Consider the following 72,089-nt stretch of genomic DNA (forward strand, 5'->3'; position numbering starts at 1 on the left):
TTCGGCAGTTTCTCATTGAAAGCCTTGCTAGTCTAGGTCTTGAGGATTGTAGCTTCGCTTATTTTGTGGCCGTCAGCCTCGGTTCTGTTCTTTATGGGTACAGAAAATGATGGAATGATCACTTAAGCCGCACACAGTTGTTCCACTCGTGGTGATCTGAGACTGGTCAGAAGTAACAAGGAGGTCTATGAAGGTTTAACAGGACTCACTCACCCTGGTAGTTTGCTTAATGAGCTAAGTGAGACAATGTTGGTGGCACAGCTTAGTGAAGGTTTTAAAAATGGGTGCATCCTTTCAGGACATATCTGTGTTCCAGTCCCCAAGAAGTAAACCTGTATCAACATGTTTACATAAAACTCACACACTCACTAAATACATTTTATACTGTAAACAAATCTAATTAAAGTTATAATTTCACTTCCTAAATCTGACTTACAAGTATCAATAAGTGAACGTAAACAATTATTTTCAATAACTAAAGTAGTCAAAACTTGAATTATTAAAAGAACATAAAGGTGACTGACTTTCCTTCAGCGTGTCGTAGATGGTCTCCAATTCCTAAAGAGGAATTGTTGATGGAGATACTCCATAATGTTTTATGGAGTATCTCCATGTTTTTGGTGAAAGTTCCTTTTGGCCCAGGCAACAAAATGACCACCAAAAAATATTTTGCATGATCACAAAAACATACCATGAATGTTTTTGCAGTGATTTTGGAATTAGATTTTTTGAATTTCCATGATATTTTAGTTATAGTAATAACTATGGCATTAAAAGAATATGTTTAAGTTTACAGATAAAGTTTAGGTGTCATAGACCGTATACACAATACAATTTTTACACACTTTACATCAGTGAAGTTAGTAATTGCTTCAATCAATGCTGCCTCGTACTTATAAAAACTTTTCAAATTGCCCCTCATCAAATTTCCAAGTCTGTTTTTGTACTCACTGTACCACTTTTGAATTAATTTTAGGAACCAATTGGGTATTTCCTGTGTTTTTATTGTTTGTTTTGCTACACACTTTTAACACAACACACGGAAGAACACAAATAATGTAATTGTGTCAACAGTGTCAGTTCAAAACTATTTCTATTCCCTCTTGATCTTATTTACTTATTTACCCAACAGATGTCCAGCAGCCCCCTCACATTAAAGAGGAAGAGGAGAATCCACAGCCCCCCCACATTAAAGAGGAAGAGGAGGAAGTGTGGATGAGTCAGGAGGGAGAGTGTCCTGTAGGGCAGGAGGAGGCTGATGTCAGCAAGTTTCCACTGACTGTTGTCTCTGTGAAGACTGAAGAGCATGAAGACAAACCACCTGAGTCCTCACAGCTTCATCACAGTCCAAGTAAGCACAACATTTTATTCTCAGGGCATTCAATCCATCACAACTGGACTCTTCACTTTGTCTTACAAGACCTTTGTCCTCTCATCCAAGTAGGCTTCATCACTTCATGCTCATACACTTCAAGTCTTAAATCTAATCATTGGAATTTAGAGGGGAACTGCACTTTTTTGAGGAATTTTTCTATCGTTCACAATCATTATAAAAGACATGATGGTGGATATATAAAAAAAAATAAATCCCATTCTAACTAGGGCTGGGCGATATGGCCTTTTATTAATATCTCAATATTTTTAGTCCACATCACGATACAGCATATATATGTGGATATTTTGCCTTAGCCTTGAATGAACACTTGATGCATATAATCACAGCAGTATGATGATTCTATGTGTCTACATTCAAACATTCTTCTTCATACTGCATTCATATATGCTACTTTTAAACTTTCATGCAGAGAGGGAAACCACAACTAAGTCAAATTAGCAAAAGTGTATTTATTAAACAGTTATTAAACAGTGGCACAAACATTCATGTCATTTCCAAAGGAAAAAGTGCAAGATTGTCAGAGACATTTTAAAACAAGCTATGAGTGCACTTTTGTGCATGATGTCACTAAGATGACATAGCAAAACAACACTATATTAAAGTGCACCTGTTGTACAGAACACCACTACAATAGTTTAAAACAAATAAAGTGCACTTTTCTGCATGATGTCACACAAGATATTTCAATAAGTGTCAAATAAAAATGTGCTGCATAATAGGAAATCAAATAGTGTATGTCCTTCACTATGTGGTAGGTTCCTACGGACGTTATCTCCTTCTGTTGTTGACCAGTTTTTTCATATGGGGTTGATGTGGAAATGTTTGCTTGGGCATTTTGTGGGTGTGGCACCAAACTGAGATGTTGACATGCAGAGTTTCAAGCACTCCTCATTCTCTAGCGGGTGACTTTTCAAATGATGCTACACATTAGCAGTGCTGCTACTTTTTGTAGCAACGCTTTTGCCGCATACTTGACATATTACGGTTGTCTTTTCAACATCTTCCCTTTTGAAACCAAACCACCGCCAGACAATGGACTCTGTGCTGCTTTTCTTGGGAATTAATTATTCCTTCATTTGTTACCAGACTAGCACCTTCTTTCTCTCGTATTACCACTAGCACCACCCCGTTAGCACCACAGCTAACGTTATAATGCCGCTACCTGTCTGCTCTGCGAGGGCGTATGACGTTGCACACGCGACAGTATGTGACGTATGTGAGAAGGTGCGCTTGTTTTATGTCTCTGTGAGAAGGAGAGACAAGAAAGAGTGAGAAGAGGATGTAGTGTAATGCCCGCGGCTAAAAGCAACTGAGTGAGAACATATACTCCAATACTAACAATATAGTCATTTTCTATAGCGCACAGAGACAAACCCACAATATATGGAGTATATTACATATATATCACCCAGCCCTAATTCTAACTCATAAATGTAAATAAAAGTCCACTTGCAATGGAGCCAATGGGAGGTCCTCTCTAATCATCCAAAAAACGCCAACCAAGTATTGAGTTGAGTTGAGATGAGTATGACTTTATTTGGAACATGCAAGCATACAACATGATACATCACACATGCATGCATACAACATGATACATCACACATGCATGCATACAACATGATACATCACACATGCATGCATACAACATGATACATCACACATGCACGCATACAACATGATACATCACACATGCATGTATACAACATGATACATCACACATGCACGCATACAACATGATACATCACACATGCATGTATACAACATGATACATCACACATGCATGCATACAACATGATACGTCACACATGCATGCATACAACATGATACATCACACATGCATGCATACAACATGATACATCACACATGCATGCATACAACATGATACATCACACATGGATGCATACAACATGATACATCACACATGCATGCATACAACATGATACATCACACATGCATGTATACAACATGATACATCACACATGCATGCATACAACATGATACATCGCACATGCATGCATACAACATGATACATCACACATGCACGCATACAACATGATACATCACACATGCATGCATACAACATGATACATCACACATGCATGCATACAACATGATACATCACACATGCATGCATACAACATGATACATCACACATGCATGCATACAACATGATACATCACACATGCATGCATACAACATGATACATCACACATGCATGTATACAACATGATACATCACACATGCATGCATACAACATGATACATCACACATGCATGCATACAACATGATACATCACACATGCATGCATACAACATGATACATCACACATGCATGCATACAACATGATACATCACACATGCATGTATACAACATGATACATCACACATGCATGTATACAACATGATACATCACACATGCATGCATACAACATGATACGTCACACATGCATGCATACAACATGATACATCGCACATGCATGCATACAACATGATACATCACACATGCACGCATACAACATGATAATCACACATGCATGTATACAACATGATACATCACACATGCATGCATACAACATGATACATCACACATGCACGCATACAACATGATACATCACACATGCATGTATACAACATGATACATCACAATTGCATGCATACAACATGATACATCGCACATGCATGCATACAACATGATAAATCGCACATGCATGCATACAACATGATACGTCACACATGCATGCATACTACATGATACATCACACATGCATGTATACAACATGATACATCACACATGCATGTATACAACATGATACATCACACATGCATGCATACAACATGATACATCACACATGCATGCATACAACATGATACATCACACATGCATGTATACAACATGATAAATCACACATGCATGCATACAACATGATACATCGCACATGCATGCATACAACATGATACATCACACATGCATGCATACAACATGATACATCACACATGCATGCATACAACATGATACATCACGCATGCATGCATACAACATGATACATCACACATGCATGTATACAACATGATAAATCACACATGCATGCATACAACATGATACATCGCACATGCATGCATACAACATGATACATCACACATGCACGCATACAACATGATAATCACACATGCATGTATACAACATGATACATCACACATGCATGCATACAACATGATACATCACACATGCACGCATACAACATGATACATCACACATGCATGTATACAACATGATACATCACAATTGCATGCATACAACATGATACATCGCACATGCATGCATACAACATGATACATCGCACATGCATGCATACAACATGATGCGTCACACATGCATGCATACTACATGATACATCACACATGCATGTATACAACATGATACATCACACATGCATGTTTACAACATGATACATCACACATGCAAGCATACAACATGATACATCACACATGCATGCATACAACATGATACATCACACATGCATGCATACAACATGATACATCACACATGCAACATGATACATCACACATGCAAGCATACAACATGATACATCACACATGCATGCATACAACATGATACATCACACATGCAAGTATACAACATGATAAATCACACATGCAAGCATACAACATGATACATAACACATGCAAGCATACAACATGATACATCCCACATGCATGCATACAACATGATACATCACACATGCATGTATACAACATGATACATCACACATACAACATGATACATCACACATGCATGTATACAACTTGATACATCACACATGCATGCATACCACATGATACATCACACATACAACATGATACATCACACATGCATGTATACAACTTGATACATCACACATGCATGCATACCACATGATACATCACACATGCATGCATACAACATGATACTTCACACATACAACATGATACATCACACATGCATGCATACAACATGATACATCACACATGCAAGTATACAACATGATACATCACACATGCATGCACACAACATGATACATCACACATGGATGCATACAACATGATACATCACACATGCAAGTATACAACATGATACATCACACATGCATGCATACAACATGATACATCCCACATGCATGAATACAACATATACATCACACATACAACATGATACATCACACATGCATGCATACAACATGATACATCACACATGCATTCATACAACATGATACATCACACATACAACATGATACATCACACATGCATGTATACAACTTGATACATCACACATGCATGCATACCACATGATACATCACACATGCATGTATACAACATGATACATCACACATACAACATGATACATCACACATGCATGTATACAACTTGATACATCACACATGCATGCATACCACATGATACATCACACATGCATGCATACAACATGATACTTCACACATACAACATGATACATCACACATGCATGCATACAACATGATACATCACACATGCATGCAGACAACATGATACATCACACATGCATGCATACAACATGATACATCACACATGCAAGCATACAACATGATACTTCACACATACAACATGATACATCACACATGCATGCATACAACATGATACATCACACATGCAAGTATACAACATGATACATCACAATTGCATGCATACAACATGATACATCGCACATGCATGCATACAACATGATACATCGCACATGCATGCATACAACATGATACGTCACACATGCATGCATACTACATGATACATCACACATGCATGTATACAACATGATACATCCCACATGCATGAATACAACATATACATCACACATACAACATGATACATCACACATGCATGTATACAACATGATACATCACACATGCATTCATACAACATGATACATCACACATACAACATGATACATCACACATGCATGTATACAACTTGATACATCACACATGCATGCATACCACATGATACATCACACATGCATGTATACAACATGATACATCACACATACAACATGATACATCACACATGCATGTATACAACTTGATACATCACACATGCATGCATACCACATGATACATCACACATGCATGCATACAACATGATACTTCACACATACAACATGATACATCACACATGCATGCATACAACATGATACATCACACATGCAAGTATACAACATGATACATCACACATGCATGCATACAACATGATACTTCACACATACAACATGATACATCACACATGCATGCATACAACATGATACATCACACATGCAAGTATACAACATGATACATCACAATTGCATGCATACAACATGATACATCGCACATGCATGCATACAACATGATACATCGCACATGCATGCATACAACATGATACATCGCACATGCATGTATACAACATGATACATCACACATGCATGCATACAACATGATACATCACACATGCATGCATACAACATGATACATCACACATGCACGCATACAACATGATACATCACACATGCATGTATACAACATGATACATCACACATGCATGCATACAACATGATACATCGCACATGCATGCATACAACATGATACATCGCACATGCATGCATACAACATGATACATCACACATGCATGCATACTACATGATACATCACACATGCATGTATACAACATGATACATCACACATGCATGTATACAACATGATACATCACACATGCAAGCATACAACATGATACATCACACATGCATGCATACAACATGATACATCACACATGCATGCATACAACATGATACATCACACATGCAAGTATACAACATGATACATCACACATGCAACTATACAACATGATACATCACACATGCATGCATACAACATGATACATCACACATGCAAGTATACAACATGATACATCACACATGCAAGCATACAACATGATACATAACACATGCAAGCATACAACATGATACATCACACATGCATGCATACAACATGATACATCACACATGCAAGTATACAACATGATACATCACACATGCAACTATACAACATGATACATCACACATGCATGCATACAACATGATACATCACACATGCAAGTATACAACATGATACATCACACATGCAAGCATACAACATGATACATAACACATGCAAGCATACAACATGATACATCCCACATGCATGAATACAACATATACATCACACATACAACATGATACATCACACATGCATGCATACAACATGATACATCACACATGCATGTATACAACATGATACATCACACATACAACATGATACATCACACATGCATGTATACAACTTGATACATCACACATGCATGCATACCACATGATACATCACACATACATGCATACAACATGATACTTCACTCATACAACATGATACTTCACACATACAACATGATACATCACACATGCATGCATACAACATGATACATCACACATGCAAGTATACAACATGATACATCACACATGCATGCATACAACATGATACATCCCACATGCATGAATACAACATATACATCACACATACAACATGATACATCACACATGCATGCATACAACATGATACATCACACATGCATGCATACAACATGATACATCACACATGCAAGTATACAACATGATACATCACACATGCATGCATACAACATGATACATCCCACATGCATGAATACAACATATACATCAATCAATCAATCAATGTTTACTTATATAGCCCTAAATCACTAGTGTCTCAAAGGGCTGCACAAACCACCACGACATCCTCGGTAGGCCCACATAAGGGCAAGGAAAACTCACACCCAGTGGGACATCGGTGACAATAATGATCCAGTGGGACGTCTGTGACAATAATGATTATGAGAACCTTAGAGAGGAGGAAAGCAATGGATGTCGAGCGGGTCTAACATGATACTGTGAAAGTTCAATCCACAATGGATCCAACACAGTCGCGAGAGTCCAGTCCAAAGCGGTTCCAACTCAGCAGCGAGAGTCCCGTTCACAGCGGAGCCAGCAGGAAACCATCCCAAGCGGAGGCGGATCAGCAGCGCAGAGATGTCGAGGCGGATCAGCAGCGCAGAGATGTCCCCAGCCGATACACAGGCAAGCAGTACATGGCCACCGGATCGGACCGGACCCCCTCCACACGGGAGAGTGGGACATAGAAGAAAAAGAAAAGAAACAGCAGATCAACTGGTCTAAAAAGGGAGTCTATTTAAAGGCTACAGTATACAAATGAGTTTTAAGGTGAGACTTAAATGCTTCTACTGAGGTGGCATCTCGAACTGTTACCGGGAGGGCATTCCAGAGTACTGGAGCCCGAACGGAAAACGCTCTATAGCCCGCAGACTTTTTTTGGGCTTTGGGAATCACTAACAAGCCGGAATCCTTTGAACGCAGATTTCTTGCCGGGACATATGGTACAATACAATCGGCAAGATAGGATGGAGCTAGACCGTGTAGTATTTTATACGTAAGTAGTAAAACCTTAAAGTCACATCTTAAGTGCACAGGAAGCCAGTGCAGGTGAGCCAGTACAGGCGTAATGTGATCAAACTTTCTTGTTCTTGTCAAAAGTCTAGCAGCCGCATTTTGTACCAACTGTAATCTTTTAATGCTAGACATGGGGAGACCCGAAAATAATACGTTACAGTAGTCGAGGCGAGACGTAACAAACGCATGGATAATGATCTCAGCGTCTTTAGTGGACAGAATGGAGCGAATTTTAGCGATATTACGGAGATGAAAGAAGGCCGTTTTAGTAACGCTTTTAATGTGTGCCTCAAAGGAGAGAGTTGGGTCGAAGATAATACCCAGATTCTTTACCGTGTCGCCTTGTTTAATTGTTTGGTTGTCAAATGTTAGAGTTGTATTATTAAATAGAGTTCGGTGTCTAGCAGGACCGATAATCAGCATTTCCGTTTTTTTGGCATTGAGTTGCAAAAAGTTAGCGGACATCCATTGTTTAATTTCATTAAGACACGCCTCCAGCTGACTACAATCCGGCGTGTTGGTCAGCTTTAGGGGCATGTAGAGTTGGGTGTCATCAGCATAACAGTGAAAGCTAACACCGTATTTGCGTGTGATGTCACCTAGCGGCAGCATGTAGATGCTGAAGAGTGCAGGGCCAAGGACCGAACCCTGGGGAACTCCACACGTTACCTTAACGTAGTCCGAGGTCACATTGTTATGGGAGACACACTGCATCCTATCAGTAAGATAAGAGTTAAACCAAGACAGGGCTAAGTCTGACATACCAATTCGTGTTTTGATACGTTCTAATAAAATATTATGATCGACGGTATCGAAAGCAGCGCTAAGATCGAGGAGCAGCAACATAGATGACGCATCAGAATCCATCGTTAGCAATAGATCATTAGTTCACACATACAACATGATACATCACACATGCATGCATACAACATGATACATCACACATGCAAGTATACAACATGATACATCACACATGCATGCATACAACATGATACATCCCACATGCATGAATACAACATGATACATCACACATGCATGCATACAACATGATACATCACACATGCAAGTATACAACATGATACATCACACATGCATGCATACAACATGATACATCCCACATGCATGAATACAACATATACATCACACATACAACATGATACATCACACATGCAAGTATACAACATGATACATCACACATGCATGCATACAACATGATACATCCCACATGCATGAATACAACATATACATCACACATACAACATGATACATCACACATGCATGCATACAACATGATACATCACACATGCATTCATACAACATGATACATCACACATGCATGTATACAACTTGATACATCACACATGCATGCATACCACATGATACATCACACATACATGCATACAACATGATACTTCACGCATACAACATGATACTTCACACATACAACATGATACATCACACATGCATGCATACAACATGATACATCACACATGCTTGCATACAACTAGATACATCACACATGCATGCATACAACATGATACATCACACATGCATGCATACAACATGATACATCACACATGCATGTATACAACATGATACATCACACATGCATGCATACAACATGATACATCACACATACAGCATGCATACAACATGATACATCACACATACAACATGATACATTACACATGCATGTATACAACATTATACATCACACATGCATGCATACAACATGATACATCACACATACATGCATACAACATGATACATCACACATGCATGCATACAACATGATACATCACACATGCATACAACATGATACATCACACATGCATGCATACAACATGATACATCACACATGCATGCATACAACATGATACATCACACATGCATGTATACAACATGATACATCACACATGCATGCATACAACATGATACATCACACATACAGCATGCATACAACATGATACATCACACATACAGCATGATACATCACACATGCATGTATACAACATTATACATCACACATGCATGCATACAACATGATACATCACACATACATGCATACAACATGATACATCACACATACAACATGATACATCACACATGCATGCATACAACATGATACATCACACATGCTTGCATACAACATGATACATCACACATGCATGTATACAACATGATAAATCACACATGCATGCATACAACATGATACATCACACATGCATGCATACAACATGATACATCACACATGCATGTATACAACATGATACATCACACATGCACGCATACAACATGATACATCACACATGCATGTATACAACATGATACATCACACATGCATGCATACAACATGATACATCACACATACACGCATACAACATGATACATCACACATGCATGTATACAACATGATACATCACACATGCATGCATACAACATGATACATCGCACATGCATGCATACAACATGATACATCACGCATGCACGCATACAACATGATACATCACACATGCATGTATACAACATGATACATAACACATGCATGCATACAACATGATACATCACACATGCACGCATACAACATGATACATCACACATGCATGTATACAACATGATACATCACACATGCATGCATACAACATGATACATCGCACATGCATGCATACAACATGATACATCGCACATGCATGCATGCAACATGATACATCACACATGCATGCATACTACATGATACATCACACATGCATGTATACAACATGATACATCACACATGCATGTATACAACATGATACATCACACATGCAAGCATACAACATGATACATCACACATGCATGCATACAACATGATACATCACACATGCATGCATACAACATGATACATCACACATGCAAGTATACAACATGATACATCACACATGCAAGCATACAACATGATACATCACACATGCATGCATACAACATGATACATCACACATGCAAGTATACAACATGATACATCACACATGCAAGCATACAACATGATACATAACACATGCAAGCATACAACATGATACATCCCACATGCATGAATACAACATATACATCACACATACAACATGATACATCACACATGCATGCATACAACATGATACATCACACATGCATGTATACAACATGATACATCACACATACAACATGATACATCACACATGCATGTATACAACTTGATACATCACACATGCATGCATACCACATGATACATCACACATACATGCATACAACATGATACTTCACGCATACAACATGATACTTCACACATACAACATGATACATCACACATGCATGCATACAACATGATACATCACACATGCAAGTATACAACATGATACATCACACATGCAAGCATACAACACGATACATCCCACATGCATGAATACAACATATACATCACACATACAACATGATACATCACACATGCATGCATACAACATGATACATCACACATGCATTCATACAACATGATACATCACACATACAACATGATACATCACACATGCATGTATACAACTTGATACATCACACATGCATGCATACCACATGATACATCACACATACATGCATACAACATGATACTTCACACATACAACATGATACATCACACATGCATGCATACAACATGATACATCACACATGCATGCATACAACATGATACATCACACATGCTTGCATACAACTAGATACATCACACATGCATGCATACAACATGATACATCACACATGCATGCATACAACATGATACATCACACATGCATGCATACAACATGATACATCACACATGCATGTATACAACATGATACATCACACATGCATGCATACAACATGATACATCACACATACAGCATGCATACAACATGATACATCACACATACAACATGATACATCACACATGCATGTATACAACATTATACATCACACATGCATGCATACAACATGATACATCACACATGCATGCATACAACATGATACATCACACATGCATGCATACAACATGATACATCACACATGCATACAACATGATACATCACACATGCATGCATACAACATGATACATCACACATGCATGCATACAACATGATACATCACACATGCATGTATACAACATGATACATCACACATGCATGCATACAACATGATACATCACACATGCATGCATACAACATGATACATCACACATGCATGCATACAACATGATACATCACACATGCATGCATACAACATGATACATCACACATACAACATGATACATCACACATGCATGCATACAACATGATACATCACACATACAACATGATACATCACACTTGCATGCATACAACATGACACATCACACATGCATGCACACAACATGATACATCACACATGCATGCATACAACATGATACATCACACATGCATGCATACAACATGATACATCACACATACAACATGATACATCACACATACAACATGATACATCACACATGGATGCACACAGCATGATACATCACACATGCATGCATACAACATGATACATCACACTTGCATGCATACAACATGATACATCACACATGCATGCATACAACATGATACATCACACATGGATGCATACATCATGATACATCCCACATGCATGCATACAACATGATACATCACACATGCATACAACATGATACATCACACATGCATGCATACAACATGATACATCACACATGGATGCATACAACATGATACATCACACATGCATGCATACAACATGATACATCACACATGCATGCATACAACATGATACATCACACATGCATGCATACAACATGATACATCACACATACAACATGATACATCACACATGCATGCATACAACATGATACATCACACATGCATGCATACAACATGATACATCACACATACAACATGATACATCACACTTGCATGCATACAACATGACACATCACACATGCATGTATACAACATGATACATCACACATACAACATGATACATCACACTTGCATGCATACAACATGATACATCACACATGCATGCATACAACATGATACATCACACATGCATGCATACAACATGATACATCACACATGCATGCATACAACATGATACATCACACATGCATGCATACAACATGATACATCACACATACAACATGATACATCACACTTGCATGCATACAACATGATACATCACACATGCATGCATACAACATGATACATCACACATGCATGCATACAACATGATACATCACACATGCATGTATACAACATGATACATCACACATACAACATGATACATCACACTTGCATGCATACAACATGATACATCACACATGCATGCATACAACATGATACATCACACATGCATGCATACAACATGATACATCACACATGCATGCATACAACATGATACATCACACATGCATGCATACAACATGATACATCACACTTGCATGCATACAACATGATACATCACACATGCATGCATACAACATGATACATCACACATGGATGCATACAACATGATACATCACACATGCATGCATACAACATGATACATCACACATGCATGCATACAACATGATACATCACACATACAACATGATACATCACACTTGCATGCATACAACATGATACATCACACATGCATGCATACAACATGATACATCACACATGCATGCATACAACATGATACATCACACTTGCATGCATACAACATGATACATCACACATGCATGCATACAACATGATACATCACACTTGCATGCATACAACATGATACATCACACATGCATGCATACAACATGATACATCACACATACAGCATGATACATCACACATGCATGCATACAACATGATACATCACACATGCATGCATACAACATGATACATCACACATGCATGCATACAACATGATACATCACACATGCATGCATACAACATGATACATCACACATGCATGCATACAACATGATACATCACACATGCCTGCATACAACTTGATACATCACACATGCATGCATACCACATGATACATCACACATGGATGCATACAACATGATACATCACACATGCATGCATACAACATGATACATCACACATGCATGCATACAACATGATACATCACACATGCCTGCATACAACTTGATACATCACACATGCATGCATACCACATGATACATCACACATGGATGCATACAACATGATACATCACACATGCCTGCATACAACTTGATACATCACACATGCATGCATACCACATGATACATCACACATGGATGCATACAACATGATACATCACACATGCATGCATACAACATGATACATCACACATGCATGCATACCACATGATACATCACACATGGATGCATACAACATGATACATCACACTTGCATGCATACAACATGATACATCACACTTGCATGCATACAACATGATACATCACACATGCATGCATACCACATGATACATCACACTTGCATGCATACAACATGATACATCACACATACATGCATACAACATGATACATCACACATACAACATGATACATCACACATACAACATGATACATCACACATACAACATGATACATCACACATACAACATGATACATCACACATGCCTGCATACAACTTGATACATCACACATGCATGCATACCACATGATACATCACACATGGATGCATACAACATGATACATCACACATGCATGCATACAACATGATACATCACACATGCATGCATACCACATGATACATCACACATGGATGCATACAACATGATACATCACACTTGCATGCATACAACATGATACATCACACTTGCATGCATACAACATGATACATCACACATGCATGCATACCACATGATACATCACACATACATGCATACAACATGATACATCACACATACATGCATACAACATGATACATCACACATACAACATGATACATCACACATACAACATGATACATCACACATACAACATGATACATCACACATACAACATGATACATCACACATGGATGCATACAACATGATACAGTCAGGACAAAAAAAGCATGTTGGTTTGAGAACTTAAAAAAATCCCAGTTTTCCCGAGATTCAAACTCTTCAACATTCAAACTATTCTTACATTCATACTACATTCTGTCAACCTTTCAGTTCAGCTTCAGCATTGGAGCATTCACACACAATTCTTTCAGGAATTTCTTCATCTACTTAATATTATTATAATAATTAAATGTAGCTTACCACATTGAGTGGGTGGACTGCATGAATGATGTCTTCTCAGTTCTCACTGCAACGCAATTTGAGTGTCTAGAAACACTTTAAATTAATTCAATATTACTATTATTAATAAGGTAAACAAGTTATCTTTTGAAGGAGTAGTCAGTAATCTGATTACTTCTTCCCAGTTTAACTGTGGTGACACTATCTAAATGAAAGTAAAACAGATGTCATCTTTTTTGGACAACATGTTTGACCTCGAACAGTACAGTAGAAAATGGATGGATGGATGTTGACTATACTCATGCTATTTTTAGTGTGACATGTCTCTAAAGATGAATGTGAAAATGACAGTAATTATTGTCCACCAGCAGGGGGAGCTCATCACTAGTACTACTGCGTGGAGGCTGGCATGTGGTACATTATTTCCTGTGTGTGTATGACTTATTCAGAGAGAGAACAGCACACTAGTATGGATTGCAGGAATTAATTTGAGGATGTTTTTATATGAATAAGGTGGATTGGATGTTAGCCTGGGAAGGCATTCCCCTGAAGGTCTTCTTCATGTGTCAGCTGAAAGTACCCTGACTGCTGTGAGGGGACACTGATGAGATTGTGAGATCATATGTTGGTGCAGGACAATGTCTCATGTGACTGAGCAAAGCTGGACTTTTATAAAGAAAGTTTGTTTTCTCCTGTCCCGCAGACCTCAATGAAGAACATCTTTTTCGTGAGCAGGAAGAGGAACCACAGCCCCCCCACATTAAAGAGGAAGTTGAGACGCCACAGACCCATAATGTTAAACTGACCCTTCACAATAAAAGGCAAGCGGAGGACCCACTGATCTTACACATCAAAAATGAAGAGGAGGACCCACTGACCCCTCACTTTAAGGAGCAAGAGAACCTGCTGACCCCTCACATTAAAAAGGAAGAGGAGGACCCACTGACACCCTACTTTAAAGAGGAAGAGGAGGACCAAGAGCCGCCGCACATTAGAGAGGAAGAGGAGGAAGAGGGCATCAGTCAGCCTAAATGGTTGGAGGAGTTCCCAGTGACTGGTGTCCCTGTGAAGAGTGAAGATGATGAGGTGAAAGGTGAAAGTGAGGAGAGGGGAGGGGGGGAGCCTCCAAGCAGCAGCTCAACACAACACATGACAACAGAAGCTGATGGAGACCACTGTGGAGGATCACAAGCAGACAAGCTCTTAGCTCCACTATCAGATAGTGAGGACACAACGTCACACTCTCCTGACACTGATGATGAAGACTCTAAAGATGATAAGACATGTCACACTGACAACACTCACTTCACATCTTCTCACTCTCACAAAACTTTTAAATACCATTGTAGTCTGAAAAGACACATGAGAACACACACTGGAGAAAAACCTTTTTCTTGCTCAGAATGTAGTAAAGGTTTTACACGAAGTCAACATTTGAAAGTACACATGAGAACACACACCAGTGAAAAACCTTTTTCTTGTTCAACCTGTGGTAAAGGTTTTACACAAAGTCAACATTTGAAAGTACACATGAGAACACACACTGGTGAAAAACCTTTTTCTTGTTCAATCTGTGGTAAAGGTTTTACAGAAAGTAATAATTTGAAAAGACACACTAGAACACACACTGGAGAAAAACCTTTTTCCTGTTCGACCTGTGGTAAAGGTTTTACAAGAAGTACAGATGTGAAAACACACATGAGAACACACACTAGTGAAAAACCTTTTTCTTGTTCAATCTGTGGTAAAGGTTTTACAGAAAGTCAGAATGTGAAAATACACATGAGAACACACACTGGTGAAAAAACTTCTCCCTGTTCAATCTGTGGTAAAGGTTTTACAAGAAGTACAGATGTGAAAACACACAGGAGAACACACACTAGTGAAAAACCTTTTTCTTGTTCAATCTGTGGTAAAGGTTTTACAGAAAGTCAGAATGTGAAAATACACATGAGAACACACACTGGTGAAAAAACTTCTCCCTGTTCAATCTGTGGTAAAGGTTTTACAAGAAGTCAGAGTTTGAAAGTACACATGAGAACACACACTGGTGAAAAAGCTTTTTCTTGTTCAACCTGTGGTAAAGGTTTTACACAAAGTCAACATTTGAAAGTACACATGAGAACACACACTGGTGAAAAAGCTTTTTCCTGTTCAACCTGTGGTAAAGGTTTTACACACAGTCAGAGTTTGAAAGTACACATGAGAACACACACTGGTGAAAAATCACATTCTTGTTCAATCTGCAACAGAAGCTTTTGTGACCGATCAAACCTTGTAAGACACATGAGAACACACCCAGGAGAGAAAGTGTTGAGTTGCAGTGTGTGTGGTGAAAGATTGTCTTCTAAGTACCAGTGTAAGAAACACAAGTGTGCTGGTGAGAACAGCAGCAGCAAATGAAACTGCAGGATTTGAAATAAACTGTCCAGACTTTCATTTTGACTTTCTAACAACATCAGCACATATAACATGTGTGACATTGTTGTTTGTCTAACAATCTGTTTAATATGATCTTTACATTTATAGATTGGATAGTTTGAAATATTGAAGTGTGACATATTTGTATTTGTAATTGTTAATAATCCCATAGATTATCACCTTTATATGATATACATATGTACTGGTTCACATCTGAAACATCTTCTGGACCACTTCAGGAAGCATATTATTATTTACTTTATACATCATTTGAACAGTTGTCTTTTATACAATTTTAAAATGTGTGACTTTATGAATTATTTGTTGGGTCTCTATAATCCATGTTATTAATAATCTTTACTACTCTCTTTTGTAATATGATGATTGTGTTGTGATTTTTTTATACTTTAACTTAATATGTATGTACTTGTACGTTTATGCAATAAAAAGTGAGAGAAAATGGCTGAGTTGTTTGTGGAAGGATGTTTTGTTTTTACTAACATACATTTGTGGGTTAAAAAAAAATCCCCACTATTGTGTTTTAAACATTCTTTACCTTTTTTAACATCCCCAAAACAATATCAATCAAAGTTTGGAATGTCAGGCAAAAGCCAATATTGTACATCATCTCACAGAGCTTTATTTTGCATACATTCATGAAAAAAAAAAGTTTAATTTGTTTCCCTATCACAGAACGAACAAGTGTTGTCTTCAATTGCAAAACAACATCTTAAAAAATATTTTAAATTTTTTCCTTAAATTAACTCCTTGGCGTTTGGAAGAATGGAAACTTTCAAATTATGAGTTTTATTTTTTTGTTCCGGAGAAAATACAATAAAGAAGAAATGGTAAAGAATTAAAAAAAATATATATATATATATTTACTGGAATTACAATATTTTGAACAAATGCCTTTATAATTGTTTAAAATATTTTGTCTGTTTGCAGGTCATACTTAATGAAATCTTCAAATATTAACATATTTTTATCATTCAATAAGTGCATCAGTGACCAAATACCTTTTTCAAACCATTGCTGTTCAAATATGGATTTGTTTCTCATTTTAATATAAGAACAATTCCATAGTGGAGTATTGTGTGTGATGAAGTTGTGTTTGTAAATTAGTTTCCAGTACAACAACACTTGCTGGTAGGGATGGGTACTGTTCACTTCTAATTCCATGTTTTATGTGTTATATATGTCAATATATTGTGTGTTTGTATTTTGCCAACATGGTAGAATCACATGGGGCTTCACGGTGGAAGAGGGGTTAGTGCGTCTGCCTCACAATACGAAGTTCCTGCAGTCCTGGGTTCAAATCCAGGCTCGGGATCTTTCTGTGTGGAGTTTGCATGTTCTCCCCGTGACTGCGTGGGTTCCCTCCGGGTACTCCGGCTTCCTCCCACCTCCAAAGACATGCACCTGGGGATAGGTTGATTGGCAACACTAAATGGTCCCTAGTGTGTGAATGTGAGTGTGAATGTTGTCTGTCTATCTGTGTTGGCCCTGCGATGAGGTGGCGACTTGTCCAGGGTGTACCCTGCCTTCCGCCCGATTGTAGCTGAGATAGGCGCCAGCGCCCTCCGCGACCCCGAAAGGGAATAAGCGGTAGAAAATGGATGGATGGATGGTAGAATCACATGATAGGCAGATTGGTACCGGGCCGCAGAAGAATTTTTTATAAAAAAAAAAATTCTTAAATCAACAAAAAAACACAATATACACTTACAATTAGTGCACTAACCACAAAAACCTCCCTTTTTCATGACAAAGAAGAAAAAAAGAAAAAAAAAGGACCCCCCTGATTCTAGTGGCATTTAAAAAACTGTTTTTATTCTCTCTCCATATTCCCAACTGACCACAAGACTCAAAAGACAACATTTTCGATGGAGCTTGGGCGGTTTATAAGTTGTCGAATTTCCCGGCAAATCTGTACTGCTTCCTGAAGCGGTCACGGGGCTTCTTACGTCATCATTTCTGGCTCCTCCCCTGAATGAAATAGGCCTCCATACACGCCTGGTGGAAACACCCCCTCCATTAGTCCACACACGCCTCCAAGCCTCCGCACCATCGGAAGCGGACCAAGGATCGCTGGCTGACACCGATATATCAATTTAATAGCATCACACATTGATAGAAAAATACAAAAAAATGGAAAAAAGCCGATAGGGCTGGGCGATCAAACAATGTCAATATATATTGCAAAAGACATCAAATCGAAACCAATTAAAAAAATAGTCATTTGAAAAAAATACATAGGGCTGGGCTGTAAAACAATACAATATATATAATGATAGACACATGACTGATGTTAAAAAAGTAGGAAAATGGCCAATAGGGCTGGCTGATAAAACTAGACAAGGACTGGGGGGAGAGCACGCTAGAGAGAGAGAGGGAGAGAGCGAGAGAGAGAGAGAGAGAGAGGGAGAAAACCAAACTTATGAAGAGGGAACGTGCGCCCTCCTGTGGACTTCTTCCGCAACTGCACACACAAAGAACTTCATTACTTCCAAGTGTGCCTTATTTAGTGTCCCAGACTTCCAATTCCTCCTTTACATGTTTAGTGTATAAGTATTAATTAAACAACTGTTTAATATATGAATATTAAAAAGTTGTTTAGTGTATAAATATTAAATACATGTTTAGCGTATAAATTCCATATATATTTATATATATATTAATATAAATAGAGAGAGAGAGAGAGAGAGAGAGAGAGAGAGAGAGCCTTATTTAGTCTCCCAGACTTCCAATTCCTCCTTTACATGTTTAGTGTCTAAATTATAAATATATATATATATATATATATATATATATATATATATATATATATATATATATATATATATATATATTTAGAGAGAGAGAGAGAGAGCAAGAGAGAGAGAGAGAGAGAGAGAGAGAGAGAGAGAGAGAGAGAGAGAGAGAGAGAGAGAGAGACCAGACTTATTAAGAGGGAACGTGCGCCCTCCTGTGGACTTCTGCTGCCTCTGCTGTCGTGGAAATTTCCTAAAGACGATCCTTTAGTGACAAATAGCTTTAAAATGATTTATTAGAGTAACAAACAAATAATAACAAGCTTTGCAAAGCGAGACCAAACCAGAACGACACATCCGTTCGTTCCAGCTTGTTCTAACTCTTTTAGAATATGTCATGACAATATTATATTCTCAGAAGTCCCACCCTCCATGCTCATTAACATACAGTATCCCAGTAAAAGAATGCCCAAGGTCCTGTGAAGGGGAGAGGGTGTGGTTTGTCCAGAAGGATGACACAGAAGACAGAGCTTGATCAGATTAGAGGTCTCCTGCAGAACGTCACATTCCTAAGCCTAATAAACAACTTTTGGCGACCCGTTTAAAGAACATCATCAATTAAAACGAGTACAAGTAATTTTCCTATCACAATCCTCCCTTTTATTACCTATAATAAACTACAAACAACAACATTACTAACTAGCGAAAAAAACACACACCAAATAACCCTTAGAAAGTAATAACATGATTAAAAATAAAATTACAAAACGCCACACAAATACTCAACCTAATCAACATTATAATCAAGTAACATCGCAAAGAACGGATCTTCATTTCCATCCTTGAAATCTACCTCACCTTGTCCCAAGGCTGTGTACTGAACGAACGTAGACGAAATCATACGCGTGATTAGTGATCTTATCAGCGGAATCACACAAACTGACAAGACAAACAATAGAGCTAAGACCACTAGCATAATCGTCCCAAGTTGCATTATCCACGAACGCCAAGTTGCTACTCAGGACGGATCCACCACAAAATCTTCTCCTATTGCGTCTCGCAGAGAAGTCAAATTCTGAATACCCTGCGAAATGACGGAATCATCTCCAGTATTGTCTGGAATGTACGTACAGCACCATGAATTCAGCAGAGCACAAACTCCTCCGACGCTCGCTACCAAATGGTCTAATACTATACGATTTTGCAAAGTCACTGCCCGTAACGCCTTCATTTCCACTCTGCTCGCCTCCGTAATAGTAACTGTCCAATTTACAAAACCTGAAAACCGATGATTCAGCGTCTCCATTCTAAGCATGAGTTTCCCCACGCCCAGCTGTGGAAACAATGACAATGCCACCTTTTCTCCTGGTGTCCAAAGTTCAAGATCTGCAGGCACATTTGTACCCCAAATCGCATCATGGGGTGCATACTCACGCTTACCCCTATGACTCGGAACAGCTGACACAATGTAAGAGTGGTCAGCAGCTGTTATCATAGCACAACGGCCCATCCAATTCTATGGCAATCTAACATAAACGTTAAAGCCACAAAGCCACAGAACATCCTCCTGAGGCCGCGTGCCAGTTTGATCTGTAAAATAGGGAGAACAGCCCCCTCCTTGCGCAGCCTGTGAAATGTTCAAACTAGTGTTACCGTGATATGTAGTGCATGAACTAGTCACATTTAAACAATACATCAGTGGAATTTGTCCCATCTGCACTGGCGGCTCTCTAAGGCTCCAAGATACCGCATAACACGCACATTTCATACCCGGCCTAATATAAACTGGACCAAAAAGCACATTCGTATCATTATCGGACCACAGATCATAAAAATCTAACTTCGGATCTTCAAGCGAAGACAAAGGTGTCCCCGTATGCGCTTTAACCGTATCATTCAGATTTGCTGCAAAAAGGTATAACACATCCTGGGAAAATATCTATAACCCTCCATTACAGGCTTAGGTGTGACATGTGGATTGGACGCCGCTATAGGCATATATGTACAGACATAGCAGTTTGAGACATTATGTGAGTCCGCTACACATTTGTCCTGGTGATTTTGGCCCTCAGCGCCTTCACCTGTGTCTGCAAACTAGTAGTGTTTCTCTAAAGATGTGATGCGAGGGAGGTGTGTGTAACCCTCGTCTCTGCAGCCACGGATCCTGCCGTAGGAGCCAAAAGCGATTTTACAGCTCCTCACTCCTCTGCGGCCACCGCTACAGGGCCCGAAATCGCCTTGCATTGCGAAGCGTGGACCCACGTCGGCCGTTCTTCCACTTTCACTGCAGTGTGGGTGACGAGGAGAACTTGGAACGGGCCGAGCCAGCCTCATTGTTTCCAGCTCTTCCGTCTGAAGTTCTTGATAAGCACGAAGTCGCCCGGCACAATGGTGTGTAGAGGATGATCCGCTCGCCCCGGAAGCGCCAAAGAGACTTGCCTTCAAATATTAGCAAAACACTTTGTTAAAGATATGCAATATCTTACCAGTCCGTGTTCACAGAGGGTCGTCTCAATTGGCGGTCCTGATGGTCCTATCCCCACATTAGGGGGGACTGCAAACAGAATCTCAAAAGGTGACAGGTTATGACACGTGCACACCTGCATAGGCATGTACATGACAACTATCCGCAAACATTTAGGCCAGCTGAGCTTAGTCTCTTCACAACATTTGGCAAGTTTTAATTGAATTGTTCCGTTTTCTCTTTCAACAGCACCTCCGGATTGTGATGGTAGCTGCAATGAGTTCTCAAATCAATTTGCAAATAATCAGACAATTGCTGTATCACCTCATTTACAAAATGTGAACCATTGTCACTCCATAACTTCTTCGGAATGCCCCACTTTGCCACAATTTCAGTTAAAAGTGCTTTTGCCACTGCAGCGGAAGAAGCATGTTTCGCTGGGAAGGCTTCTACCCATTCTGAAAACATATCAACCATCCATCCACCCATCCATTTTCTACCGCTTATTCCCTTTTGGGGTCGCGGGGGGCGCTGGCGCCTATCTCAGCTACAATCAGGCGGAAGGCGGGGTACACCCTGGACAAGTCGCCACCTCATCGCAGGGCCGACACAGATACACAGACAACATTCATACTCACATTCACACACTAAGGACCATTTACACATCACTAGACAATATTTTTTCCCTTCACTGGGTGTAAGTTCAATGAAATCCATCATGACATGCTCAAAAGCCCTACTGTGCTGCTTGTGGTAATGGTCTAAGTTTACCTGGATTATTTTGAGCACAAATCAAACAACTTTTACAGAGATGTTCTGTGAAAGCGTAAAAGCCCTTAGTAAACCAGAATTGCTGTACTGCTGGACACATCCCTCCCTTTGACACATGGTCCAACCCATCACTCAATTTCACATAACAATCAAACAAGCCTTTAGGAAGACAAGGCTTCCCATCCATCCATCCATTTTCTGCCGCTTATTCCCTTCGGGGTCGCGGGGGGTGCTGGTGCCTATCCCAGCTACAATCGGGCGGAAGGCGGGGTACACCCTGGACAAGTCACCACCGCATCACAGGGCCAACACAGATAGACAGACAACATTCATACAAAGCTTCAGGCGTCAGGGCCAAACCCGGCTCCATCCCGGAAAACAGCACCAGAATTAGCCCATGCCTGTCGTTCCTCGCCCACAAACAACTCGCCACTTGCGCCAACAAGGAGGAAATCTCAGTCGGAGAAGTCACCGCAGTCAAAGTCAGGTGTGCGTCATACTTTTCGTCAGTCGGAGATGCTAATTGCACCGAACGTAGCAAATGAATTTTTGCCGCATAATTAATTCTATATGCATCAACTGATTGTGAATAGAATACATTTTTTCCCGCGTGCACACGGTTGCCAATCCTTTGCCAAAAAACAGTCATGCATAAAAGGATTTAAATCCCGCCAATTATCAGATTTAGCTTTTGCTATCGGAATGTGCGGACTGGAATTTTCAACATGATCCAATATTTCTTGTGATGGAGTTAATTTTACTGCAACTGCACATTTGCATCCATCAAAATAGACGTCATTAATAAACAAACTATCATTCAAACCATGATAGAATGAAGCTTCATATTCTTGGTCCGGACCTTCACGAACATGTGACACACAATACATGCTTTCAGATTCAATTCTGTCAGATACTGGATTCAAACAGGGTGATATTGTGCTCTCTAGATCCTGCAAAGCAGTGGTCGTTACCCACCACTGATAGATATAGAGCGGACAATTCACCTCCAATGAGACAAAATTCGACCCATTTGCATTCCTCTCCACTTTGAGGCCTTCTGGCATCGGAGTGATTCCGATACCCCATTTTAACATTAAATCACGACCCAACAGATTGATTGGACAAAGATCAGACATTAAAAACAAATGTTTTGTTGTCATTGTACAATCAGCCGTCGCCCATGTACAACGAATTGGTATTGAAAACTTTTCAAGACAGTTTGCCCACTTACACTAGTGGAAAACATAGTTCTACCACTCAATTTTGTAGAGAATTCACTCGTTTGAATTACGCTGTTTGTCGCTCCAGAATCGACAAGAAACGTCAATGACCTTCCACCCACATCACACACAATCATCGGCATTTTCTTATAGGCTAAGTCCTCACAAAAAGCATACGTCCCAATCATTGGCTGTTCACACTCTTCTAATTCCCTAATTCTGTCCTGCACCTTAGCAAGCAGCAATGTATCAGTAAAAGCAAGTGCGTCTTCGTTGCGGTTAGCGGTTAGTATGGTGTTGTCGTAAGAGGGTGTGGGTGCAACACTTATCTGTTTCGTTGTCTCAGGTCCCGAGCCGGTCAGTCAATCTGAATTGTTTCTGAGTTGGCCTCCATCCGCTCTGCCCCAATAGTCCCGCTGTCCATCCCGTTTATTCTCAGGACAGTCTCGCCTCCGGTGACCTTCCTTTCCGCACGTGAAACAATAGTTACGGCCACGTCCATCTTTCTTCTTGCCTCCATCCCGCGTTCATTTCACAGTGGCAGTCCTCAAAGTGTTCAGAAATCAGTCCTTGGTGGGGTCCCACAAGTCCCCCATGTCCCAAAAATGCAAAAAAATGAATAAAAAAAACAGGGGCCGGATTTGGACCCCGGCGTGCCATAGCTTGGACACCTATTTCAAAAATTGCCCCCGGCCGGGTATCTTTTCCTTGGAGTTCATAGAGAGCAAATCTAGCAGAAAATTGGCATTTTAAACAAAGAGAGGGAGTTTGGAGGGGGCAAAACGTCCCGCGTGCACCTCTGCTGCTATCTTTGCCAACTGCTCCGGTCCCAGATGCACCAGCAGAAGTTTTTGTATTTCTGCTCCTGTGGGACGCCATGCCCGACAGAAAGCCTGGAATGCGGCTGCAAGCGCGTCTCCACCTCTGTGTGGTGACGGCCAGTCTCTGATCGCTTCACGCATTTCCTGGTCCATCTGGTGTAAGACCAAAGCGGGAGTCCCTTGCGGTCCTGGATATTCCATCATCGGAGCCTGGAAGGTTCTGCCACTTCTCAGAGTCCTGCCAGCACTGTCCTCACTCAGAGACATTTTGTTCACTTTATCGGTCACATGTTGAATTGATGAGCCCGATGCTCCTTGATTGTCATCCTGATGTGAGTGGGAGGACCCCGCCGGGGCTGCTGCGCCGTGCCCCGAGACTGCCCGCTGGTAGTTAGTGGGCGAAAACGGCGTTGTGAGGGGTAGAGTTGGGAGCTGCTGAAGCTGGAGCTGGAGGGGTGACATCGGCGGGTGCTGTTGTTGGTGCTGGTGCTGCTGTTGCTGTTGTTGGTGCTGGTGCTGTTGTTGGTGCTGGTGCTGCTGTTGGTGTTGTTGGTGCTGCTGCTGCTGCTGGTCGTAGTGCGGGGGCAGAGTGGGGTAAAGTGGCGTCCAGTCCTCAGAAACCCTTCGACTGCGACTCAGGCCCTGAGATTGGCTCGAAAACAGAGTACTGGGAAAAATATCAGTTGCAAGATCGATCTTTTCTTTATTTTCTGCTTCACTCATCTAATGTTTCTTTATGTTGTTCAAACAATTCAAATCTTTCACACCCACAGTCTTTCCCTTTCGCATGTTGACCTCTTGTAGCGCCAACCTTTTTTCTTTAATTTTACTCAATTGATTCATCCTAAATGAACCAGTCTTGGGAAATCCCAATTCATTCACCCATACTTTCACACACATTAGGGCTCCCTCTACATATTTTCTTTCATTGTGCACATACATGGGAAATCACAATCGAATACCTCAGGCTTAACTTTCCTGGACTACATATTCGAGCTCGTTTTAATTTTCCGCTCTTTTTGTTTAAACTTAACATACTAAAATGTGTGTTGTTTCTTCCGGCCTCTAACCGGGCATACATTCACGGCCTTATAGACACTGTTAATCATCGGGACTCTAACCCATTAAAATTTATGACGAGACGGCTCCAACCCTAAATCCGTGTAATTTGTTCCGGCCTCTAACCGGGCATATAGATACGTTTTTATGAAGACACGGCTACTTTCATTGGGACTCCAACCCGGCATTAAAATCGGGACTCTAACCCAGGGACTCTAACCCAGCGCTACATTTTGGGACTCTAACCCAGCGCTACAATTGGGACTCTAACCCAGGGACTCTAACCCAGCGCTACAATTGGGACTCTAACCCAGTGCTACAATTGGGACTCTAACCCAGGGAGTCTAACCCAGTGCTACAATTGGGACTCTAACCCAGGGACTCTAACCCAGCGCTACATTTTGGGACTCTAACCCATTGACTCTAACCCAGCGCTACATTTTGGGACTCTAACCCAGGGACTCTAACCCAGCGCTACATTTTGGGACTCTAACCCAGGGACTCTAACCCGGCATTAAAAATCGTAGGGAGACGGAAAAAGAACGGCTAATTTCCCATGTATGAAACATATAAATCACTCAAGCTTTGTCACACAAAAAAACCTTTTGTGGAATCGTCTTTTGTTTGAAATTCAAATGTCAGAGATTCGTCTTAAAATTTCAGTCAGGATGATTCAATTAATTTACCGTTACGATGTTGCAGCGGGTTAAAGGTGATCTCGAAGAGACGGCCGTCCGATTCGCAGGGGCCTCGAAAACTCTCCCGTCCTTTCAAATTTCTGGGAAGGAGAAGTCAGCTTTTTTGTGCTGCCGGGTTGATTAGTCCATTTCAGCGGCCTCTGCCAACGGGAACAGCGATCTTCTTGGGATCCCGCTTCTGCACACCAACTTGTCGTGGAAATTTCTTAAAGACGATCCTTTAGTGACAAATAGCTTTAAAATAATTTATCAAAGTAACAAACAAATAATAACAAGCTTTGCAAAGCGAGACCAAACCAGAACGACACATCCGTTCGTTCCAGCTTGTTCTAAATCTTTTAGAATATGTCATGACAATTATACATTCTCAGAAGTCCCACCCTCCATGCTCATTTACATACAGTACACCAGTGGAATGAATACCCAAAGTCCTGTGAAGAAGGAGAGGGTGTCGTTTGCCCAGAAGGGGGGGGGGGTCACTCGGGAAAGGGCAACAGTTTAGCAGGGGGGGGGTACCAGGGAGAGAAAACACACATGTCCAGGTCAACTAAAGTCCACATGTCACATCAAAGACACAGGAGCCAGACCTTGATCAGATAAGAGATCTCCTGCTGAGTGTCACATTTCTGAGTCTAATAAACAACTTTTGGTACCCAGTTCAAAGAAAATCATCTATTTAAACGAGTATAAGTATTTTTTTTATCACACTGTCCTAGGTAAATACATTATAATAATAATAATGGATTAGATTTATATCGCGCTTTTCTATTATTAGATACTCAAAGCGCTCACAGAAAAGTGGGAACCCATCATTCATTCACACGATGGTGGTGGTAAGCTACATCTGTAGCCACAGCTGCCCTGGGGTAGACTGACGGAAGCGTGGCTGCCAGTTTGCACCTACGGCCCCTCCGACCACCACCTATCATTCATTCATCATCTATTCACCAGTGTGAGCGGCACCGGGGGAAAGGGTGAAGTGTCCTGCCCAAGGACACAACGGCAGCGATTTGGATGTCAATAGGTGGGAAGCGAACCGGCAACCCTCAGGTTTCTGGCACGGCCGCTCTACCCACTACGCCATGCCGCCCCCAACTGCCAACCACATGTACTCTGCCTCACATGTGGATAAAGCAACAGTAGCTTGTTTTCTTGTTTTCCATGAGATTAGAGAGCTACCTCCGCTTAGACTAGCACAATAACCTGATGTGCTTCTCCTGTCAGACACATCTGAAGCCCAGTCAGCGTCACTGTACACTCTCAATCCCAGTTTTTCACTTTCATTTCTTTTGAAACATAACTTGTTTTCTGCTGTACCTTTGAGGTATCTAAAGACATATTTTACTGTGTTGGCTCAGCAAAGTGTTGGGATAACTTCCTGACCACAAAACTTCTGTCTGGACGTGTGCATGTGGACAAGTAAATTAGGCTTCCAACTGCCTCCCTGAACCTTCTTTGATCTGTCGTTTTGTCTGCAACATCTGTGTACTCTAGTTTTGGTTCACATGGAGTCTCTCTGGACTTGCAATTTTGCATTTCAAATCTCTCTAAGATGTTGTGAACATATCTCTCTTGAGACATTGTGACTTTACCATTTGTTTGGTCAAAATCTATTCCCAGAAAATGTTTCAATTTTCCTAGATCCTTCATTTTGAATCTTTCAGTGAGCATCATTTTCACACTGTTGAGTACACCATTGTTTTTAGATGCTACGATGAGATGGTCTACCCATACTAGTAAAATCACGTTCTCATAATACTTCTCTCGTAAGTACACACAATGATCAGCAGAATTTTGTACAAAACCATTCTCAGTTAGACATGTGTGCAACATTGCATTCCAATTTCTACCGGACTGTTTCAAGCCGTAGAGAGACTTGTGCAATTTACACACTAGCTTTTCACCTGTGACTGATTCTTTGTCGTAGCCTTCTGGCTGTTCGATATGAATTTCACAATCGATCGGAGCGTGAAGATAAGCAGTCTTCACATCAAGCCGGTGCAGCACTAGCTCCTCTTGTGCCGCCTTTTGCATGATCACCCTCACACTTGTCATGTCTGCTGTGGGTGAAAATGTCTCTTTGTAGTCAGTTCCCTTTTCTGACTGTAGCCTTTCGCTATGAACCTCGCTTTGTATTTATCTGTTCCGTCAATGTCACTCTTGAGGCCATAGACCCATTTTCCCCCCACTGTCTGGTGGCAAATGGGTGAGGGTAAAGGTGTCGTTTTCCTCCAGTGACTTTACCTCATCATCCATAGCATTTTTCCACTGCCCTGATTTGTTTGACATTATCGCTTCCTTGTAGGTTTGAGGAATGTCACATACTGCTCTGTAGCAAGAGTCCACGCATGTTACAAATTTGTCCAATGTTTTCAAAGTCCTGTAAGTGAACCGGCCTCCTCCGGGTTCGTGGTGGGTTCCTTCCATTTACAGTGTCAGGGACTCTGTGCGTTCAGTCTGTTCAGGTAAAGTCTCAGAAACACCCTGTAAACCTTGATCTGGTACATTTTCAACCTTGTCATCATCAACACAAATTTCTCTTTCATTAACCCTGGGGTTTACATCACCATACCCCGTGTATGACTCACATGTTTGTGTTTCTTTTTCTGTTGCAGTTTTGGTTGTGAATTTTACCAATCTGTGTTTCTGAACTTTCTCTTGTTCTGGGTAGTACACTAGGTAGTCTGGGCAGTTTTTATCATAACCCACAAAAACACCCTGCTCACACCTAGAGTCTAGCTGGCCCTTGGCTTGTTGCTGGTAAGCATAGCACACTGATCCAAATGTTTGCATTTTGGAAACGTTTGGTTCTTTCCCTACGAACAACTAGTATGGCGTTTTCTGTGTACGCCTAGAGTAGCATCTGTTCCGTACAAAGGCTGCCGTCTGTACAGCGTAGTTCAATCAATCAATCAATGTTTACTTATATAGCCCTAAATCACTAGTGTCTCAAAGGGCTGCACAAACCACCACGACATCCTCGGTAGGCCCACATAAGGGCAAGGACAACTCACACCCGGTGGGACATCGGTGACAATAATGACTATGAGAACCTTAGAGAGGAGGAAAGCAATGGATGTCGAGCGGGTCTAACATGATACTGTGAAAGTTCAATCCACAATGGATCCAACACAGTCGCGAGAGTCCAGTCCAAAGCGGATCCAACACAGCAGCGAGAGTCCCGTTCACAGCGGAGCCAGCAGGAAACCATCCCAAGCGGAGGCGGATCAGCAGCGCAGAGATGTCCCCAGCCGATACACAGGCGAGCAGTACATGGCCACCGGATCGGACCGGACCCCCTCCACAAGGGAGAGTGGGACATAGAAGAAAAAGAAAAGAAACGGCAGATCAACTGGTCTAAAAAGGGAGTCTATTTAAAGGCTAGAGTATACAAATGAGTTTTAAGGTGAGACTTAAATGCTTCTACTGAGGTGGCATCTCGAACTGTTACCGGGAGGGCATTCCAGAGTACTGGAGCCCGAACGGAAAACGCTCTATAGCCCGCAGACTTTTTTTGGGCTTTGGGAATCACTAATAAGCCGGAGTCCTTTGAACGCAGATTTCTTGCCGGGACATATGGTACAATACAATCGGCAAGATAAGATGGAGCTAGACCGTGTAGTATTTTATACGTAAGTAGTAAAACCTTAAAGTCACATCTTAAGTGCACAGGAAGCCAGTGCAGGTGAGCCAGTATAGGTATATATGTATGTATATATGTATATAAAGGTATATACAGTACAGGCGTAATGTGATCAAACTTTCTTGTTCTTGTCAAAAGTCTAGCAGCCGCATTTTGTACTAACTGTAATCTTTTAATGCTAGACATGGGGAGACCCCAAAATAATACGTTACAGTAATCGAGACGAGACGTAACAAACGCATGGATAATGATCTCAGCGTCTTTAGTGGACAGAATGGAGCGAAGTTTTGCGATATTACGGAGATGAAAGAAGGCCGTTTTAGTAACATTACGGAGATGAAAGAAGGCCGTTTTAGTAACATTACGGAGATGAAAGAAGGCCGTTTTAGTAACGCTTTTAATGTGTGCCTCAAAGGAGAGAGTTGGGTCGAAGATAATACCCAGATTTTTTACCGTGTCGTCTTGTTTAATTGTTCGGTTGTCAAATGTTAGAGTTGTATTATTAAATAGAGTTTTGTGTCTAGCAGGACCGATAATCAGCAATTCCGTTTTTTTGGCGTTGAGTTGCAAAAAGTTAGCGGACATCCATTGTTTAATTTCATTAAGACACGCCTCCAGCTGACTACAATCCGGAGTGTTGGTCAGCTTTAGGGGCATGTAGAGTTGGGTGTCATCAGCATAACAGTGAAAGCTAACACCGTATTTGCGTATGATGTCACCTAGCGGCAGCATGTAGATGCTGAAGAGTGCAGGGCCAAGGACCAAACCCTGGGGAACTCCACACGTTACCTTAACGTAGTCCGAGGTCACATTGTTATGGGAGACACACTGCATCCTATCAGTAAGATAAGAGTTAAACCAAGACAGGGCTAAGTCCGACATACCAATTCGTGTTTTGATACGTTCTAATAAAATATTATGATCGACGGTATCGAAAGCAGCGCTAAGATCGAGGAGCAGCAACATAGATGATGCATCAGAATCCATCGTTAGCAATAGATCATTAGTCAATTTTGCGAGGGCTGTCTCCGTGGAGTGATTTGCCCTGAAACCGGATTGAAAGGTTTCACATAGATTGTTAGACGCTAAGTGTTCATTTAACTGCTCCGCAACAATTTTTTCAAGGATTTTTGAAATAAAGGGAAGGTGAGACACCGGTCGGTAGTTTACCATGAGGTCAGGATCGAGGTTAGGTCTTTTAAGAAGAGGATGAATAACCACTTTTTTGAATGCTAGGGGAACAGTGCCCGAGGAGAGTGATAAGTTTATAATATTTAGCACTGATGGACCTAATAATACAAAGAGCTCCTTGATCAGTTTCCCAGGAAGAGGGTCAAGTAAACATGTTGTTTGTTTTATTCCATTTACACGTTGTAACAATTCCTCTAATGTTATTTCCTCAAAACGAGAGAAACTATTTTGGAGGGCAGTATCCGCCGTATATACCATCGTGTCAGTGTTAATAGAACCCCGTTGTAGCTGGGACGCATTGTCTTTAATCTCCTTTCTAATGACTTCAATTTTCTTTCTAAAGAATTGCATAAAGTCATCAGCTGAGTGGGTGGAGCTACTGGAAGGAGTCCCTTGTTGGGTTAGCGATGCTACCGTACTAAACAAAAATTTAGGATAGTTTTTATTACGGTGGATGAGATTTGAGTAATATTTAGCTTTAGCTAAGGTAAGCATGCGTTTATAAGTTATTAAACCATCACTCCATGCTTGATGGTGCACCTCAAGTTTAGTCGTGCGCCATTTGCGTTCCAGCTTTCTGCATAATAATTTCTGAGCTCTAGTTTCTTCTGTAAACCACGGGGTGCGCTTTTTTGGAGCCTTTTTTAACTTTAGCGGTGCTATGTTATCAATGGTTTCGCGCAGGGCGTCGTTAAACAGGTAAGTTACTTTCTAGCAGTAAGCGTCTACCCATCTCATGAAGGGTTCTCCACCCTCTCTAGGCCGTGCCATTTTAGTGTGGTGAATAGGGTGAAGACGTTTCATGTCTAATCCTATTCTTTATTAACAGTGCCTGGAACTCTTTGCTTGTATACTCAGAAGCATTATCTGATCTGATGCACCGAACCTCACTGTATGGTGCTACGTCAGCTAAGAACCGTTCTGTTGCGAGACCTGCATTACTCTTAGACCTTAGAAAGTACACCATCATGGTACCAGAATAGTCATCAGTAAATATTTGTGCATATTTGTGACCATTGATGCTAGGCGTTTGCATGAGACCGGCTAGGTCAGTGTGGACTAGCTCCAAGGGTTTCTTAGCCCACCTGTCAGGCTCCTTGTTTCTCGTCTGGGTAAATTTGCCTTTTGTGCACACTTCACATAATTGTGCTGGTTTAGCCGCACTCCCTATTATCTCCATGCCTCTCACTACACCTTATAATTTCTGCACATCTTCATAATTACAATGGCCCAACATTTCATGCCAGGTTTGTACATCATGACACACTTTACATTGATCAATATCAGTTTGAACAGTAGGCAAGTAATACAGATGACCACTTTGGTGTATGTCAAACCTGCTACCGTCCCTTGTGACCATGCGATTGTCCCCTTTCTCGAAGGTGATCGTCGCTCCTCCATTTGTGGCACGCGGCATGGAAAATATGTCATGTGGATATGTGGGTATCATCATTTAATATTTATACACTAAACATGTATTTAATATTAATACACTAAACATATTTAATTATGTACTAATTATATATTTAATATTCATACAGTATACATGTATTTTTTTAAACATGTATCTAATATGTATACACTAAACATGTATTTAATATCAATACGCTGAACATGTATTTAATATTAATACACTAAACATATGTTTAATATTTATACACTAAACATGTATTTAATATTAATACACTGAACATGTATTTAATATTAATACACTAAACATATGTTTAATATTTATACACTAAACATGTATTTAATATTAATACACTAAACATGTATTTAATATTAATACACTAAACATGTAGTTATTATTCATACACTAAACATTTATTTAATATTCATACACTAAACATGTAGTTATTATTCATACACTAAACATGTATTTAATATTAATACACTAAACATGTATTTAATATTAATACACTAAACATGTAGTTATTATTCATACACTAAACATGTATTTAATATTCATACACTAAACATGTAGTTATTATTCATACACTAAACATGTATTTAATATTCATACACTAAACATTGATTTAATATTCATACACTAAACATTGATTTAATATTAATACACTAAACATGTATTTAATATTCATACACTAAACATTGATTTAATAGTAATACACTAAACATGTATTTAATATTCATTCACTAAACATTGATTTAATATTAATACACTAAACATGTATTTAATATTCATACACTAAATATGTATTTATTATTTATCCACTAAACATGTATTTAATATTCATACACTAAACATGTATTTAATATTTATACACTAAACATGTATTCAATATTCATACACTAAATATGTATTTGATATTATCCACTAAACATATTTTTAATATTAATACACTTAACATGTATTTAATATTTATACACTAAACATGTATTTAATATTCATTAACTAAACATGTATTTCATATTCATACACTAAACATTGATTTAATATTAATACACTAAACATGTATTTAATATTCATACACTAAACATGTATTAAATATTCATACACTAAACATGTATTTAATATTTATACACTAAACATGTATTTAATATTCATACACTAAACATGTATTTAATATTCATACACAAAACATTGATTTATTATTAATACACTAAACATGTATTTAATATTAATACACTGAACATGTATTTAATATTCATACACTAAACATGTATTTAATATTCATACACTAAACATGTATTTAATATTCATACACTAAACATGTATTTAATATTCATACACTAAACATTGGTTTAATATTAATACACTAAACATGTATTTAATATTAATACACTGAACATGTATTTAATATTCATTAACTAAACATGTATTTCATATTCATACACTAAACATTGATTTAATATTAATACACTAAACATGTATTTAATATTCATACACTAAACATGTATTAAATATTCATACACTAAACATGTATTTAATATTTATACACTAAACATGTATTTAATATTCATACACTAAACATGTATTTAATATTCATACACTAAACATGTATTTAATATTCATACACTAAACATTGGTTTAATATTAATACACTAAACATGTATTTAATATTAATACACTGAACATGTATTTAATATTCATTAACTAAACATGTATTTCATATTCATACACTAAACATTGATTTAATATTAATACACTGAACATGTATTTAATATTAATACACTAAACATATGTTTAATATTTATACACTAAACATGTATTTAATATTAATACACTAAACATGTATTTAATATTAATACACTAAACATGTAGTTATTATTCATACACTAAACATTTATTTAATATTCATACACTAAACATGTAGTTATTATTCATACACTAAACATGTATTTAATATTAATACACTAAACATGTATTTAATATTAATACACTAAACATGTAGTTATTATTCATACACTAAACATGTATTTAATATTCATACACTAAACATGTAGTTATTATTCATACACTAAACATGTATTTAATATTCATACACTAAACATTGATTTAATATTCATACACTAAACATTGATTTAATATTAATACACTAAACATGTATTTAATATTCATACACTAAACATTGATTTAATAGTAATACACTAAACATGTATTTAATATTCATTCACTAAACATTGATTTAATATTAATACACTAAACATGTATTTAATATTCATACACTAAATATGTATTTATTATTTATCCACTAAACATGTATTTAATATTCATACACTAAACATGTATTTAATATTTATACACTAAACATGTATTCAATATTCATACACTAAATATGTATTTGATATTATCCACTAAACATATTTTTAATATTAATACACTTAACATGTATTTAATATTTATACACTAAACATGTATTTAATATTCATTAACTAAACATGTATTTCATATTCATACACTAAACATTGATTTAATATTAATACACTAAACATGTATTTAATATTCATACACTAAACATGTATTAAATATTCATACACTAAACATGTATTTAATATTTATACACTAAACATGTATTTAATATTCATACACTAAACATGTATTTAATATTCATACACAAAACATTGATTTATTATTAATACACTAAACATGTATTTAATATTAATACACTGAACATGTATTTAATATTCATACACTAAACATGTATTTAATATTCATACACTAAACATGTATTTAATATTCATACACTAAACATGTATTTAATATTCATACACTAAACATTGGTTTAATATTAATACACTAAACATGTATTTAATATTAATACACTGAACATGTATTTAATATTCATTAACTAAACATGTATTTCATATTCATACACTAAACATTGATTTAATATTAATACACTAAACATGTATTTAATATTCATACACTAAACATGTATTAAATATTCATACACTAAACATGTATTTAATATTTATACACTAAACATGTATTTAATATTCATACACTAAACATGTATTTGATATTAATACACTAAACATGTATTTAATATTCATACACTAAACATTGATTTAATATTAATACACTAAACATGTATTTAATATTCATACACTAAACATGTATTTAATATTTATACACTAAACATGTATTTAATATTTATACACTAAACAAGTATTTAATATTAATACACTAATCATGTATTTAATAATCATACACTAAACATGTATTTAATATCCATACACTAAACATGTGTTTAATATTCATACACTAAACATGTTTTTAATATTAATACACTAAACATGTATTTAATATTTGTACACTAAACATGTATTTAATATTCATACACTGAACATGTATTTAATATTAATACACTAAACATGTATTTAATAATCATATACTAAACGTATATGTAATTATACACTAATCATATATTTAATTTTCATACACTAAACTTATATTTAATATTCATACACTAAACATGTATTTAATATTATACACTAAACATGTATTTAATATTTATACACTAAACATGTATTTAATATTAATACAGTAAACATGTATTTAATATTTATACACTAAACATGTATTTAATATTCATACACTAAACATGTATTTAATATTTATACACTAAACATGTTTTTAATATTTATAAACTAAACATGTATTTAATATTAATACAAAAACATGTATTTAATTTTAATAAACTAAACATATTTAATATTAATACACTAAACATGTATTTAATATTCATACACTAAACATGTATTTAATATTTATACACTAAACATGTATTTAACATTAATACACTAAACATTAATTCAATATTAATACACTAAACATGTATTTAATATTAATACACTAAACATGTATTTAATATTTATACACTAAACATGTATTTAATATTAATACACTGAACATGTATTTAATATTTATACACTAAACATGTATTTATTATTAATACAAAAACATGTATTTAATATTTATACACTAAACATGTATTTAATATTAATACAAAAACATGTGTTTAATTTTGATAAAGTAAACACATATTTAATATTAATACACTAAACATGTATTTAATATTCATACACTAAACATGTATTTAATATTCATACACTAAACATGTATTTAATATTTATGCACTAAACATGTATTTAATATTAATACAAAAACATGTGTTTAATTTTGATAAACTAAACATATATTTAATATTAATACACTAAACATGTATTTAATATTTATACACTAAACATGTATTTAATATTAATACACTAAACATGTATTTAATATTAATACACTAAACATGTATTTAACATTAATATACTAAACATGTATTTAATATTAATACACTAAACATGTATTTAATATTAATACAAAAACATCTATTTAATTTTAATAAACTAAACATATATTTAATATTAATACACTAAACATGTATTTAATATTCATACACTAAACATGTATTTAATATTCATACACTAAACATTGATTTAATATTCATACACTAAACATGTATTTAATATTTATACACTAAACATGTATTTAATATTCATACACTAAACATGTATTTAATAATCATATACTAAACGTATATGTAATTATATACTAATCATATATTTAATATTCATATAGTAAACATGTATTTATTATCCTCTAAATAAGGCACACTTGGAAATAATGAATTTCTTTATGTGTGCAGTTGCGGCAGAAGTCCACAGGAGGGCGCACGTTCCCTCTTAATAAGTCCGGTCCTCTCCGTCTCTCTCTCTCTCTTTTTCCTTTTTTTTTGTTTCTTTTATTTTTTTTTACATAAGTTTGGTTTCTCATGCACTTATGTTAATACACTAAACATGTACTTAATATTAATACACTGAACATGTATTTAATATTCATACACTAAACATATATTTACTATATGTACACTAAACATATATTTATATTAATACACTAAATATGTATTTAATATTAATACAAAAACATGTATTTAATTTTAATAAACTAAACATATATTTAATAATAATACACAAAAAATGTATTTAATATTAATACACTAAACATGTATTTAATATTTATAAACTAAACATATATTTAATATTTATACACTTAACATGTATTTAATATTTATACACTAAACATGTATTTAATATTCATACAAAAACATGCATTTAAGTTTAATAAATTAAACATATATTTAATATTAATACACTAAACATGTATTTAATATTTATACACTAAACATTGATTTAATATTAATACACTAAACATGTATTTAATATTCATACACTAAACATGTATTTAATATTAATACACTGAACATGTATTTAATAATCATATACTAAACGTATATGTAATTATATACTAATCATATATTTAATATTCATACACTAAACATGTATTTAATATTTATACACTAAACATGTATTTAATTTTAATAAACTAAACATATATTTAATATTAATACACTAAACATGTATTTAATATCAATACACTAAACATGTATTTAATTTTAATACAAAAACATGTATTTAATTTTAATAAACTAAACATGTATTTAATATTAATACACTAAACATGTATTTAATTTTAATACAAAAACATGTATTTAATTTTAATAAACTAAACATATATTTAATATTAATACACTAAACATGTATTTAATATCAATACACTAAACATGTATTTAATATTCATACACTAAACATGTATTTAATATTAATACGCTAAACATGTATTTAATATTAATACACTAAACATGTATTTAATATTTATACACTAAACATGTATTTAATATTTATACACTAAACAAGTATTTAATATTAATACACTAATCATGTATTTAATAATCATACACTAAATATGTATTTAATATCCATACACTAAACATGTTTTTAATATTAATACACTAAACATGTATTTAATATTTGTACACTAAACATGTATTTAATATTCATACACTGAACATGTATTTAATATTAATACACTAAACATGTATTTAATATTAATACACTAAACATGTATTTAATATTAATACACTAAACATGTATTTAATATTAATACACTAATCATGTATTTAATAATCATATACTAAATATGTATTTAATATTTATACACTTAACATGTATTTAATATTCATACACTAAACATGTATTTAATATTCATACACTAATCATGTATTTAATAATCATACACTAAATATGTATTTGATATTCATACACTAAACATGTATTTAATATTCATACACTAAACATGTTTTTAATATTAATACACTAAACGTGTATTTAATATTTATACACTAAACATGTATTTAATATTCATACACTAAACATGTTTTTAATATTAATACACTAAACATGTATTTAATATTTATACACTAAACATGTATTTAATATTCATACACTAAACATGTATTTAAAATTAATACACTGAACATGTATTTAATATTAATACACTAAACATGTATTTAATATTTATACACTAAACAAGTATTTAATATTAATACACTAATCATGTATTTAATAATCATACACTAAATATGTGTTTAATATTTATACACTTAACATGTATTTAATATTCATACACTAAACATGTTTTTAATATTAATACACTAAACATGTATTTAATATTCATACACTAAACATGTATTTAATATTTATACACTGAACATGTATTTAATAATCATATACTAAACGTATATGTAATCATACACTAATCATATTTTTAATTTTCATACACTAAACATGTATTTAATATTCATACACTAAACATGTATTTAATATTTTTACACTAAACGTGTATTTAATATTTATACACTAAACATGTATTTAATATTAATACACTGAACATGTATTTAATAATCATATACTAAACGTATATGTAATTATACACTAATCATATATTTAATTTTCATACAGTAAACATGTATTTAATATTTATACACTAAACATGTATTTAATATTCATACACTAAACATGTATTTAATATTAATACACTGAACATGTATTTAATAATCATATACTAAACGTATATGTAATCATATACTAATCATATATTTAATATTCATTTAGTAAACATGTATTTATTATCCTCTAAATAAGGCACACTTGGAAATAATGAATTTCTTTATGCGTGCAGTTGCAGCAGAAGTCCACAGGAGGGCGCACGTTCCCTCTTAATAAGTCCGGTCCTCTCCGTCTCTCTCTCTCTCTCTTTTTCCTTTTTTTTTTTCTTTTTTTTTTTTACATAAGTTTGGTTTCTCATACACTTATATTTATACACTAAACATGTATTTAATATTCATACACTAAACATGTATTTAATAGTAATACACTAAACATGTATTTAATATTTATAAACTAAACATGTATTTAATATTAATACAAAAACATGTATTTAATTTTAATTAACTAAACATATATTTAATATTTATACACTAAACATGTAGTTAATATTAATACACTAAACATATATTTAACATTAATACATTAAACATGTCTTTAATATTAATACACTAAACATGTATTTAATATTTATACACTAAGCATCTATTTAATATTAATACACTAAACATGTATTTGATATTAATACAAAAACATGTATTTAATTTTAATAAACTAAACATATTTAATTTTCATACACTAAACATGTATTTAAAATTAATTTAAAAAAATTTATTTAGGTTTAATAAACTAAACATATATTTAATATTCGGACACTAAACATGTATTTAATATTTATACACTATAATAATAATAATAATAATAATAATAATAATAATGATAATAATAATAATAACTACATGTTTAGTGTATGAATATTAAATACATGTTTAGTGTATAAATATTAAATACATGTTTAGTGTATGAATATTAAATACATGTTTAGTGTATTAGTATTAAATACATGTTTAGTGTATAAATATTAAATACATGTTTAGTGTATTAATATTAAATATATGTTTAGTTTATTAAACTTAAATACATGTTATTGTATTAATATTAAATATATGTTTAGTGTATAAATATTAAATACATGTTTAGGGTATTAATATTAAATATATGTTTGGTTTATTAAAATTAAATACACGTTTTTGTATTAATATTAAATACATGTTTAGTGTATAAATATTAAATACATGTTTAGTGTATTAATATTAAATATATGTTTAGTTTATTAAAATTAATACATGTTTTTGTATGAATATTAAATACATGTTTAGTGTATAAATATTAAATACATGTTTAGTCTATTAATATTAAATATGTGTTTGGTTTATTAAAATTAAATACATGTTTTTGTATTAATATTAAATACATGTTTAGTGTGTAAATATTAAATACAGGTTTAGTGTATTAATATTAAATACATGTTTAGTGTATGAATAATAACTACAGGTTTAGTGTATTAATATTAAATACATGTTTAATGTATTAATATTAAATACATGTTTAGTGTATAAATGTTAAATACATGTTTAGTTATGAATATTAAATACATGTTTAGTGTATTAATATTAAATATATATTTAGTTTATTCAAATTAAATACATGTTTTTGTATTAATATTAAATACATGTTTAGTGTATAAATATTAAATACATGTTTAGTGTATTAATATTAAATACATGTTTAGTGTATGAATATTAAATAAATGTTTAGTGTATAAATATTAAATACATGTTTAGTGTATTAATATTAAATACACTTTTTGTGTATAAATATTAAATACATGTTTAGTGTATTAAAATTAAATATATGTTTAGTTTATTAAAATTAAATACATGTTTTTGTATTAATATTAAATACATATTAAGTGTAAGAATAATAACTACATGTTTATTGAATGAATATTAAATACATGTTTAGTGTATAAATATTTAATACATGTTTAGTGTATTAATATTAAATATATGTTTAGTTTATTAAAATTAAATACATGTTTTTGTATGAATATTAAATACATGTTTCGTGTATGAATATTAAATACATGTTTAGTGTATAAATATTAAATATATGTTTAGTGTATTAATATTTAAATACATGTTTTTTGTATTAATATTAAATACATGTTTAGTGTATAAATATTAAATACATGTTTACTGTATGAATATTAAATACATGTTTAGTTTAGAAATAGTAAATACATGTTTAGTGTATAAATATTAAATACATGTTTAGTGTATAAATATTAAATACATGTTTAGTGTATGAATATTAAATACATGTTTAGTGTATGAATATTAAATACATGTTTAGTGTATAAATATTAAATACATGTTTAGTGTATAAATATTAAATAGATGTTTAGTGTATTAATATTAAATGCATGTTTAGTGTATTAATATTAAATACATGTTTTGTGTATTAATATTAAATGCATGTTTAGTGTATTAATATTAAATACATGTTTAGTGTATAAATATTAAATACATGTTTAGTGTATGAATATTAAATACATGTTTATTTTAGAAATAGTAAATACATGTTTAGTGTATAAATATTAAATACATGTTTAGTGTATAAATATTAAATACATGTTTAGTGTATGAATATTAAATACATGTTTAGTGTATGAATATTAAATACATGTTTAGTGTATAAATATTAAATACATGTTTAGTGTATAAATATTAAATAGATGTTTAGTGTATTAATATTAAATGCATGTTTAGTGTATTAATATTAAATACATGTTTTGTGTATTAATATTAAATATATGTTTAGTTTAATAAAATTAAATACATGTTTTTTGTATTAATATTAAATACATGTTCAATGTCTTTGGAGCGCCTTCCGCCCGATTGTAGCTGAGATAGGCGCCAGCGCCCCCCGCGACCCCAAAAGGGAATAAGCGGTAGAAAATGGATGGATGGATGTTCAATGTATTAATATTAAATACATGTTTAGTGTATTAATATTAAATACATGTTTAGTGTATAATTAATAAATACATGTTTATTGTATTAATATTAAATACATGTTTAGTGTATTTATATTAAATATATGTTTAGTTTATTAAAATTAAATACATGTTTGTTGTATTAATATTAAATATATGTTTAGTTTATTAAAATTAAATACATGTTGTTTGTATTAATATTAAATACATGTTTAGTGTATTAATATTAAATATATCTTTAGTTTATTAAAATTAAATACATGTTTTTTGTATTAATATTAAATACATGTTCAATGTATTAATATTAAATACATGTTTAGTTTATTAATATTAAATATATGTTTAGTTTATTAAAATTAATTAGATGTTTTTTGTATTAATATTAAATACATGTTTAGTGTATGAATATCAAAAATACATGTTTTTGTATGAATATCAAATACATGTTTAGTGTATGAATATTAAATAAATGTTTAGTGTATAAATATTAAATACATGTTTAGTGTATGAATATTAAATAAATGTTTAGTGTATAAATATTAAATACATGTTTAGTGTATTAATATTAAATATATGTTTAGTTTATTAAAATTAATTTGATGTTTTTGTATTAATATTAAATGCATGTTTAGTGTATTAATATTAAATACATGTTTAGTGTATTAATATTAAATATATGTTTAGTGTATAAATATTAAATATATGTTTAGTGTATTAATATTAAATACATGTTTTGTGTATTAATATTAAATATATATTTAGTTTATTAAAATTAAATACATGTTTTTTGTATTCATATTAAATACATGTTTGGTGTATAAATATTAAATGCATGTTTAGTGTATAACTATTAAATACATGTTTAGTGTATTAATATTAAATACATGTTTTGTGTATTAATATTAAATATATGTTTAGTTTACTAAAATTAAATACTTGTTTTTTGTATTAATATTAAATACATGTTTGGTGTATGAATATTAAATACATGTTCAATGTATTAATATTAAATACATGTTTAGTGTATTAATATCAAATACATATTTAGTGTATAAATATTAATTACATGTTTAGTGTATTAATATTAAATACATGTTTAGTGTATAATTAATAAATACATGTTTATTGTATTAATATTAAATACATGTTTAGTGTATTAATATTAAATATATGTTTAGTTTATTAAAATTAAATACATTTTTTTGTATTGATATTAAATACATGTTTAGTGTGTAAATATTAAATATATGTTTAGTGCACAAATAGTAAAAATATGTTTAGTGTATAAATATTAAAAACTATGTTTAGTGTATGCATGACCAGACTTATTAAGAGGGAATGTGCGCCCTCCAGTGGAAATCTGCCTTAACTGCACACAAATAAATTAATTATTTCAGTGTGCCTTATTTAGAGAATAATAAATACATGTTTACTGTATGAATATTAAAAAATATGATTAGTATATGAATATTAAATGTGTTTAGTATATGATTATTAGATACATGCTCAGTGTATGAATATTAAATGCATGTTTAGTGTACGAATATTTCAGTGTATAAATATTAAATACATGTTTAGTGTATAAATATTAATTAAACAATATATATATATATATAGAGAGAGAGAGAGAGACAGAGAGAGAGAGAGGGAGAGAGAAAGACATAGATAGAGAGAGAGAGAGAGAGAGGGGGGTGGTGGGGGGGGACCAGACTTATTAAGAGGGAACGTGCGCCCTCCTGTGGACTTCTGCTGCAACTGCACACAGAAATAAATTCATTACTTCCAAGTGTGCCTTATTTAGTGTCCCAGACTTCCAATTCCTCCTTTACATGTTTAGTGTATAAGTATTAATTAAACAACTGTTTAATATATGAATTTTAAAAAATGTGCTTAGTGTATACATATTAAATTCATGTTTAGTGTATGAATAAATACATATAAATATATATATATATATATATATAGAGAGAGAGAGAGAGAGAGAGAGAGAGAGAGAGAAGAGAGAGAGAGAGAGAGAGAGAGAGAGAGAGAGAGAGAGAGAGAGGGAGAGAGGGGGGGGGGGGTGGGGGGGACCAGACTTATTAAGAGGGATTGTGCGCCCTCCTGTGGACTTCTGCTGCAACTGCACACACAAAGAACTTCATTACTTCCAAGTGTGCCTTATTTAGTGTCCCAGACTTCCAATTCCTCCTTTACATGTTTAGTGTATAAGTATTAATTAAACAACTGTTTAATATATGAATTTTAAAAAATGTGCTTAGTGTATACATATTAAATTCATGTTTAGTGTATGAATAAATACATATAAATATATATATATATATATATATAGAGAGAGAGAGAGAGAGAGAGAGAGAGAGAGAGAGAAGAGAGAGAGAGAGAGAGAGAGAGAGAGAGAGAGAGAGAGAGAGAGGGAGAGAGGGGGGGGGGGGTGGGGGGGACCAGACTTATTAAGAGGGATTGTGCGCCCTCCTGTGGACTTCTGCTGCAACTGCACACACAAAGAACTTCATTACTTCCAAGTGTGCCTTATTTAGTGTCCCAGACTTCCAATTCCTCCTTTACATGTTTAGTGTATAAGTATTCATTAAACAACTGTTTAATATATGAATTTTAAAAAATGCGTTTAGTGTATAATATTAAATACATGTTTAGTGTATAAATAAATAAATATATATATATAGAGAGAGAGAGAGAGAGAGAGAGAGAGAGAGAGAGAGAGAGAGAAAGAGCCACCGGAGCAGAGACTGTGAACAACAGGTACCCTGTTTATAATCGACACCTGTGTAATATACATCACTTGTGTTTTTATTCCAGTTTATTTTGCCAGCGACATTAAGTCATGACCGTGGTTAAGCGTCTGTCGTGTGTGTGTGTGGCCTCTTCAATGCCCAAGATGGCGGTCGCCGTTAGCAATGACTGCTACATGTAAAGCTGATCACTTTCTGTGTGGGTCCAAACCAGGCTAATCCGTGTTTATAGCTATGTATGCTTAAGACATTGTGGACATAACAAACTGTGTGAATGATGAACCGGCTAAATATTTTGGGATACTGAATGAGCAGTGTGTATTGACGGAAGAGCTAAGCTAATTATTATCCCGCCAGAATGCTCTAGCCCAGGGGTGTCAAACGTCCGGCCCGAGGGCCGCGTAAGGCCCGCTAACAAATTGTATCAAGCCCGCAGGATGAGTTAAAGTATAAAAATGTACCTGACATTTTTAAATGAAAGAAACAGCTGTTCTAAATGTGTCCACTGGATGTTGCAATAGCAATTCTTTGTAGTTGATGCAACATATGTACAAAATAAAGCACATGATGTTAGTACATCAGTCGAGGAAAATGAGCAAACTACACGAATAACATCCTGTAATTTGACTTTGATATAATTTGTTTTATCTTGAAAGACACCAATGAGTTGACTGATGAACATTATCACATAATGTGTTCAGAAAATATAAATAACAACAAACAAAATGATTAACCACAGCATGTCAATGTAAAAAAAACTTTTTACACTTGTTTTATTTTCAAACAATGAAAAACAGTCTGAAGTTGTCTTTATTTTTAAGTTATCGTGCTGTGATTTTACCAGTCCGGCCTACGGCTAGAGCAGAGGTGTCAACCCTCCGCCCCCGTTCAAATGTGTTGTGGGTACTAGTGCTGCCGTGATTAGTTGGCTAGGAATTCACACGGTTTTGATTGATTGATTGAAACTTTTATTGACAGATTGCACAGTACATATTCCGTACAACTGACCACTAAATGGTAACACCCCAATAAGTTTTTCAACTTGTTTAAGTCTGGGTCCACGTTAATCAATTCATGGTGGGCGAGAGAGAGACGTGAGTGTAACGTAGGCGTATCAATTAACACCGCCGCCCTTTATTTCTCTATATTTTCAAGATAGTCGACCATGAAAAGGCCATTTTTTTTTTAGCCGACGGGTTGTTCTACTATTGACCGCCTATTTATTTTTGTTCTCCCGTCCCAAACGGCTCACTGTAATTCACTTCCACAAGTCTGTGCCCTGCTGGAAAAGCAGATCAACTGAGAACAAGAGAGTATTAAGACACGTTAATACAATTATTCAGTGTGGAGTAATGGTCTATTACTGAACTGTCATTTTCACCTTTTATGTCATTCATGTTTATGCATTACTTACCTGCACTTATGTTCAAAGGGGTGACTCTACACTAAACACAGTATTTCCATAGCTAATATTACTTGCTAATACTTACCTGTAGGACCTGTTGAGTAAAGTTAACATGTATTTGAGTAAAGTTAACATGTATTTGAGTACTTACCATGAATATGTAGACAAAGTAACTGATATAATACTGAGTATGGTAAGTGTAGCATGTCTGCGTGGTGTAGCCTATACTATTTATGTGTAATATAAAGTGTATGAAGTATCTGTTGAACATAGAGGTGGTGGGAAAAAAATGGATAATTGTCTGCAGCTAAATGCTTTTAGTGAAACCAAATATTTCCATTTCATGTTTCTTGTGTTTCAGAGGAGGATTGAATGCAGTGCAAATATTGCAAATTGGAAAGCTCCAATCAAGAGGTATGGCTGTCATTTATTTATTAACTGTGGTACTTATATGTTCATTGCCCTGTATGGAATAGGTGTAGGAGTGTACACATTTATTGACACGCTGCACTATACCTGCCCTCCCACTCCACTACATGCTCCTCCAACATAAAGCACCCCACTATACCATCAGCCCTGAAATCTCAAGTCAAAAGCTCACATTGTGATTAAAGTTAAATGCCATTGCTCCACTGATTGTGTTTTTCAGATATCTGAAAAATGTCATGGCATCACCAGCAAAGACCTCCTGAAGACTTTCAATGAGTGCCTTGAGAATTATGTGGCTCGCCTGCTCAGACTGTACCGGGCTAGAAAGGAAGCTATTGGTCAGCAAATAGAAGACTTCCTGGATAAGCTTGATGAACAAGTAAGTGATGGACATGTGTCAGTAAAATGGATCTTATCAGTCATTGCTATATGTTCTTAGTTTGTGCTATTTGATAATTATAACTGTTTTTAATTTGCAAAAGTAGAAAATGCTTTAGTCTGAAGGCTTGAAGTGTTTTTTTTCCCCTTTTCTTGAGCATGCTACTGGTCAGACTTGCGGTCTACTGGTCATTACTAAAAACAACTTTTGATTTTGCCATTTGTATAAATCCACTATGGCGCTTCACTAATGTATATGCTTATGTCTTCCACTGTATACTCTATAGACATCAGACATTGTGTCTCACCGAAAGATGACAGCACTGAGATGCCTCCCCGTTTTTGTCTGGGACGACACAACTAAGTGTGGAGAGACGCAGCCGACGGGCCGACAGCGGGCGGACAGAGGCGTTCTGGACCAAGATGAAGGCCAGGAGGCGGGGCATGCGGCGTGACGCACGCGGAGCGGCAGGAGGACGGCAATCGGAGTCAGGTGCGTAGGACACACATCTGCTCACAATCTGCGCATCTGCTCCTAGACTTTAAGAGAGGCGAGGGGGGCACGATTGCGAGAGGGAAGACAGGAAAGGAAAGGAAACCACGGCAGCCCGACCACGAGCCCGACGACAGAGAGCAGTCCGCAATGAGTCCCTGCCACAGACGCAGCAGGCGAGCACCAAAGGGTGCAGAGCGACCAGGAAGAGGTGCCAGCGCACTAGAAATGGGTGCGCCCGACTGGCCCGAAGAAAGGTTGATTGAACCAATAAATGGGAATCAAACCTGCTACGATGCGTCGTGTGTTCAATGTCACAGCAACCCACACGAGGACGGCTGGGAGTTTGTCACATACGTTTTTCCTGCAGCATTTGGTAAGTAATAATAATAATAGGACATTTACTTGAAAATTAAAAGTAATTTGGCCTAATGTAGCTTCAATGGAATAGTTCAACATTTTCATATTCTAGCTTGTTGCCCTGCTCTCTGGTTTAAGATCCGTCGATAGAAACCATTCCTTTAACTGTGGATGTATTTTTGAAGAAGAATCAGCCAATGTTTCCTCATCGCTTGTTAGATTAGCTCAAATACTGGTAGTCTATTGGTAGCCTGCCTTCGCCAACAGTCAGAAGATAAACTTTACAACTCTATTCCGACGACATGCTGTTAGTTTTAAGTTGCAGAAGAGAAAACGACGTTGCTGATGAATGTCTGTTGAATATAAACTAAATTCACCCTGGCTCACAGTCGGCGGCGGCATACTAACACTTACAATTGACTGCTAGTTTTTGAGCTAAGCTTACTTGCGATGAACAATCTTCGCCTATTCCTTCCAAAATGCACAAACAGTTAAAATGAATGATTTCTGTTGCCTTGCCTTGAACCAGAGAGTGGAGCAACAAGCTAAACAACTATTACTATTTTAACATTTTGAGTAGGATCTGATTGTAGCTGAGATAGGCACCAGCAACCCCCGCGACTCCATAGGGAATAAGCGGTACAAAATGGATGGATGAATGGAGTAGGATCTCATAGCTGATGACAAAGATTTTATGCATAATACACTTTGTGTAGATTTCATTTTGTGCCCAGATTTGTTTTTGAATGCCCAAATGTCATATTCTTTAACCAATGCATATAATCATAAAGAAAAGTTCTTGCCCCATTTTTTTTTAAATATTTAATGGTTAATGTTCTACCTTCAATTCATTTGAAAGTAATTTAAGGGTTTTTCCCATTTTTTTGAACATTGTAAAATTGTAATCGTTCCCAGAAGATCCACACAATGACATCCTTTTGTTGGACCTAACACTCAATCATGCATGTGTTACTTACCCTCAGGAAAGTGACCCTGAAGAAAGAGTGCTCAGAGGCGTGTCTGTTGGCATCCTTACAATCCTTGAAGAAGATGATCCTGCTGTATCACCCAACTTACGGGACTGGGCTGTTGTGTTGGAAGGTTCCATGGTGCTACATGACCTGCCAGACCTCGGTACCGCCTTTGCATACCTCTTTGGCCTACTGTATGCCATCAACATTGATTATCCAAAGGAGATGACGTACACCTTTGAAGCAATTCAGTCTATCTTTTTCCAGCTTGGCTCTCAGTGCGGCCCTGCGATGAGGTGGCGACTTGTCCAGAGTGTACCCTGCCTGGCGCCCGATTGTAGCTGAGATAGGCGCCAGCGCCCCCCGTGACTCCAAAAGGGAATAAGCGGTAGAAAATGGATGGATGGATGGGCTCTCAGCGGACAAGGTCTCTGAAAACAAAGCTTTTGCTGTGACTCTTAATGTGGAAGCCAACCTATGTTTTCTGCCTGTTCGAGTGCGTTGTGGTTGGTGCTCATATAAAACTTCACAGCCAGTGATTTAAAACATGCAAGGCCTCACGGAAAACAATTATATTTATTTTCAAAATGTATTTACAATTAAGTGAGATACACCATTTTTAAAAAAAATTTTTTTTTTCAAAATATATTTAAAATTGAGTGAGATTCCCAAAACGCCATTATGCCACATAACCCGCCAGAACTCGGTACTGCCATTTGTTATGTAGCATATTGGTATTTTGTGAATCTCACTTAAATGTAGATATATCTTTTTCTTTACATTTAAGTGAAGTTGACAAGAGGTGCATATTCACTGTCAGCTGATCAAGTTTGTCAACTCTTCTAATTTACTAAACACATTTTCTCTATCTATGATGATAATTCTATCATCAAATCATTACACAATTATATTGCCTGGCTGCTGTAAAAGCATTTATTTCTTAGCTTTTAACTTTCTTAGCTGGTTTATTCACTTTAAAGAAAATAGCTGGGAAAGTGTCAAGGTCTCTGACACCCAATTGAACCCTTATGTTAAACATGTTTCTAAATGAGAAATAAACAAGGTTTTGGATATATTTTGATGTCTGCTCTTTATTTTATTTATTCATTCAGCATTTAAAGAAAAAAATTATCGCAACATAAATGTTACTTGACTTGTAAAGGAATTTTAGTAACTGAAGTAACAAGAATTTCCGAGGTAGTTGAAGGTGAAAATACATGGAATTGAAGCATGAAATTTATTGTTGGTCCGACGTGAATATAATAATTTGGTGAACAAGATCGAGTTGGTAAAACTCTTATCTAAACTTTGAAATCTTAGTTAAGTCAAGAACAGTAGTCAAAGTTCAACAAGAATATATGAGTTAGTTGAAGGTAATAATATATGGAATTGAAGAATGAACTTTATTGTTGGTCCGACGTAAATATAATAATTTGGTGAACAAGAAGATCTGAGTTGACATAACTCTTATCTCAACTAGTTAAGTCAACAATAGTAAAACGCAAAAATCTTGTTGCATCAAGTTACCTTGAAAATGTGTGTTTTCTCAACTTTTTATTTTATTTAAAGTGTACCGGTTTGATGTGCCCAAAACACCTCCATAGAGAGACCTTCGGGTGGCATCCTGAGCAGATGCCCGAACCACCTCATCTGGCTCCTCTCCATGTGAAGGAGCAGCGGCTTTACTTTGAGTTCCTCCCGGATGGCAGAGCTTCTCACCCTATCTCTAAGGGAGAGACCCACCACCCGGCGGAGGAAACTCATTCCGACCACTTTTACCCATGATCTTGTCCTTTTGGTCCTAACCCAAAGCTCATGACTATAGGTGAGGATGGGAACGTAGATCGACCAGTAAATTGAGAGCTTTGCCTTCCGGTTCAGCTCCTTCTTCACCACGTCCGCATTACTGAAGACGCCACACCGTGAACAAGACTCTGAGGTACTTGAACTCCTCCACTTGGGAGCAGGGTCTCCTCCCCAACCTGGAGATGGCACTCCACCCTCTTCCGAATGATAACAATGGACTCGGATTTGGAGGTGCTGATTCCCATCGCAGTCGCTTCACACTCGGCTGTGAACCGATCCAGTGAGAGCTGAAGATCCTGGCCAGATGAAGCCATCGGGACCACATCATCTGCAAAAAGCAGAGACCTAATACTGCAGCCACCAAACCAGATCCCCTCAACACCTTGACTGCGCCTAGAAATTATGTCCATGAAAGTTTTGAACAGAATGGGTGACAAAGTCCAACCCTCACTGGAAACGCCACATCGTCCCGTTAATATTATGTATAGTATATCAATATATGTGTATATATACATGAATATACACATGTATGGGATTTATATATATATATATATATATATATAAATGGTAAATGTTTGTACTTGTATAGCGCTTTTCTACCTCTTTTTAAGGAGCCCAAAGCGCTTTGATAGTATTTCTCCATTCACACACACATTCACACACTGATGGCAGGATGTATTTAATATTTATACACCAAACATATGTTTAATATTTATACAAAAAACATGTATTTAATATTTATACACTAAACATGTATTTAATATTTATACAATAAACATGTATTTAATATTTATACACTAAACATGTATTTAATATTAATAAACTGAACATGTATTTAATAATCATATACTAAACGTATATGTAATTATATACTAATCATATATTTAATATTCATACAGTAATCATGTTATTTATACATTAAACATGTATTTAATATTCATACACTAAACATGTATTTAATAATAATACAAAAACATGTATTTAATTTTAATAAACTAAACATATATTTAATATTTATACACTAAACATGTATTTAACATTTATACACTAAACATGTATTTAATATTAATACACTAAACATGTATTTAATATTAATACACTAAACATGTATTAAATATTCATACACTAAACATGTATTTAATATTCATTCAATAAACATGTAGTTATTATTCTTACACTTAATATGTATTTAATATTTATACAAAAACATGTATTTAATTTTAATAAACTAAACATATATTTAATATTAATACACTAAACATGTATTTAATATTTTTACACTAAACCTGTATTTAATATTTATACACTAAAAGTGTATTTAATATTAATACACTAAACATGTATTTAATATTAATAAAAAACATGTATTTAATTTTAATAAATTAAATATATATTTAATATTAATACACTAAGCATGTATTTAATATTCATAAACTAAGAATGTATTTAACATTTATACACTAAACATGTATTTAATATTCATACACTAAACCTGTAGTTATTATTCATACACTAAACATGTATTTAATATTAATACAAAAACATGTATTTAATTTAAATAAAGTAAACACATATTTAATATTAATACACTAAACATGTATTTAATAATCATACACTAAACATTTATTTAATATTTATACACTAAACATGTATTTAATATTCATTCAATAAACATGTCGTTATTATTCTTACACTTAATATGTATTTAATATTAATACAAAAACATGTATTTGATTTTAATAAACTAAATATATATTTAATATTCATACACTAAACATTTATTTATTATTTATACACTAAAAGTGTATTTGATATTAATACACTAAACATGTATTTAATATTTATACACTAAACATGTATTTAATATTCATACACTAAACATGTATTTAATATTAATACACTAAACATGTATTTAATATTTATACACTAAACATGTATTTAATATTAATAAAAAATAGGTATTTAATTTTAATAAACTAAATACATATTTAATATTAATACACTAAACATATATTTAATATTCATAAACTAAACATGTATTTAACATTTATACACTAAACATGTAGTTATTATTTATACACTAAAGATGTATTTAATATTAAGAGACTAATCATTTATTATTTATCCACTAAACATGTATTTAATATTCATAAACTAAACATGTATTTAATATTCATACACTAACTGTGTATTTAATATTCATACACTAAACATGTATTTAATATGAATACAAAAACATGTATTTAATTTTAATACACTAAACATATATTTAATATTAATACACTAAACATGTATTTAACATTTATACACTAAACATGTATTTAACATTTATACACTAAACATGTTTTTAATATTAATACAAAAACATGTATTTAATTTTAATAAACTGAACATTTAATATTAATACACTAAACATGTATTTAATATTCATACACTAAACATGTATTTAATATTTATACACTAAACATGTATTTAATATTAATACACTAAACATGTTGTTATTATTCATACACTAAACATGTATTTAATATTAATACAGTAAACATGTATTTAATATTTATACACAAAAAATGTATTTAATATTAATACAAAAACATGTATTTAATTTTAATAAACTAAATATATATTTTATATTAATACAATAAACATGTATTTAATATTAATACACTAAACATGTATTTAATAATTATAAACTAAAATGGAATTTAATAATAGACTAAACATGTATTTGATATTTTCACACTAAACTTGTATTTAATATTCATACACTAAACATCTATTTAATATTAATACACTAAACATGTATTTAATATTTGTACACTAAACATGTATTTAATATTAATACACTAAACATGTATTTAATAATTATACACTAAACATCTATTTAATATTAATACACTAAACATATATTTAATATTTGTACACTAAACATGTATTTAATATTCATACACTAAACATGTATTTAATATTTGTACACTAAACATGTATTTAATATTCATACACTAAACATGTATTTAAAATTAATACACTAAACATGTATTTAATATTTATACACTAAACATGTATTTAATATTAATACAAAACATGTATTTAATTTTAATAAACTAAATATATATTTAATATTAATACACTAAACATGTATTTAATATTCATAAACTAAACATGTATTTAACATTTATACACTAAACATGTATTTAATATTAATACACTAAACCTGTATTTAATATTTATACACTAAACATGTATTTAATATTAATACACTAAACATGTATTTAATATTCATACACTAAACATGTATTTAATATTAATACAAAAACATGTATTTGATTTTAATAAACTAAATATATATTTAATATTCATACACTAAACATTTAGTTATTATTTATACACTAAAAGTGTATTTGATATTAATACACTAAACATGTATTTAATATTAATACACTAAACATGTATTTAATATTTATACACTAAACATGTATTTAATATTCATACACTAAACATGTATTTAATATTAATACACTAAACATGTATTTAATATTTATACACTAAACATGTATTTAATATTAATAAAAAATAGGTATTTAATTGTAATAAACTAAATACATATTTAATATTAATACACTAAACATATATTTAATATTCATAAACTAAACATGTATTCAACATTTATACACTAAACATGTAGTTATTATTTATACACTAAACATGTATTTAATATTAAGAGACTAATTATTTATTATGTATCCACTAAACATGTATTTAATATTCATAAACTAAACATGTATTTAATATTCATACACTAACTGTGTATTTAATATTCATACACTAAACATGTATTTAATATGAATACAAAAACATGTATTTAATTTTAATACACTAAACATATATTTAATATTAATACACTAAACATGTATTTAACATTTATACACTAAACATGTATTTAACATTTATACACTAAACATGTTTTTAATATTAATACAAAAACATGTATTTAATTTTAATAAACTGAACATTTAATATTAATACACTAAACATGTATTTAATATTCATACACTAAACATGTATTTAATATTTATACACTAAACATGTATTTAATATTAATACACTAAACATGTTGTTATTATTCATACACTAAACATGTATTTAATATTAATACAGTAAACATGTATTTAATATTTATACACAAAAAATGTATTTAATATTAATACAAAAACATGTATTTAATTTTAATAAACTAAATATATATTTTATATTAATACAATAAACATGTATTTAATATTAATACACTAAACATGTATTTAATAATTATAAACTAAAATGGAATTTAATAATAGACTAAACATGTATTTGATATTTTCACACTAAACATGTATTTAATATTAATACACTAAACATGTATTTAATATTTGTACACTAAACATGTATTTGATATTTTCACACTAAACATGTATTTAATATTCATACACTAAACATCTATTTAATATTAATACACTAAACATGTATTTAATATTTGTACACTAAACATGTATTTAATATTAATACACTAAACATGTATTTAATAATTATACACTAAACATCTATTTAATATTAATACACTAAACATATATTTAATATTTGTACACTAAACATGTATTTAATATTCATACACTAAACATGTATTTAATATTTGTACACTAAACATGTATTTAATATTCATACACTAAACATGTATTTAAAATTAATACACTAAACATGTATTTAATATTTATAACCTAAACATGTATTTAATATTAATACAAAACATGTATTTAATTTTAATAAACTAAATATATATTTAATATTAATACACTAAACATGTATTTAATATTCATAAACTAAACATGTATTTAACATTTATACACTAAACATGTATTTAATATTAATACACTAAACCTGTATTTAATATTTATACACTAAACATGTATTTAATATTAATACACTAAACATGTATTTAATATTCATACACTAAACATGTATTTAATATTAATACAAAAACATCTATTTAATATTAATACACTAAATATGTATTTATTATATATCCACTAAACATGTATTTAATATTCATAAACTAAACATGTATTTAATATTCATACACTAAACGTGTATTTAAGATTCATACAAAAACATGTATTTAAGTTTAATAAACTAAACATGTATTTAATATTCATACACTAAACAAGTATTTAATATTCATACACTAAACATGTATTTAATATTAATACACTAAACATGTATTTAATATTAATACACTAAACATGTATTTAATAATTATACACTAAAATGGAATTTAATAATAGACTAAACATGTATTTAATATTTTCACACTAAACTTGTATTTAATATTCATACACTAAACATCTATTTAATATTAATACACTAAACATGTATTTAATATTATTACACTAAACATTTATTTAATTTTTGTACACTAAACATCTATTTAATATTAATACACTAAACGTGTATTTATTATTTGTACACTAAACATGTATTTAATATTCATACACTAAACATGTATTTAATATTTGTACACTAAACCTGTATTTAATATTCATACACTAAACATGTATTTAAAATTAATACACTCAACATGTATTTAATATTAATACAAAACGTTTATTTAATTTTAATAAACTAAATATATATTTAATATTAATACACTAAACATGTATTTAATATTTATACACTAAACATTGATTTAATATTCATACACTAAACATGTATTTAATACTAATACACTAAACATGTATTTAATATTAATACACTGAACATGTATTTAATAATCATATACTAAACGTATATGTAATTATATACTAATCATATATTTAATATTCATACAGTAAACATGTATTTAATATTAATACACTAAACATGTATTTAATATTTATACACTAAACATGTATTTAATTTTAATAAACTAAACATATATTTAATATTAATACACTAAACATGTATTTAATATCAATACACTAAACATGTATTTAATTTTAATACAAAAACATGTATTTAATTTTAATAAACTAAACATGTATTTAATATTAATACACTAAACATGTATTTAATTTTAATACAAAAACATGTATTTAATTTTAATAAACTAAACATATATTTAATATTAATACACTAAACATGTATTTAATATCAATACACTAAACATGTATTTAATATTCATACACTAAACATGTATTTAATATTAATACGCTAAACATGTATTTAATATTAATACACTAAACATGTATTTAATATTTATACACTAAACATGTATTTAATATTTATACACTAAACAAGTATTTAATATTAATACACTAATCATGTATTTAATAATCATACACTAAATATGTATTTAATATCCATACACTAAACATGTTTTTAATATTAATACACTAAACATGTATTTAATATTTGTACACTAAACATGTATTTAATATTCATACACTGAACATGTATTTAATATTAATACACTAAACATGTATTTAATATTAATACACTAAACATGTATTTAATATTAATACACTAAACATGTATTTAATATTAATACACTAATCATGTATTTAATAATCATATACTAAATATGTATTTAATATTTATACACTTAACATGTATTTAATATTCATACACTAAACATGTATTTAATATTCATACACTAATCATGTATTTAATAATCATACACTAAATATGTATTTGATATTCATACACTAAACATGTATTTAATATTCATACACTAAACATGTTTTTAATATTAATACACTAAACGTGTATTTAATATTTATACACTAAACATGTATTTAATATTCATACACTAAACATGTTTTTAATATTAATACACTAAACATGTATTTAATATTTATACACTAAACATGTATTTAATATTCATACACTAAACATGTATTTAAAATTAATACACTGAACATGTATTTAATATTAATACACTAAACATGTATTTAATATTAATACACTAAACATGTATTTAATATTTATACACTAAACAAGTATTTAATATTAATACACTAATCATGTATTTAATAATCATACACTAAATATGTGTTTAATATTTATACACTTAACATGTATTTAATATTCATACACTAAACATGTTTTTAATATTAATACACTAAACATGTATTTAATATTCATACACTAAACATGTATTTAATATTTATACACTGAACATGTATTTAATAATCATATACTAAACGTATATGTAATCATACACTAATCATATTTTTAATTTTCATACACTAAACATGTATTTAATATTCATACACTAAACATGTATTTAATATTTTTACACTAAACGTGTATTTAATATTTATACACTAAACATGTATTTAATATTAATACACTGAACATGTATTTAATAATCATATACTAAACGTATATGTAATTATACACTAATCATATATTTAATTTTCATACAGTAAACATGTATTTAATATTTATACACTAAACATGTATTTAATATTCATACACTAAACATGTATTTAATATTAATACACTGAACATGTATTTAATAATCATATACTAAACGTATATGTAATCATATACTAATCATATATTTAATATTCATTTAGTAAACATGTATTTATTATCCTCTAAATAAGGCACACTTGGAAATAATGAATTTCTTTATGCGTGCAGTTGCAGCAGAAGTCCACAGGAGGGCGCACGTTCCCTCTTAATAAGTCCGGTCCTCTCCGTCTCTCTCTCTCTCTCTTTTTCCTTTTTTTTTTTCTTTTTTTTTTTTACATAAGTTTGGTTTCTCATACACTTATATTTATACACTAAACATGTATTTAATATTCATACACTAAACATGTATTTAATAGTAATACACTAAACATGTATTTAATATTTATAAACTAAACATGTATTTAATATTAATACAAAAACATGTATTTAATTTTAATTAACTAAACATATATTTAATATTTATACACTAAACATGTAGTTAATATTAATACACTAAACATATATTTAACATTAATACATTAAACATGTCTTTAATATTAATACACTAAACATGTATTTAATATTTATACACTAAGCATCTATTTAATATTAATACACTAAACATGTATTTGATATTAATACAAAAACATGTATTTAATTTTAATAAACTAAACATATTTAATTTTCATACACTAAACATGTATTTAAAATTAATTTAAAAAAATTTATTTAGGTTTAATAAACTAAACATATATTTAATATTCGGACACTAAACATGTATTTAATATTTATACACTATAATAATAATAATAATAATAATAATAATAATAATGATAATAATAATAATAACTACATGTTTAGTGTATGAATATTAAATACATGTTTAGTGTATAAATATTAAATACATGTTTAGTGTATGAATATTAAATACATGTTTAGTGTATTAGTATTAAATACATGTTTAGTGTATAAATATTAAATACATGTTTAGTGTATTAATATTAAATATATGTTTAGTTTATTAAACTTAAATACATGTTATTGTATTAATATTAAATATATGTTTAGTGTATAAATATTAAATACATGTTTAGGGTATTAATATTAAATATATGTTTGGTTTATTAAAATTAAATACACGTTTTTGTATTAATATTAAATACATGTTTAGTGTATAAATATTAAATACATGTTTAGTGTATTAATATTAAATATATGTTTAGTTTATTAAAATTAATACATGTTTTTGTATGAATATTAAATACATGTTTAGTGTATAAATATTAAATACATGTTTAGTCTATTAATATTAAATATGTGTTTGGTTTATTAAAATTAAATACATGTTTTTGTATTAATATTAAATACATGTTTAGTGTGTAAATATTAAATACAGGTTTAGTGTATTAATATTAAATACATGTTTAGTGTATGAATAATAACTACAGGTTTAGTGTATTAATATTAAATACATGTTTAATGTATTAATATTAAATACATGTTTAGTGTATAAATGTTAAATACATGTTTAGTTATGAATATTAAATACATGTTTAGTGTATTAATATTAAATATATATTTAGTTTATTCAAATTAAATACATGTTTTTGTATTAATATTAAATACATGTTTAGTGTATAAATATTAAATACATGTTTAGTGTATTAATATTAAATACATGTTTAGTGTATGAATATTAAATAAATGTTTAGTGTATAAATATTAAATACATGTTTAGTGTATTAATATTAAATACACTTTTTGTGTATAAATATTAAATACATGTTTAGTGTATTAAAATTAAATATATGTTTAGTTTATTAAAATTAAATACATGTTTTTGTATTAATATTAAATACATATTAAGTGTAAGAATAATAACTACATGTTTATTGAATGAATATTAAATACATGTTTAGTGTATAAATATTTAATACATGTTTAGTGTATTAATATTAAATATATGTTTAGTTTATTAAAATTAAATACATGTTTTTGTATGAATATTAAATACATGTTTCGTGTATGAATATTAAATACATGTTTAGTGTATAAATATTAAATATATGTTTAGTGTATTAATATTTAAATACATGTTTTTTGTATTAATATTAAATACATGTTTAGTGTATAAATATTAAATACATGTTTACTGTATGAATATTAAATACATGTTTAGTTTAGAAATAGTAAATACATGTTTAGTGTATAAATATTAAATACATGTTTAGTGTATAAATATTAAATACATGTTTAGTGTATGAATATTAAATACATGTTTAGTGTATGAATATTAAATACATGTTTAGTGTATAAATATTAAATACATGTTTAGTGTATAAATATTAAATAGATGTTTAGTGTATTAATATTAAATGCATGTTTAGTGTATTAATATTAAATACATGTTTTGTGTATTAATATTAAATGCATGTTTAGTGTATTAATATTAAATACATGTTTAGTGTATAAATATTAAATACATGTTTAGTGTATGAATATTAAATACATGTTTATTTTAGAAATAGTAAATACATGTTTAGTGTATAAATATTAAATACATGTTTAGTGTATAAATATTAAATACATGTTTAGTGTATGAATATTAAATACATGTTTAGTGTATGAATATTAAATACATGTTTAGTGTATAAATATTAAATACATGTTTAGTGTATAAATATTAAATAGATGTTTAGTGTATTAATATTAAATGCATGTTTAGTGTATTAATATTAAATACATGTTTTGTGTATTAATATTAAATATATGTTTAGTTTAATAAAATTAAATACATGTTTTTTGTATTAATATTAAATACATGTTCAATGTCTTTGGAGCGCCTTCCGCCCGATTGTAGCTGAGATAGGCGCCAGCGCCCCCCGCGACCCCAAAAGGGAATAAGCGGTAGAAAATGGATGGATGGATGTTCAATGTATTAATATTAAATACATGTTTAGTGTATTAATATTAAATACATGTTTAGTGTATAATTAATAAATACATGTTTATTGTATTAATATTAAATACATGTTTAGTGTATTTATATTAAATATATGTTTAGTTTATTAAAATTAAATACATGTTTGTTGTATTAATATTAAATATATGTTTAGTTTATTAAAATTAAATACATGTTGTTTGTATTAATATTAAATACATGTTTAGTGTATTAATATTAAATATATCTTTAGTTTATTAAAATTAAATACATGTTTTTTGTATTAATATTAAATACATGTTCAATGTATTAATATTAAATACATGTTTAGTTTATTAATATTAAATATATGTTTAGTTTATTAAAATTAATTAGATGTTTTTTGTATTAATATTAAATACATGTTTAGTGTATGAATATCAAAAATACATGTTTTTGTATGAATATCAAATACATGTTTAGTGTATGAATATTAAATAAATGTTTAGTGTATAAATATTAAATACATGTTTAGTGTATGAATATTAAATAAATGTTTAGTGTATAAATATTAAATACATGTTTAGTGTATTAATATTAAATATATGTTTAGTTTATTAAAATTAATTTGATGTTTTTGTATTAATATTAAATGCATGTTTAGTGTATTAATATTAAATACATGTTTAGTGTATTAATATTAAATATATGTTTAGTGTATAAATATTAAATATATGTTTAGTGTATTAATATTAAATACATGTTTTGTGTATTAATATTAAATATATATTTAGTTTATTAAAATTAAATACATGTTTTTTGTATTCATATTAAATACATGTTTGGTGTATAAATATTAAATGCATGTTTAGTGTATAACTATTAAATACATGTTTAGTGTATTAATATTAAATACATGTTTTGTGTATTAATATTAAATATATGTTTAGTTTACTAAAATTAAATACTTGTTTTTTGTATTAATATTAAATACATGTTTGGTGTATGAATATTAAATACATGTTCAATGTATTAATATTAAATACATGTTTAGTGTATTAATATCAAATACATATTTAGTGTATAAATATTAATTACATGTTTAGTGTATTAATATTAAATACATGTTTAGTGTATAATTAATAAATACATGTTTATTGTATTAATATTAAATACATGTTTAGTGTATTAATATTAAATATATGTTTAGTTTATTAAAATTAAATACATTTTTTTGTATTGATATTAAATACATGTTTAGTGTGTAAATATTAAATATATGTTTAGTGCACAAATAGTAAAAATATGTTTAGTGTATAAATATTAAAAACTATGTTTAGTGTATGCATGACCAGACTTATTAAGAGGGAATGTGCGCCCTCCAGTGGAAATCTGCCTTAACTGCACACAAATAAATTAATTATTTCAGTGTGCCTTATTTAGAGAATAATAAATACATGTTTACTGTATGAATATTAAAAAATATGATTAGTATATGAATATTAAATGTGTTTAGTATATGATTATTAGATACATGCTCAGTGTATGAATATTAAATGCATGTTTAGTGTACGAATATTTCAGTGTATAAATATTAAATACATGTTTAGTGTATAAATATTAATTAAACAATATATATATATATATAGAGAGAGAGAGAGAGACAGAGAGAGAGAGAGGGAGAGAGAAAGACATAGATAGAGAGAGAGAGAGAGAGAGGGGGGTGGTGGGGGGGGACCAGACTTATTAAGAGGGAACGTGCGCCCTCCTGTGGACTTCTGCTGCAACTGCACACAGAAATAAATTCATTACTTCCAAGTGTGCCTTATTTAGTGTCCCAGACTTCCAATTCCTCCTTTACATGTTTAGTGTATAAGTATTAATTAAACAACTGTTTAATATATGAATTTTAAAAAATGTGCTTAGTGTATACATATTAAATTCATGTTTAGTGTATGAATAAATACATATAAATATATATATATATATATATATAGAGAGAGAGAGAGAGAGAGAGAGAGAGAGAGAGAAGAGAGAGAGAGAGAGAGAGAGAGAGAGAGAGAGAGAGAGAGAGAGGGAGAGAGGGGGGGGGGGGTGGGGGGGACCAGACTTATTAAGAGGGATTGTGCGCCCTCCTGTGGACTTCTGCTGCAACTGCACACACAAAGAACTTCATTACTTCCAAGTGTGCCTTATTTAGTGTCCCAGCTTCCAATTCCTCCTTTACATGTTTAGTGTATAAGTATTAATTAAACAACTGTTTAATATATGAATTTTAAAAAATGTGCTTAGTGTATACATATTAAATTCATGTTTAGTGTATGAATAAATACATATAAATATATATATATATATATATATAGAGAGAGAGAGAGAGAGAGAGAGAGAGAGAGAGAAAGAGAGAGAGAGAGAGAGAGAGAGAGAGAGAGAGAGAGAGAGAGAGGGAGAGAGGGGGGGGGGGGTGGGGGGGACCAGACTTATTAAGAGGGATTGTGCGCCCTCCTGTGGACTTCTGCTGCAACTGCACACACAAAGAACTTCATTACTTCCAAGTGTGCCTTATTTAGTGTCCCAGACTTCCAATTCCTCCTTTACATGTTTAGTGTATAAGTATTCATTAAACAACTGTTTAATATATGAATTTTAAAAAATGCGTTTAGTGTATAATATTAAATACATGTTTAGTGTATAAATAAATAAATATATATATATAGAGAGAGAGAGAGAGAGAGAGAGAGAGAGAGAGAGAGAGAGAGAAAGAGCCACCGGAGCAGAGACTGTGAACAACAGGTACCCTGTTTATAATCGACACCTGTGTAATATACATCACTTGTGTTTTTATTCCAGTTTATTTTGCCAGCGACATTAAGTCATGACCGTGGTTAAGCGTCTGTCGTGTGTGTGTGTGGCCTCTTCAATGCCCAAGATGGCGGTCGCCGTTAGCAATGACTGCTACATGTAAAGCTGATCACTTTCTGTGTGGGTCCAAACCAGGCTAATCCGTGTTTATAGCTATGTATGCTTAAGACATTGTGGACATAACAAACTGTGTGAATGATGAACCGGCTAAATATTTTGGGATACTGAATGAGCAGTGTGTATTGACGGAAGAGCTAAGCTAATTATTATCCCGCCAGAATGCTCTAGCCCAGGGGTGTCAAACGTCCGGCCCGAGGGCCGCGTAAGGCCCGCTAACAAATTGTATCAAGCCCGCAGGATGAGTTAAAGTATAAAAATGTACCTGACATTTTTAAATGAAAGAAACAGCTGTTCTAAATGTGTCCACTGGATGTTGCAATAGCAATTCTTTGTAGTTGATGCAACATATGTACAAAATAAAGCACATGATGTTAGTACATCAGTCGAGGAAAATGAGCAAACTACACGAATAACATCCTGTAATTTGACTTTGATATAATTTGTTTTATCTTGAAAGACACCAATGAGTTGACTGATGAACATTATCACATAATGTGTTCAGAAAATATAAATAACAACAAACAAAATGATTAACCACAGCATGTCAATGTAAAAAAAACTTTTTACACTTGTTTTATTTTCAAACAATGAAAAACAGTCTGAAGTTGTCTTTATTTTTAAGTTATCGTGCTGTGATTTTACCAGTCCGGCCTACGGCTAGAGCAGAGGTGTCAACCCTCCGCCCCCGTTCAAATGTGTTGTGGGTACTAGTGCTGCCGTGATTAGTTGGCTAGGAATTCACACGGTTTTGATTGATTGATTGAAACTTTTATTGACAGATTGCACAGTACATATTCCGTACAACTGACCACTAAATGGTAACACCCCAATAAGTTTTTCAACTTGTTTAAGTCTGGGTCCACGTTAATCAATTCATGGTGGGCGAGAGAGAGACGTGAGTGTAACGTAGGCGTATCAATTAACACCGCCGCCCTTTATTTCTCTATATTTTCAAGATAGTCGACCATGAAAAGGCCATTTTTTTTTTAGCCGACGGGTTGTTCTACTATTGACCGCCTATTTATTTTTGTTCTCCCGTCCCAAACGGCTCACTGTAATTCACTTCCACAAGTCTGTGCCCTGCTGGAAAAGCAGATCAACTGAGAACAAGAGAGTATTAAGACACGTTAATACAATTATTCAGTGTGGAGTAATGGTCTATTACTGAACTGTCATTTTCACCTTTTATGTCATTCATGTTTATGCATTACTTACCTGCACTTATGTTCAAAGGGGTGACTCTACACTAAACACAGTATTTCCATAGCTAATATTACTTGCTAATACTTACCTGTAGGACCTGTTGAGTAAAGTTAACATGTATTTGAGTAAAGTTAACATGTATTTGAGTACTTACCATGAATATGTAGACAAAGTAACTGATATAATACTGAGTATGGTAAGTGTAGCATGTCTGCGTGGTGTAGCCTATACTATTTATGTGTAATATAAAGTGTATGAAGTATCTGTTGAACATAGAGGTGGTGGGAAAAAAATGGATAATTGTCTGCAGCTAAATGCTTTTAGTGAAACCAAATATTTCCATTTCATGTTTCTTGTGTTTCAGAGGAGGATTGAATGCAGTGCAAATATTGCAAATTGGAAAGCTCCAATCAAGAGGTATGGCTGTCATTTATTTATTAACTGTGGTACTTATATGTTCATTGCCCTGTATGGAATAGGTGTAGGAGTGTACACATTTATTGACACGCTGCACTATACCTGCCCTCCCACTCCACTACATGCTCCTCCAACATAAAGCACCCCACTATACCATCAGCCCTGAAATCTCAAGTCAAAAGCTCACATTGTGATTAAAGTTAAATGCCATTGCTCCACTGATTGTGTTTTTCAGATATCTGAAAAATGTCATGGCATCACCAGCAAAGACCTCCTGAAGACTTTCAATGAGTGCCTTGAGAATTATGTGGCTCGCCTGCTCAGACTGTACCGGGCTAGAAAGGAAGCTATTGGTCAGCAAATAGAAGACTTCCTGGATAAGCTTGATGAACAAGTAAGTGATGGACATGTGTCAGTAAAATGGATCTTATCAGTCATTGCTATATGTTCTTAGTTTGTGCTATTTGATAATTATAACTGTTTTTAATTTGCAAAAGTAGAAAATGCTTTAGTCTGAAGGCTTGAAGTGTTTTTTTTCCCCTTTTCTTGAGCATGCTACTGGTCAGACTTGCGGTCTACTGGTCATTACTAAAAACAACTTTTGATTTTGCCATTTGTATAAATCCACTATGGCGCTTCACTAATGTATATGCTTATGTCTTCCACTGTATACTCTATAGACATCAGACATTGTGTCTCACCGAAAGATGACAGCACTGAGATGCCTCCCCGTTTTTGTCTGGGACGACACAACTAAGTGTGGAGAGACGCAGCCGACGGGCCGACAGCGGGCGGACAGAGGCGTTCTGGACCAAGATGAAGGCCAGGAGGCGGGGCATGCGGCGTGACGCACGCGGAGCGGCAGGAGGACGGCAATCGGAGTCAGGTGCGTAGGACACACATCTGCTCACAATCTGCGCATCTGCTCCTAGACTTTAAGAGAGGCGAGGGGGGCACGATTGCGAGAGGGAAGACAGGAAAGGAAAGGAAACCACGGCAGCCCGACCACGAGCCCGACGACAGAGAGCAGTCCGCAATGAGTCCCTGCCACAGACGCAGCAGGCGAGCACCAAAGGGTGCAGAGCGACCAGGAAGAGGTGCCAGCGCACTAGAAATGGGTGCGCCCGACTGGCCCGAAGAAAGGTTGATTGAACCAATAAATGGGAATCAAACCTGCTACGATGCGTCGTGTGTTCAATGTCACAGCAACCCACACGAGGACGGCTGGGAGTTTGTCACATACGTTTTTCCTGCAGCATTTGGTAAGTAATAATAATAATAGGACATTTACTTGAAAATTAAAAGTAATTTGGCCTAATGTAGCTTCAATGGAATAGTTCAACATTTTCATATTCTAGCTTGTTGCCCTGCTCTCTGGTTTAAGATCCGTCGATAGAAACCATTCCTTTAACTGTGGATGTATTTTTGAAGAAGAATCAGCCAATGTTTCCTCATCGCTTGTTAGATTAGCTCAAATACTGGTAGTCTATTGGTAGCCTGCCTTCGCCAACAGTCAGAAGATAAACTTTACAACTCTATTCCGACGACATGCTGTTAGTTTTAAGTTGCAGAAGAGAAAACGACGTTGCTGATGAATGTCTGTTGAATATAAACTAAATTCACCCTGGCTCACAGTCGGCGGCGGCATACTAACACTTACAATTGACTGCTAGTTTTTGAGCTAAGCTTACTTGCGATGAACAATCTTCGCCTATTCCTTCCAAAATGCACAAACAGTTAAAATGAATGATTTCTGTTGCCTTGCCTTGAACCAGAGAGTGGAGCAACAAGCTAAACAACTATTACTATTTTAACATTTTGAGTAGGATCTGATTGTAGCTGAGATAGGCACCAGCAACCCCCGCGACTCCATAGGGAATAAGCGGTACAAAATGGATGGATGAATGGAGTAGGATCTCATAGCTGATGACAAAGATTTTATGCATAATACACTTTGTGTAGATTTCATTTTGTGCCCAGATTTGTTTTTGAATGCCCAAATGTCATATTCTTTAACCAATGCATATAATCATAAAGAAAAGTTCTTGCCCCATTTTTTTTTAAATATTTAATGGTTAATGTTCTACCTTCAATTCATTTGAAAGTAATTTAAGGGTTTTTCCCATTTTTTTGAACATTGTAAAATTGTAATCGTTCCCAGAAGATCCACACAATGACATCCTTTTGTTGGACCTAACACTCAATCATGCATGTGTTACTTACCCTCAGGAAAGTGACCCTGAAGAAAGAGTGCTCAGAGGCGTGTCTGTTGGCATCCTTACAATCCTTGAAGAAGATGATCCTGCTGTATCACCCAACTTACGGGACTGGGCTGTTGTGTTGGAAGGTTCCATGGTGCTACATGACCTGCCAGACCTCGGTACCGCCTTTGCATACCTCTTTGGCCTACTGTATGCCATCAACATTGATTATCCAAAGGAGATGACGTACACCTTTGAAGCAATTCAGTCTATCTTTTTCCAGCTTGGCTCTCAGTGCGGCCCTGCGATGAGGTGGCGACTTGTCCAGAGTGTACCCTGCCTGGCGCCCGATTGTAGCTGAGATAGGCGCCAGCGCCCCCCGTGACTCCAAAAGGGAATAAGCGGTAGAAAATGGATGGATGGATGGGCTCTCAGCGGACAAGGTCTCTGAAAACAAAGCTTTTGCTGTGACTCTTAATGTGGAAGCCAACCTATGTTTTCTGCCTGTTCGAGTGCGTTGTGGTTGGTGCTCATATAAAACTTCACAGCCAGTGATTTAAAACATGCAAGGCCTCACGGAAAACAATTATATTTATTTTCAAAATGTATTTACAATTAAGTGAGATACACCATTTTTAAAAAAAATTTTTTTTTTCAAAATATATTTAAAATTGAGTGAGATTCCCAAAACGCCATTATGCCACATAACCCGCCAGAACTCGGTACTGCCATTTGTTATGTAGCATATTGGTATTTTGTGAATCTCACTTAAATGTAGATATATCTTTTTCTTTACATTTAAGTGAAGTTGACAAGAGGTGCATATTCACTGTCAGCTGATCAAGTTTGTCAACTCTTCTAATTTACTAAACACATTTTCTCTATCTATGATGATAATTCTATCATCAAATCATTACACAATTATATTGCCTGGCTGCTGTAAAAGCATTTATTTCTTAGCTTTTAACTTTCTTAGCTGGTTTATTCACTTTAAAGAAAATAGCTGGGAAAGTGTCAAGGTCTCTGACACCCAATTGAACCCTTATGTTAAACATGTTTCTAAATGAGAAATAAACAAGGTTTTGGATATATTTTGATGTCTGCTCTTTATTTTATTTATTCATTCAGCATTTAAAGAAAAAAATTATCGCAACATAAATGTTACTTGACTTGTAAAGGAATTTTAGTAACTGAAGTAACAAGAATTTCCGAGGTAGTTGAAGGTGAAAATACATGGAATTGAAGCATGAAATTTATTGTTGGTCCGACGTGAATATAATAATTTGGTGAACAAGATCGAGTTGGTAAAACTCTTATCTAAACTTTGAAATCTTAGTTAAGTCAAGAACAGTAGTCAAAGTTCAACAAGAATATATGAGTTAGTTGAAGGTAATAATATATGGAATTGAAGAATGAACTTTATTGTTGGTCCGACGTAAATATAATAATTTGGTGAACAAGAAGATCTGAGTTGACATAACTCTTATCTCAACTAGTTAAGTCAACAATAGTAAAACGCAAAAATCTTGTTGCATCAAGTTACCTTGAAAATGTGTGTTTTCTCAACTTTTTATTTTATTTAAAGTGTACCGGTTTGATGTGCCCAAAACACCTCCATAGAGAGACCTTCGGGTGGCATCCTGAGCAGATGCCCGAACCACCTCATCTGGCTCCTCTCCATGTGAAGGAGCAGCGGCTTTACTTTGAGTTCC

General features: G+C 33.1%; 1 protein-coding gene and 2 long non-coding RNA genes across 3 annotated transcripts; all 3 read left to right on the forward strand.

Annotated features, from left to right (window-relative positions):
• Nucleotides 1-1,107: 1,107 nt before the first annotated feature.
• On the forward strand, nucleotides 1,108-19,092 carry LOC133547474 (gastrula zinc finger protein XlCGF57.1-like). The gene is made up of 2 exons (XM_061893159.1): nucleotides 1,108-1,351; nucleotides 16,908-19,092. The coding sequence occupies exons 1-2, from the start codon at nucleotides 1,216-1,218 to the stop codon at nucleotides 18,605-18,607; spliced, it is 1,836 nt and encodes a 611-aa protein (XP_061749143.1). The 5' UTR covers nucleotides 1,108-1,215; the 3' UTR covers nucleotides 18,608-19,092.
• A 30,019-nt stretch (nucleotides 19,093-49,111) lies between these two features.
• Nucleotides 49,112-52,402, forward strand: LOC133547479 (uncharacterized). The gene is made up of 5 exons (XR_009805508.1): nucleotides 49,112-49,167; nucleotides 49,403-49,561; nucleotides 49,848-50,429; nucleotides 51,397-51,547; nucleotides 51,652-52,402. It is a non-coding gene; the product is annotated as an uncharacterized LOC133547479 (long non-coding RNA).
• Nucleotides 52,403-68,120: 15,718 nt separating this feature from the next.
• Nucleotides 68,121-71,411, forward strand: LOC133547480 (uncharacterized). Its single transcript, XR_009805509.1, has 5 exons — nucleotides 68,121-68,176; nucleotides 68,412-68,570; nucleotides 68,857-69,438; nucleotides 70,406-70,556; nucleotides 70,661-71,411. It is a non-coding gene; the product is annotated as an uncharacterized LOC133547480 (long non-coding RNA).
• The last annotated feature ends 678 nt before the right edge of the window (nucleotides 71,412-72,089 follow it).

The sequence above is a fragment of the Nerophis ophidion genome, unplaced genomic scaffold (assembly GCF_033978795.1).
Source record: "Nerophis ophidion isolate RoL-2023_Sa unplaced genomic scaffold, RoL_Noph_v1.0 HiC_scaffold_117, whole genome shotgun sequence".
NCBI classification, from domain to species: Eukaryota; Metazoa; Chordata; class Actinopteri; order Syngnathiformes; family Syngnathidae; genus Nerophis; species Nerophis ophidion.

Bases quoted from the DNA above. Each gene is read 5' to 3' on its own strand.
- LOC133547474 (XM_061893159.1), top strand. From the start codon at position 1,216: ATGAGTCAGGAGGGAGAGTGTCCTGTAGGGCAGGAGGAGGCTGATGTC. The intron at 1,352-16,907 runs GTAAGCACAACA...CCTGTCCCGCAG, and splicing joins ACAGCTTCATCACAGTCCAA to ACCTCAATGAAGAACATCTT.